The 72,089-nt window shown below is 42.0% G+C and overlaps 2 protein-coding genes and 1 pseudogene across 3 annotated transcripts; all 3 read left to right on the top strand.

Annotated features, from left to right (window-relative positions):
* Window positions 1-13,065: 13,065 nt before the first annotated feature.
* Window positions 13,066-66,372, top strand: LOC311120521 (uncharacterized protein; the record flags this gene model as incomplete). Its single annotated transcript, XM_084195106.1, has 2 exons — window positions 13,066-13,756; window positions 66,272-66,372. The coding sequence occupies exons 1-2, from the start codon at window positions 13,249-13,251 to the stop codon at window positions 66,370-66,372; spliced, it is 609 nt and encodes a 202-aa protein (XP_084051232.1). The 5' UTR covers window positions 13,066-13,248.
* Window positions 14,386-23,373, top strand: LOC311120494 (annotated as a pseudogene). The gene is made up of 4 exons: window positions 14,386-14,407; window positions 14,776-14,863; window positions 22,853-23,231; window positions 23,271-23,373. The product of its transcript is annotated as an uncharacterized misc_RNA (transcript).
* On the top strand, window positions 46,998-52,002 carry LOC311120565 (uncharacterized protein). The gene is made up of 2 exons (XM_084195155.1): window positions 46,998-47,517; window positions 50,829-52,002. The coding sequence occupies exons 1-2, from the start codon at window positions 47,205-47,207 to the stop codon at window positions 51,602-51,604; spliced, it is 1,089 nt and encodes a 362-aa protein (XP_084051281.1). The 5' UTR covers window positions 46,998-47,204; the 3' UTR covers window positions 51,605-52,002.
* Window positions 66,373-72,089: the final 5,717 nt, after the last annotated feature.

Below are 72,089 nucleotides of genomic sequence, written 5' to 3'. Positions count from 1 at the left end.
ATTTAACAGACGCTCTTATCCAGAGTGACTAACAGGAGCAGTTTACATGTTGGTCCATTTAGCAGACGCTCTTATCCAGAGTGACTAACAGGAGCAGTTTACATGTTGGTCCATTTAGCAGACGCTCTTATCCAGAGTGACTAACAGGAGCAGTTTACATGTTGGTCCATTTAGCAGACGCTCTTATCCAGAGTGACTAACAGGAGCAGTTTACATGTTGGTCCATTTAGCAGACGCTCTTATCTAGAGTGACTAACAGGAGCAGTTTACATGTTGGTCCATTTAGCAGACGCTCTTATCCAGAGTGACTAACAGGAGCAGTTTACATGTTGGTCCATTTAGCAGACGCTCTTATCCAGAGTGACTAACAGGAGCAGTTTACATGTTGGTCCATTTAGCAGACGCTCTTATCCAGAGTGACTAACAGGAGCAGTTTACATGTTGGTCCATTTAGCAGACGCTCTTATCTAGAGTGACTAACAGGAGCAGTTTACATGTTGGTCCATTTAGCAGACGCTCTTATCTAGAGTGACTAACAGGAGCAGTTTGACATTGCTCCTTCTATATACTTAATACATTTCTATTCAATAACAAATAAACCAAAATATCTATATATACAGTGGGGAGAACAAGTATTTGATACACTGCCGATTTTGCAGGTTTTCCTACTTACAAAGCATGTAGAGGTCTGTCATTTTTATCATAGGTACACTTCAACTGTGAGAGACGAAATCTTAAAACAAAAATCCAGAAAATCACATTGTATGATTTTAAAGTAATTAATTTGCATTTTATTGCATGACATAAGTATTTGATACATCAGAAAAGCAGAACTTAATATTTGGTACAGAAACCTTTGTTTGAAATTGCAAAGATCATATGTTAGGTCTTGACCAGGTTTGCACACACTGCAGCAGGGATTTTGGCCCACTCCTCCATACAGACCTTCTCCAGATCCTTCAGGTTTCGGGGCTGTCGCTGGGCAATACGGACCCAGCTCTCTTCAGGTCATTGACCAGGTCCTGCCGTGTAGTTCTGGGCTGATCCCTCACCTTCCTTATGATCATTGATGCCCCACGAGGTGAGATCTTGCATGGAGCCCCAGACCGAGGATGATTGACCGTAATCTTGAACTTCTTCCATTTTCTAATAATTGCACCAACAGTTGTTGCCTTCTCACCAAGCTGTTTGCCTATCGTCCTGTAGCCCATCCCAGCCTTGTGCAGGTCTACAATTTGATCCCTGATGTCCTTACACAGCTCTCTGGTCTTGGCCATTGTGGAGAGGTTGGAGTCTGTTTGATTGAGTGTGTGGACAGGTGTCTTTTATACAGGTAACGAGTTCAAACAGGAGCAGTTAATACAGGTAATGAGTGGAGAACAGGAGGGCTTCTTAAAGAAAAACTAACAGGTCTGTGAGAGCCGGAATTCTTACTGGTTGGTAGGTGATCAAATACTTATGTCATGCAATAAAATGCAAATCAATTACTTTAAAATCATACAATGTGATTTTCTGGATTTTTGTTTTAGATTCCGTCTCTCACAGTTGAAGTGTACCTATGATAAAAATTACAGACCTCTACATGCTTTGTAAGTAGGAAAACCTGCAAAATCAGCAGTGTATCAAATACTTGTTCTCCCCACTCTATATATATATATATATTTTGTTTAATGAGATCCTCAAGCACAAAGGCAGAATAAACAGTATTGGACAATAGTTATATGTCTGAGGTTGAAAGCCGAACGCACTGGTTATCCGTTCTATTGGCATAGTTTCTAGCCAAATCAAATGTTATTGGTCACATGCGCCAAATACAACAGGTGTAGACTTTACAGTGAAATGCTTCCTGACGAGCACTTAACCAACAATGCAGAGTTAAAAAGTAAGACAGATATTTGCTAAAAAATAGTAACACAAAAACAGTAACGAGGCTATACACAAGGAGTAGCAGTACTGAGTCAATGTGTGGGGGTACCAGGTAGTAACGAGGCTATACACAAGGAGTAGCAGTACTGAGTCAATGTGCGGGGGTACCAGGTAGTAACGAGGCGCTATACACAAGGAGTAGCAGTACTGAGTCAATGTGCGGGGGTACCAGGTAGTAACGAGGCGCTATACACAAGGAGTAGCAGTACTGAGTCAATGTGTGGGGGTACCAGGTAGTAACGAGGCTATACACAAGGAGTAGCAGTACTGAGTCAATGTGCGGGGGTACCAGGTAGTAACGAGGCTATACACAAGGAGTAGCAGTACTGAGTCAATGTGCGGGGGTACCAGGTAGTAATGAGGCTATACACAAGGGGTAGCGGTACCGGGTCAATGTGCGTAGGGGTAAAAGTGACTAAGCAATCAGGACCTTGTAGAGTCCATGATTATGTGGAGGTTTCATTTAGGTCTGTTTAACCAAATACTCTGTTTGTATTTGGCAGGAGAGAGACCAGACTCTCACTCTAACAGCGGGAAGAGTCCTTCAGGGGAATCCGACCCAGAGACGCCCAAACCAGTGAGACGACACGACACCTCCCGTTGTGGAAAGAGTTTTAAGCAGTTATGGACGCTGAAAGAGCATGGGAGAACACACACACGAGAGAAGCTTCATCACTGTTCCGACTGTGGAAAGAGTTTCACCCAGTTAGGGCAGCTGAGAACTCATGAGAGGGCACACACAGGAGAGAAGCCTTACCACTGTTCCCATTGTGAAAAGAGTTTTCCCCGGTGGGGGAGCCTGAAAAAGCATGAGTGGATACACACACGTGAAAAGCCCTACCAGTGCTCCTTGTGTGAAAAGAGTTTTACCCAGTTAGGAAACCTGAACCAACATGAGAGGACACACACAGAAGGGGATAAGACATACCGCTGCTCCCAGTGTGAAATGAGTTTTACCCGGTTAAGGTATCTGAATAAGCATGAAAGAATACATACACAGGAGGAGAAGACATACCACTGCTCTCAATGTGGAAAGACATTTTCTCAGTCAGAGGACCTGAAATCACATGAGAGAATAGAGGCGCTGTGTTCTGACTTATGTTTTTGATTGAGAATGTGTTTTTGTGTATGCCACACAAAACCAAATTGTATGATTGATTAAATAGTATCCAACCCTTAGATATTCATTTTATGATTTGGATATTTCAAAATGTATATTATTAAATAGATTATTGGAATTTGCGTTTCTTTGTTTTAACCTTAATATCTTGAATTTAGTTGTGTTTCATTGCATACATTTTTGTACTATTCATCAAGCTAAAGGTGCATGAAAATGTGATGACGTTGTTCTGATAGCCTTGATAAGATGTTGACATGAAAAATATTCAATATTCCCATCATTATTATTCCATGTCAGAGGAAACACAGCTGCTGATTTGTCAAAATAATTTGATTAATGCAAAATATTTTGTCTGAAAAAAATAAAATGTGGAAAACCAATAATTAATTATATACATCTACATGATGTATTGTTACACCATGTAGGAGCAGTATAGAGCTAGTCTGTTCATTATATACATCTACATGATGTATTGTTACACCATGTAGGAGCAGTATAGAGCTAGTCTGTTCATTATATACATCTACATGATGTATTGTTACACCATGTAGGAGCAGTATAGACCTAGTCTGTTCATTATATACAGTGGGGGAAAAAAGTATTTAGTCAGCCACCAATTGTGCAAGTTCTCCCACTTAAAAACATGAGAGAGGCCTGTAATTTTCATCATAGATACACGTCAACTATGACAGACAAAATGAGAATTATTTTCCAGAAAATCACATTGTAGGATTTTTAATGAATTTATTTGCAAATTTTGGTGGAAAATAAGTATTTGGTCAATAACAAAAGTTTCTCAATACTTTGTTATATACCCTTTGTTGGCAATGACACAGGTCAAACGTTTTCTGTAAGTCTTCACAAGGTTTTCACACACTGTTGCTGGTATTTTGGCCCATTCCTCCATGCAGATCTCCTCTAGAGCAGTGGTGTTTTGGGGTTGTCGCTGGGTAACACGGACTTTCAACTCCCTCCAAAGATTTTCTATGGGGTTGAGATCTGGAGACTGGCTAGGCCACTCCAGCACCTTGAAATGCTTATTACGAAGCCACTCCTTCGTTACCCGGGCGGTGTGTTTGGGACCATTGTCATGCTGAAAGACCCAGCCACGTTTCATCTTCAATGCCCTTGCTGATGGAAGGAGGTTTTCACTCAAAATCTCACGATACATGGCCCCATTCATTCTTTCATTTACACGGATCAGTCGTCCTGGTCCCTTTGCAGAAAAACTGCCCCAAAGCATGATGTTTCCACCCCCATGCTTCACAGTAGGTATGGTGTTCTTTGGATGCAACTCAGCATTCTTTGTCCTCCAAACACGACGAGTTGAGTTTTTACCTAAAAGTTATATTTTGGTTTCATCTGACCATATGACATTCTCCCAATCCTCTTCTGGATCATCCAAATGCACTCTAGCAAACTTCAGACGGGCCTGGACATGTACTGGCTTAAGCAGGGGGACACGTCTGGCACTGCAGGATTTGAGTCCCTGGCGGCGTAGTGTGTTACTGATGGTAGGCTTTGTTACTTTGGTCCCAGCTCTCTGCAGGTCATTCACTAGGTCCCCCCTGTGTGGTTCTGGGATTTTTGTTCACCGTTCTTGTGATCATTTTGACCCCACGGGGTGAGATCTTGCGTGGAGCCCCAGATCGAGGGAGATTATCAGTGGTCTTGTATGTCTTCCATTTCCTAATAATTTCTCCCACAGTTGATTTCTTCAAACCAAGCTGCTTACCTATTGCAGATTCAGTCTTCCCAGCCTGAGGCAGGTCTACAATTTTGTTTCTGGTGTCCTTTGACAGCTGTTTGGTCTTGGCCATAGTGGAGTTTGGAGTGTGACTGTTTGAGGTTGTGGACAGGTGTCTTTTATACTGATAACAAGTTCAAACCGGTGCCATTAATACAGGTAACGAGTGGAGGACAGAGGAGCCTCTTAAAGAAGAAGTTACAGGTCTGTGAGAGCCAGAAATCTTGCTTGTTTGTAGGTGACCAAATACTTATTTTCCACCATAATTTGCAAATAAATTCATTAGAAATCCTACAATGTGATTTTTCTGGAGAAAAAAATTATCAATTTGTCTGTCATAGTTGACGTGTACCTATGATGAAAATTTCAGGCCTCTCTCATTTTTTTAAGTGGGAGAACTTGCACAGTTGGTGGCTGACTAAATACTTTTTTCCCCCACTGTACATCTACATGATGTATTGTTACACCATGTAGGAGCAGTATAGACCTAGTCTGTTCATTATATACATCTACATGATGTATTGTTACACCATGTAGGAGCAGTATAGACCTAGTCTGTTCATTATATACATCTACACTATGTATTGTTACACCATGTAGGAGCAGTATAGACCTAGCTGCTTGTTGTCATATCTGTTTGTTTGACTGATTTCCTCAATTCTGATGTGCAGTGGTATAGTATGTTTTAAATTCTCACTACTTTTCTTGTCTGGAAATAAAATGAACGTTTCTCTCAACTGCGTTTTACCTTCTCCAGTCAACAGATGGCGGTGTATATCTGCCACTGTGTTTTTAAACAAACTTCTGTCATTTAGATAGTTGTCCAGTTTAATTTTACGTTGTTAGTCAGCGAGCTGGCTTGGCTAGTCTCTAACTAGTGAAAGAGGAGGAGGATGTTACTGTGAAAGAATTGGAGGAGAAAGAGGAGGATGCAGATTTTTGGAGTGAAGGAGGAGAGAGATGACTCTCACATTAGAGGAGGAGGAAGAAGAAGACAGGAGATCTGATTAACACCACTGAGTTCAACTCGGGATAGCCTGTCAGACCAAAGTATGGCAATGGCAACGAATTCTTCAGGACTAACCTGCTCTGGGGCAGGCTAACTCAGGGCTAACTCCACTTACCCAGAATGAAATGTCCCGGGAAGAGATCATTGCAGAGCGGTCGGCATTTTTAATCCTGTGGGTGGCAGCGGGCATTCAGACAGAAGACTTTAGGATTCTAATATTTTTTGTTGTCCCGCAGATTATTTGGAAACGGTCGTCTTTCTTCTTTGTATGTGTTATCCTAGGCCTATCGTATTAAAAGCACATACAGTGGGGGAAAAAGTATTTATTCAGCCACCAATTGTGCAAGTTTTCCCACTTAAAAAGATGAGAGAGGCCTGTAATTTTCATCATAGGTACACGTCAACTATGACAGACAAAATGAGAAGAAAAAAATCTAGAAAATCACATTGTAGGATTTTTTATGAATTTATTTGCAAATTATGGTGGAAAATAAGTATTTGGTCAATAACAAAAGTTACTCAATACTTTGTTATATACCCTTTGTTGGCAATGACACAGGTCAAACGTTTTCTGTAAGTCTTCACAAGGTTTTCACACATTGTTGCTGGTATTTTGGCCCATTACTCCATGCAGATCTCCTCTAGAGCAGTGATGTTTTGGGGCTGTCGCTGGGCAACACAGACTTTCAACTCCCTCCAAAGATTTTCTATGGGGTTGAGATCTGGAGACTGGCTAGGCCACTCCAGGACCTTGAAATGCTTCTTAAGAAGCCACTCCTTCGTTGCCCGGGCGGTGTGTTTGGGATCATTGTCATGCTGAAAGACCCAGCCACGTTTCATCTTCAATGCCCTTGCTGATGGAAGGAGGTTTTCACTCAAAATCTCACGATACATGGCCCCATTCATTCTTTCCTTTACACGGATCAGTCGTCCTGGTCCCTTTGCAGAAAAACAGCGCCAAAGCATGATGTTTCCACCCCCATGCTTCACAGTAGGTATGGTGTTCTTTGGATGCAACTCAGTATTCTTTGTCCTCCAAACACGACGAGTTGAGTCTTTACCAAAAAGTTCTATTTTGGTTTCATCTGACCATATGACATTCTCCCAATCCTCTTCTGGATCATCCAAATGCACTCTAGCAATCTTCAGACGGGCCTGGACATGTACTGGCTTAAGCAGGGAGACACGTCTGGCACTGCAGGATTTGAGTCCCTGGCGGCGTAGTGTGTTACTGATGGCAGGCTTTGTTACTTTGGTCCCAGCTCTCTGCAGGTCATTCACTAGGTCCCCCTGTGTGGTTCTGGGATTTTTGCTCACCGTTCTTGTGATCATTTTGACCCCACGGGGTGAGATCTTGCGTGGAGCCCCAGATCAAGGGAGATTATCAGTGGTCTTGTATGTCTTCCATTTCCTAATAATTGCTCCCACAGTTGATTTCTTCAAACCAAGCTGCTTACCTATTGCAGATTCAGTCTTCCCAGCCTGGTGCAGGTCTACAATTTTGTTTCTGGTGTCCTTTGACAGCTCTTTGGTCTTGGCCATAGTGGAGCTTGGAGTGTGACTGTTTGAGGTTGTGGACAGGTGTCTTTTATACTGATAACAAGTTCAAACAGGTGCCATTAATACAGGTAACGAGTGGAGGACAGAGGAGCCTCTTAAAGAAGAAGTTACAGGTCTGTGAGAGCCAGAACTCTTGCTTGTTTGTAGGTGACCAAATACTTATTTTCCACCATAATTTGCAAATAAATTCATAAAAAATCCTACAATGTGATTTTCTGGAATTTTTTTCTCAATTTGTCTGTCATAGTTGATGTGTACCTATGATGAAAATTACAGGCCTCTCTCATCTTTTTAAGTGGGAGAACTTGCACAATTGGTGGCTGACTAAATATTTTTTCCCCACTGTATTGTTGGTGGCATTATTCAATCTCAGAATTCAACTTCAGTAGCCTACCGCTCCTAGCTTTGCATGCAAGTTCAAGTTCACCTAGTATACAGTGCATTCAGAAAGTGAAGGTCCCACAGTTGGCAGTGAAAGTCAGAGCAAAAACCAAGCCATGAGGTCAAAGGAATTGTCAGTAGAACTGCCGGTACAGGATTGTGTCGAGGCACAGATCTGGGGAAGGGTACCAAAAAATAAATAAATGCAGCATTGAAGGTCCCCAAGAACACAGTGGCCTCCATCATTCTAAAATTGAAGAAGTTTGGAACCACCAAGACTCTTCTTAGAGCTGGCTGCCCGGCCAAACTGAGCAATCGGGGGAGAAGGGCCTTGGTCAAGGAGGTGACCAAGAACCCGATGGTCACTCTGACAGGGCTCCAGAATTCCTCTGTAGAGATGTGAGAACCTTCCAGAAGGACAACCATCTCTGCAGCACTCCACCAATCAGGCCTTTATGGTATAGTGGCCAGACGGAAGCCACTCCTCAGTAAAAGGCACATGACAGCCCACTTGGAGTTTGCCAAAAGGCAACAAAAGACTCTCAGACCATGAGAAACAAGATTCTTTAAATCTAACCACATGTACATATTACCTCAATTACTCTGTACCGTTATTTACTTTATTTACTATTTTTTACTTATCTTTTTTAATTCACACTTTTCTTAACTGCATTGTTGGTTAAGGGCTTGTAAGTAAGCATTTCACTGTAAGGTCTACACCTGTTGTATTCGGCGCATGTGGCAAATACATTTTGATTTGATTTGATGAAACCAAGATTGAATTATTTGGCCTGAAGGCCAAGCTTCACGTCTGGAGGAAACCTGGCACCATTCCTACGGTGAAGCATGGTGGTGGCAGCATCATGCTGTGGGGATGTTGTTCAATGGCAGGGACTGAGAGACTAGTCAGGATCTAGGGAATGATGAACGGAACAAAGTACAGCGAGATCCTTGATGAAAACCTGCGCCAGAGCGCTCAGGACCTCAGACTGGGGCGAAGGTTCACCTTCCAACAAGACAATGACCATAAGCACACAGCCAAGACAACAGAGGAGTGGCTTTGGGACAAGTCTCTGAATGTCCTTGAGTGGCCCAGCCAGAGCCCGGACTTGAACCCAATCGAACATCTCTGGAGAGACCTGAAAATAGCTGTTCAGCAACTCTCCCCATCCAACCTGACAGAGCTTGAGAGGATCTTCAGAGAAGAATGGGAGAAACTCCCCAAATACAGGTGTGCCAAGCTTGTAGTGTCATACCCAAGAAGACTTGAGGCTGTAATTGCTGCCAAAGGTGCTTCAACAAAGTAAACGTGTAAATATTATTTCATTTTTTATTTATTTAACTTTGTAAAATGTTCTAAAAAACTGTTTTTGCTAAAATATTAATCACCCATTTCTTTGTTTCTGCCTGCAAATCGTCCTCCTAAAAGGTAGGCTATATCCTGACGTAGCTCAAGAGGAAGTGCAAGCGTGCGCTGTCGTCATTCTGACTGCTTCGTGTTCAGTAGGCATACATGCGAGATCAATTGCGCGTGTAGTCTCAATTAAAAATAGAGTGCACGTGGCAGTTATCTTTCCAAGGAAATGTACTTCCTAAATAAAATTAGGCTATAATTTACTACATTGCCTAGAAATAAATATTGATCACCCATATTTTTCTCCATCTGAAAATCGTCCCAATCCTAAACGTAGGCTATAAAAATAGCTCAAGAGAAAGTGCAAGTCTCTCCAACTCTGCTCTCTTCAAACTATTTATAGTAATACTGATGGCGTAATATAATGGGCCACATGAGAATCTCTGGTAATTTAACCTTTCTTAGGTTATTTTTGCGCATTTTGATATTGCCTATAGGGCGCAGAATTGCTGGCAAGTGAGCTGCGTCACATACGCATAAAATAGCTGAGGGCAATGCCACCCCCACTTCCGAAGAATGATGCCGGCTGCTAATACATATTCACGAATTGGGGGTGGGACCGTTGTGGGTGATTTCCACGTGACAGCTGTCAGTTTGGCTAGCTAGCATGCTAACCTTATCTAGCTAACTAATGTTCTCTGTTGTTGCTACACCTTTTTCAAAAGATTAGCCAGCTAGGCTATGGCTGCGTCTGGAGCTGGATTTGTCATAAGCATTTAGGGAAAACTTCGCCACAGATGGATAGGGAAAACCAGATGGATAGGGAAAACCAGATGGATAGGAGAAAACAGATGGATAGGGGAAACCAGGTGGACAGGGGAAACCAGATGGATAGGAGAAACCAGTGGATAGGGGGAACCAGGTGGACAGGGGAAACCAGATGGATAGGAGAAACCAGATGGACAGGGGAAACCAGATGGACAGGGGGAACCAGATGGATAGGGGAAACCAGATGGATAGGGGAAACCAGATGGATAGGGGGAACCAGATGGACAGGGGAAACCAGATGGATAGGGGGAACCAGATGGATAGGGGAAACCAGATGGATAGGGGGAACCAGATGGACAGGGGAAACCAGATGGATAGGGGGAACCAGGTGGACAGGGGAAACCAGATGGATAGGGGAAACCAGATGGATAGGGGAAACCAGTATCTTTGACTTTGACAATTATTGTTGTCTCCAAAGTTTTGGCATTTTCCATAAACATTTCGGCGTCAAATCCGCCTTAGAAATAGAAAGAATATGAAGCTCCGGTAATATGGATAGGCTAACTATTGAACGGTTTGGTAACATGGATAGGCTAACTATTGAACGGTTTGGTAACATGGATAGGCTAACTATTGAACGGTTTGGTAACATGGATAGGCTAACTATTGAACGGTTTGGTAATGTGGATAGGCTAACTATTGAACGGTTTGGTAACATGGATAGGCTAACTATTGAACGGTTTGGTAATGTGGATAGGCTAACTATTGAACGGTTTGGGAACATGGATAGGCTAACTATTGAACGGTTTGGTAACGTGGATAGGCTAACTATTGAACGGTTTGGTAATGTGGATAGGCCAACTATTGAACGGTTTGGTAATATGGATAGGCTAACTATTGAACGGTTTGGTAATGTGGATAGGCTAACTATTGAATAGTTTGGTAACATGGATAGGCTAACTTGAACGGTTTGGTAATATGGATAGGCTAACTATTGAACGGTTTGGTAATATGGATAGGCTAACTATTGAACGGTTTGATAACATGGATAGGCTAACTATTGAACGGTTTGGTCATATGGATAGGCTAACTATTGAACGGTTTGGTAATGTGGATAGGCTAACTATTGAACGGTTTGGTAATATGGATAGGCTAACTATTGAACGGTTTGGTAATGTGGATAGGCTAACTATTAAACGGTTTGGTAATGTGGATAGGCTAACTATTGAACGGTTTGGACTAGAGACACATTTTTCCACATTGTGATGGACACGGCACAACCTTTGGTAGGCTCATGATGCCATGATTCTCACAGCTTGGGGAAATGATAGGCTACAATGCCTTTGCTCATGATACACTACAAGACCAAAAGTATGTGGACACCTGCTCATCAAACATCTAATTTCAAAATCATTGCCATTAATATGGAGTTGATCCCCCCCTTTGCTGCTATAACAACCTCCACTCTTCTGGGAAGGCTTTCCACTAGATGTTGGAACATTGCTGCGGGGACTTGCTTCCATTCAGCCACAAGAGCATTAGTGAGGTCGGGCACTGATGTTGGGCGATTAGGCCTGGCTCGCAGTCGCCGTTCTAATTCATCCCAAAGGTGTTCGATGGGGTTGAGGTCAGGGCTCTGTGCTGGCCAGTCAAGTTCTTCCACACCGATCTCGACAAACCATTTCTGTATGGACCTCGCTTTGTGCACGGGGGCATTGTCATGTTGAAACAGGAAAGGGCCTTCCCCAAACTGTTGCCAAAAAGTTGGAAGCACAGAATCGTCTAGAATGTAATTGTATGCTGTAGCATTAAGATTTCCCTTCACTGTAACTAAGGGGCCTAGCCCGAACCATGAAAAACAGCCCCAGACCATTATTCCTCCTCCACCAAACTTTACAGTTGGCACTATGCATTCGGGTAGGTAGTGTTCTCCTGGCATCCGCCAAACCCAGATTTGTCCGTAGGACTGCCAGATGGTGAAGCGTGATTCATCACTCCAGAGAACTCGTTTCGACTGCTTCAGAGTCCAATGGTGGTGACTTTACACCACTCCAGCCGACGCTTGGCGCATGGTGACCCGTTTCATGAAGCCCCCGGTTTAGAACTCGGTATTGAGTGTTGCAACGGAGGACAGACTATTTTTATGCGCTGCGCGCTTCAGCACTCGGCGGTCCCGTTCTGTGAGCTTGTGTGACCTACCACTTTTTCGGCTGAGCCATTGCGCCTAGACGTTTCCACTTCACAATAACAGCATTTACAGTTGACCGGGGCAGCTCTAGCAGGGCAGAAATCTGACGAACTGACTCATTGGAAAAATGACATCCTATGAAGGTGCCACGTTGAAAGTCACTGAGCTCTTCAGTGAGGCCATTCTACTGCCAATGTATGTCTATGCAGATTGTATGGTTGTGTGCTCGATTTTCTACAAATGTCAGAAATAGCCGAATCCACTGATTTGAAGGGGTGTCCACGTACTTTTGTATAGTGTATCTTGTTATTTTGAAATGACTTGTTATGATCAATGACGTGAATAAACCCTGGATTAAAGACAGGGGGCGCTGTATTGAAGACCCCGCGCAGCCATCTTGGCACGCCTCCTCCGTTGTGAAAAAATATTTTGGAAGCGATAGAATTGCATTAATTAATGTCTACATTCGTTTTTGACACATTTATTCAATTACAGACACCTTAATGCATACTTTTAAATTATATTCTGTGAGCTAATCAAATAAAAAATGAAAACAATTATTTTAAAAAATGCCTTAAAGTATTTGTTTTGAGAGTTCTAATGTAACTGTCCCCACTACAACAAAAAATACTTGAATACATGTAATTATGTCCTCTAAACATTTAATAGAACATTCTGTAGAATTTCATTCATTACTATGCTATGGAGGACTGCTCCTACTGGCGGGTGCCAATATGGCCGACCCGTGGCTTGAAAGCCTCTCAATGGCCAATACATAGCATCTGCAATCCAGGATTTATATACATCATTGCTTATGATATTGTTTGCCAGAATGATATGAATATTTTCCAAAACTGTGTTGCCCACTCCAGTCAGCAGATGCCGATGTGACTCTTTCAAGTGATGTTTCCTGCCTTAGCTACGTGTAATCTAGTGGACGGGACGGGAAGCTTTTTCAACAACAACATGACTCATTAGCTGCCTCGGTATCTTGCTAGAAAACATAAAACCAAAACATCGGGGATCTTTGAACCATTTTGTGAATATTAACCTCAGTGTTTTAGACGCACTGTGTATTTACTCCATTTCGTATATATGTTGTTAGTCAAGCTAGCTGGTTAAGATAGCGTCTAGCCGAGTGCTAGGCTATCGCTAATTAACAAGCAAGCTAGGTAGCTAGCTAACATCCACAACCATGAGCTCAATAAGCTACTCGCCCCCTACTAAAGAAGAGGTCCGCTGGACGGAGAAAGAAGCTCTGGGACTGAACATTGTCGTGAAAGAGGAAGAGGAGGAGATGACTGTCACAGTCAAAGAAGAAGATAAAGAAGCTTTCAGAATGAAAGAAGAAGAGGAGGAGAAAGCTATCACATTGAAAGAAGAAGATGATGATGTTACAGTGAAAGGAGAGGAAGAAGGTTTTGGAGTAAATGGGGTGATGGATGTTACAGTGAAAGAAGAGGATGCCGTTTTTGGAGTGAAAGAGGAGGACATGACTGTCACAGGGAAAGGAGAGGAAGAAGCTTTCAGGGTGAAAGAGGATGTTTTAGTGAAGGAAGACGAGGACCTTTTTCAAGTGAAAGAGGAGGAAGAAGTTTTGAGAGTGAAAGAGGAGGGGAAGGAAGAGAAGATGACTGTCACAGTGAAAGAGGAGGAGGAGGCTGAAGAAGAGGAGGAGGAGACTGAAGATCAGATTAACACCAGTGAGTATTGTCTTAAAAACAGGGGCACAAACGATGTAGTTGTTTAACTAATGTGTAGTTTTAAAGGGACATTCTACTGAAGTTCTACACTTGAATATGTTGGTCTGTACTGTAGGAGTTGTTATTTTGATCTGTACTGTAGGAGTTGTTATGTTGGTCTGTACTGTAGGAGTTGTTATGTTGGTCTGTACTGTAGGAGTTGTTATGTTGGTCTGTACTGTAGGAGTTGTTATGTTGGTCTGTACTGTAGGAGTTGTTATGTTGGTCTGTACTGTAGGAGTTGTTATGTTGGTCTGTACTGTAGGAGTTGTTATGTTGGTCTGTACTGTAGGAGTTGTTATGTTGGTCTGTACTGTAGGAGTTGTTATGTTGGTCTGTACTGTAGGAGTTGTTATGTTGGTCTGTACTGTAGGAGTTGTTAAAGACTGGGGGCCGCCAACAAAACATTAACTATGAAAAACAGCGTCTCTACAGGGAGAGGAAGAAAGGCCAGATTAGAGAAAAGGCCTGGAATATAAAAAATGCAGAGAGGAAATGCAATGCCAGATCAGCCAAGCCTGAGGCAGTCGAGAGGAGATGAGGAAATGGAAAATCCAAGGAGGAGGCTGTAGTTGTTTAACTTGCACGTAATGACAGACATCTCTTTCTGTAGTGCTTTGTTCAATCTCAATACTCAACATCCCATGAGAACCACATGTTTTGAAGCTCTATGTTCTTGGTTTTTGAAATCTCAATGGTGTTATTCAGTCATTAGTTTAGTTTAGTTATAAAGTCATGTCTTATTTCATGGCATTTAGTTGAAATCTTGCCTTTCAGTTTATTTTCTAATGATGAAGAGGAAAGAATCAAGACAGGGAAGGATCATTTTGATCTGGATTAAATGTTCTATAGAAACTGACCTCAGATCCCAGAGGGATCTAGTCTGGATTAAACCTCAGTGAAAGACAGTTTTATTATGTGCAGGTTTTATTCAGGTCCCTGTTTAGTATGTACCTAAATACACTGTTTGTCTTTGGCAGGAGAGAGACCAAACTCTCACTCTGACAGCGGGAAGAGTCCTTCAGGGGAACCAGACCTAGAGATGCCCAAACCAGCGAGACCACACCAGTGTTCCCACTGTGCAAAGAGTTTTAAGTGGGTATGTTACCTGAAAGAACATGAAAGAATACACACAGGAGAAAAGCCTTTCCAATGTTCCCAGTGTGGAAAGAGTTTTACCCAATTAGGGAGCCTGAAAATACACGAGAGAACGCACACGGGAGAGAAACCGTACCACTGCTCCCAGTGTGAAAATACTTTTTTCTCGTCAGGGGACCTGCTAAAGCATAAAAGAACACACTCTGTAGAGAGGACCTACCAATGTTCCCAGTGTGAAAAGAGTTTTATCCAATTAGGGAACCTGAAAAGGCATTCGAGAACACACACAGGGGAGAAGCCCTACTATTGTTCAGACTGTGGAAATATATTTACCCAGCTAGGGAACCTAAAAAGGCATGAGAGGACACACAAAGGCGAAAAACCTTTCCAATGTTCCCACTGTGAAAAGAGTTTTACAGAGTTTGGGAGCATGACAAGACATGAGAGAATACATACAGGGGAGAAGCCCTACCATTGCTCCCAATGTGAAATGAGATTTTCCTCATCATGGTGCCTAAAATCACACAAGAGGACACACTTAGGAGAGAAGCTTTTCCAATGCTCCCAGTGTGTAAAGAGTTATACCCGGTTAGGGGACCTGAAAAGACATGAGAGGACACACACAGGATAAACGGATAAACCTCATCACTGCTCCCAGTGTTGCAAGAGTTTTATCCAGTTAGGGAGCCTGAAAATGCATAAGAGAATACACTCTGGAGAGAAGCTTTACCACTGATCCCACTGTGGATTGAAATTCACCTGGTTAAGGCAACTAAAAGAGCATGTAAATCCACACCTGAGAGAAACGTTATCAATGCTCCCAGTGTGGAAAGAGATATATTATATGACAAATTCATTAGTTAACACACACAGTGCATTTGTCTCATATTTTTGACTAAGAATGTGTTTTTGTTTATGTTTAAATCATATTGTAAAAAAGCATAAATAAATGTGTATGTTTTTTATTTCAACACATGAACTGAATATGGAGTATGTCAGAATAAATGTATATGCTCTGTGATTAAATTGCCTTTTTTAAACTCTGTGTGTATCTGCGTGTGTCATTCCTGGAGCACTACAGAGGGATATACTATGACACGGGATATAGGAGATGGAGGAGATGGAGGAGATGGAGATAAAGAGGTGGGAAGAGATGGAGGAGATGGAGGAGATATAGAGGAGATGGAGGAGATGGAGAGGAGATGGAGGAGATGGAGATATAGAGGAGATGGAGGAGATGGAGAGGATAGAGGGATGGAGGAGATAAGAGATAGAGAATATATAGTTTGGAGAGCGTTTGCAAATTGGCAAGACGTCGCCGAGGATTCAGAATAGAATGTTGATGCCTGGCCGACGTGTAAATGATGTAGAACTGTAGAATTTAGAATATAGGCATTCTAAATACATCTGCAAGAGGTCTTGTCAATGTCCAAACGCCCTCAATACTACATCACGTTGGGCAGACGTACACTGAGTGTACAAAACATTAATGACACCTGCTCTTTCCATGACATAGACTGACCAGGTGAATCCAGGTGAAATCTATTATTGATGTCACCTGTTAAATCCACTTCAGTCAGTGTAGATGAAGGGGAGGAGACCGGTTAAATAATTATTTTTAAGCATTGAGACAATTGAGACATGGATTGTGTATGTGTGCCATTCAGAGGGTGAATGGGCAAGACAAAATAGTGAAGTGCCTTTGAACGGGGTATGGTTGTATGGCCAGGTGCACCGGTTTGTGTCAAGAACTGCAACGCTGCTGGGTTTTTCATGATCAACAGTTTCCAGTGTATATAAAGAATGGTCCACCACCCAAAGGACATCCAGTCAACTTGACACAACTGTGGGAAGCATTGGAGTCAACATGGGCCAGCATCCCTGTGGAATGCTTTCGACACCTTGTACAGTCCATGCCCTGACAAATCAATTTCTGAGGGCAATAGGGGGGGGGGGGTGTTCCTTGTGTTTGGTATACTCCCAACTGTTATTATATAAAAATAAATGAAAATATAATGAGCGGATCACCTGCAGTACCCCCGCGGACCACAGGTTGGTAACAACTGCTCTACGTTCATTTACATAATATTTATTAAAAATAAACAAGATCAAATTACATCGTGATTGTTCTGGGAAAAATTACGAAGACGGTTTAACCCGTTACACTGGTGGAATTGGCCTGTGTGGATAGGGACAGATGTGTCTGTTTCTGACAGAAGAAATATCAAAAGGATATGCATGACCATGGGAGCAATTGAAAGAGAACACTGTTGTAGATCATTAAATGATCAGCCCAAAGGACTCAACAATTCACCTGACACAAGACTGAATCCAAACATTACACTGTTGATTTCGTGTGCATTTTACATTTACTGTACTTTTTGCAGCATTTGTCAATAACGAAATCTGAAAATACTGTGGATACATTCATTATCATAAGAATATTCATGAACATTTTGGGGTAGGTGCAACACAACAAAAATCCATTCCAAGGGTTTGAGTGAGACGTCTAACTGGTGTCTCCAGTTGGCCACACCCCTCTCCAAACTGTGGGTTTGAGTGAGAGGTCTAATTGGTGTCTCCAGGTGGCCACACCCCTCTCCAAACTGTGGGTTTGAGTGAGAGGTCTAACTGGTGCCACACCTCTCCAAACTGTGGGTTTGAGAGAGAGGTCTAACTGGTGCCTCCAAGTGGCCACACCCCTCTCCAAACTGTGGGTTTGAGTGAGAGGTCTAACTGGTGCCTCCAAGTGGCCACACCTCTCCAAACTGTGGGTTTGAGTGAGAGGTCTAACTGGTGTCTCCAAGTGGCCACACCCCTCTCCAAACTGTGGGTTTGAGTGAGAGGTCTAACTGGTGCCTCCAAGTGGCCACACCCCTCTCCAAACTGTGCAGTTCCTAAGTCATTTCAATGCACTTTTATGACTCCAGGAAAGAACCTTCAACTATAAGGGGTTTTTCTGAGCTCTCTTAGCGTTGCTGTTGAGGAACTGAAGAGAGCACACTTGTAGTTTTCTGTTTGGAACACAGCCCCTCCATCACACACTTACTGTAGTTGTTTACGAAACTCCCCCCCAAAAACGTTCCATTATGAAATCTCAATCTGGGTCAGGTAGGCATCACTTGAAAGGTTATTCTATTACCAACATGACCAGCTAACATATAATATACAATCTTACAGTGTCAGGCTCTTGATTTACAGCATTCCCCTCACTCAGAAAACACATCATATGCAAACATTTACCAGGAGGGATCATGTAGAGGTTTCATTCAGGTCTCTCTGTTTAAACAAACACTGTTTGTCTTTGGCAGGAGAAAGAACAGACTCAGTGAAACCACAGCCAGGACATCCAAACCAGCTAGACGAAACCACTACTCCCAGTGTGGAAAGTGTTTAGCCAGTTAGTGGGGCTGAAATCACACGAGAGAATACACACATAAGAGAAGCTTTTCCAATGTTCCCAGTGGAAAGAATTATACCGAGTTATGGAGCCTGAAAACACATAAGATGACACATAGGAGAGAAGCCTTAAAATAATCCACACCACAGAGAAATATATATTTCTCCCAGTGTGGAAAGATACAGTGCATTCGGAAAGTATTCAGACCCCTTGACTTTTTCCACATTTTGTTACATTACAGCCTTATTCTAAAATGGATTAAATTAATTTGAAGAGTGGTACTCAGTGATGTGTTGTATTGGATTTGCCCTAAACATAATGCTTTGTATTCAGGACAAAATGTTAATTGCTTTGCCACATTTTCTGCAGATTATTCTGTACAGGCTGTCATTTAGGTTAGTATTGTGGAGTAACTCCAATGTTGTTGATCCACCCTCAGTGTTGTCCTATCACAGCCATTACATTCTGTAACTGTTTTAAAGTCACCATTGCCTCATGGTGAAATCCCTGAGTGGTTTCCTTCCTCTCCCGCAACTGAGTTAGGAAGGACGCCTGTATCTTTGTGGTGTATTGATACACCATCCAAAGTGTAATTAATAGCTTCATCATGCTCAAAGGGATATTCAATGTCAGCTTTTTTTATTACCCATCTACCAATAGGTGCCCTTCTTTGGGAGGCACTGGAAAAACCTCCCTGGTCTTTGTCGTTGAATCTGTGTTTGAAATTCGATGCTCGACTGAGGGACCTTACAGATAATTGTATGCGTGGCGCACAGAGATGAGGTAGTCATTCATAAATCATGGTAAACACTATCACTGCACACAGAGTGAGTCCATGTAACTTATTATCTGACTAGTTAGAATTTCGTTACTCCTGAACTTATTTAGACTTGCCGTAACAAAGGGGTTGAATACTTATTGACTTGAGACATTTCAGCTCTTCATTTTTTATTACATTTGTAAACATTTCTAAAAACATAATTCCACTTTGACATTATGGGGTATTGTGTGTAGATCCGTGACACAAAATCCAGGCCGTAACACAACAAAACGTGGAAAAAGTCAAGGGGTGTGAATACTTTTTGAATGCACTGTAAACTTAACATTCATGAAATAACACACACAGTGCTCCAGCACTTGTCTCATATTTTTGACTGAGAATATGTTTTTGTTTGAAATGAAATTGTACAAAGTGTACTCAAAAATAAATGTGTATCTTAAAACATAAGCAGCCCTACAGATAATCAAGAGCGCTTGTTTATGGGTCATTCCTCCAGCCCTACAGATAATCAAGAGCTATCTGCATCTGATCCATTTCCTCTATCGTTGCCGTATGTATCTCAATATCACACAATATAATAAATGCCATTTAGCAGACCCTTTCATCTAAAGTGACTTCCAGTCATGTGTGCATACATTTTACATATAGGGACCCACTGTCTTGACGTTGAAAGCGCCATGCTCTACCAACTGAACTACAGAGGACCACAGAGTGTGGCTTTAAGGGGACAGCATGGTTTCATGTAGATGTGGGAAAAAAGACAGATCAATATTTTTTTTACATTTCCATATTCAAATGGGTATGCTACCAAGCAGGATCAATAAGTTATCCAGCTAACTTTGATAAAGAACCAGAAATTACTATAGAATTTCTGAGTTATTAAAACAATCTAAACTTAGATATACGTTTTTGGTTGTTTTATTAGAGACCATTGCAATTTCAATCTTTAAAAAAGTATATAAAAATATTCCCCTATAATAATTAGGCAAGCTAGCTAAATATCTCATTGATCTTGCTTTGTTGAATACCTTTCAGGTCTAAATCTGCGTAGAGGAAAGTTTGACCAATCAAGAAAAAAGTATTATTTACAATGACTGCTGACGAACTCACTGATCCTGCTTTGTTGAATACCTTTCAGGTCTAAGTCTGCATAAAGGAAAGCATAGCTGTAAGAAGTAAGAGAACACGTCATCTGGTTGTTTTGAAATGACTCTTTATGACAATATTTGCCATAAGAAACAATGTAGTGAATATTTTCCTGAACTGCGTTACCCACTCCAGTCAGCAGATGGCGATATGAGTCTTTCAAGTGATGATTCTTGCGTGACGTATAATCTCGTGGACCGGACGCTTACTTTTTGAACAACAAGGCTACTGATTCAACCACCTCGGTAGCTTGCTAGCAACATAAAACCAAAACATTGGAGCATTATGTGTGTATTAACCTCAGTGTTTTAAACACACTATCTGCGTATAAAGTGACTGCATTTCATTTCATATTGACGTTGTTGTTAGTCAGCTCTGGTTAAGATAGCCTAGCACTATAGGCTAGTCGGGAATGCTAAATAGCTAGCTAGCTAGCTAACATCCCAGACCATGAGCTCACTAAACTACTCCCCGCCTACCAAAGAAGAGGTCCGCTGGACGGAGAAAAAAGCTCTGGGACTGAACATTGTCGTGAAAGAGGAAGAGGAGGATATCGCAGTGAAAGAGGAAGAGGAGGATATCACAGTGAAAGAGGAGGCGATGACTGTCACAGTCAAAGAAGAAGATAAAGAAGCTTTCGGAATGAAAGAAGAAGAGGAGGAGAAAGCTATCACATTGAAAGAAGAAGATGATGATGTAACAGTGAAAGGAGAGGAAGAAGGTTTCAGGGTGAAAGAGGAAGAGGATGTTTCAGTAAAGGAAAAAGAGGACGTTTTTGGAGTGAAAGAGGAGGGGGAGGATGATGAGGAGGAGGACACTGGAGATCAGATTAACACCAGTGAGTATTGTCTTAAAAACAGGGGCACAAATTCTGCAGTTGTGTGGCTTTAGGGGGTATTCTACTGAAGTTCTACACTTGAATAATTTTGTTCTGTAGGAATTGTTGAAGATAGAAAGACTGGGGGCCACCTAGCCTGTTACTCCTTACAGTCCAAGGACCTGACATGTTCTGTTTTACAGGCAAATTGGCTCTGGAAGCCAAAACAGCCAAATAACTCCATCCTAAACGTGAATCGATTCTAAATTGTGGTACGGTTCTACAAACATAAATCCCTCTACTTTCATATCGCATTAAAAATAATTTCACAAAAACACACACTTACTGTTTTAACCAGCTTTAACACAGTTGCAGCCGTCTTCCATTTACACACATGTCTTAGGAGACGCAGATAGCTGATTAGCACAGGTAGTCAACTCTGTCTCTGTCTGTTTTTCCGTAAACACGCGCTGTAACGTGGAGATATGGCCGCGTGGGAACAAACACTAATAAGATACAGTATCTTGTTTAAACAGATTTTTATGGTGATTTTTTAATGCAAATTCGATTTCTGCGGGGCCACGAAATTGGACTCCTTCAGTAGCAGTTTAAATGTAACTACATTTCATTTTAAAACAATGGAGCAACAAGATTACATTTGATCAAATAAAAGTTAGTTTAGCAGAAGGATTACATATATCTAGGATTAATTCAAATCTAGGTTTAAAGTTTGGTGCAACAAGATTACATGTTAAACCTTGATTTAACCCAGTTTAAGAGTTAATCCATATTGGTGAAACCCACTCTAAATGTAATAGTGTTTTTATTAGCCTCCAAAGCACTACAGCCACTCTGTGATGACACGCTCTGATCTTTTATTGAGGGATCTAGTCTAGATTAAACCTCATAGACAGTTTTATCATGTGGAGGTTTCATTCAGGTCTCTCTGTTTAACCAAATACTCTGTTAATCTTTGACAGAAGAGAGACCAGACTCTCACTCTGACAGCGGGAAGAGTCCTTCAGGGGAAGCAGCCCCAAAGAAGTCCAAACCAGCGAGACCACACCACCGCTCCCAATGTGGGAAAAAATGTAACCGGTTAGGACACCTGAAAGAACATAAGAAAACACACACAGGAGAGAACCCTTTCTACTGCTCCCAGTGTGGAAAGGGTTTTAGACACTCAGACCATCTAAAAGTGCATGCAAGAAAACACACTGGAGAGAAGCCATATCAATGCTCCCAGTGCAATTTTTTTTTTCACTCATCAGGGGACCTGAAATCACATGAGAGAACGCACTGTGTAGAGAGGCTTTTCCAATGCTCTCAGTGTGGAAAGAGTTTTACCCGGTTAGGGAACCTGAATATGCATTTGAGAACACACACAGGGGAGAAGCCTTTCCACTGCTCCCTTTGTGGAAAGAGTTTTACCTGGTTAGGGAACTTGAAAATGCATGAGAGAATACACACAGGAGAGAAGCCTTTCCACTGCTCCCTGTGTGGAAAAAGTTTTACCTGTTTAGGGACACTGAAAAAGCATAAGTTGACACACACAGGAGAGAAGCCTTTCCAATGCTGCCAATGTGGAAAGAGTTTTACCCAGTTAGTGAACTTGAAAAGGCATGAAGGAACACACACAGGAGAGAAGCCTTTCCACTGCTCCCAGTGTGGTAGGGGTTTTAGACACTCAGGGCATCTAAAAGTGCATGAAAGAACACACACTGGAGAGAAGCCATATCAATGCTCCCAGTGTGGAAATACATTTTTTTCATCGCGGGACCTGAAATCACATGAGAGAACACACTTAGTAGGGAGGCCTTTCCAATGCTCTCAGTGTGGAAAGAGTTTTACCCGGTTAGGGAACCTGAATAGGCATTTGAGAACACACACAGGGGAGAAGCCATACCACTGCTCAGACTGTGGAAAGAGATTTACCCAACTAGGGGATCTGAAATCACATGAGCGGACACACACAGGAGATAAGCCTTTCCAATGCTCTCAGTGTGGAAAAAGTTTTGCCTGCTTAGGGAACTTGAAAATGCATGAGAGAATACACACAGGAGAGAAGCCTTTCCACTGCTCCCTGTGTGGAAAGAGTTTTACCTATTTAGGGACACTGAAAAAACATGAGATGACACACACAGGAGAGAAGCCTTTCCAATGCTCCCAATGTGGAAAGAGTTTTACCCAGTTAGTGAACCTGAAAAGGCATGAAGGAACACACACAGAATAGAAGCCTTTCCAATGTTCTCATTGTGGAAAGACAATTTCCCAGTCAGAGGACCTGAAATCACATGAGAGAATAGAGAGGCTGTGGTTCTGACTTATGTTTTTGACTAAGAATTTGTGTTTTGGTTTATGTCACATGAAATCATATTGTACGTATGAAAGTTTACTAAAGAATAGGCCTACTTTTGTTTTAGTTTTTCTTCTCAAGACATGATCACATCTAAAATCAGTATATATGTATATTTTTATGTGTAGATTTGGATATTGGTATTTCAAAATGTAAAAAAAAAAACATACAAAAAATATATGCCAACATTTGTTTTCTTTTTCTCAAGATATGATCACATCTAAAATCAGAATATATTTTAAATGTATGTTATTTTGATTATGAATTTTGATTGATTGTATACATGTATAAACCCTTATATACATGTATGATTTGGATATTGGTATTTGAAAATGTAAATACTTTTTAGATTAATAAAATGTGCTTTTCTTGATTCTAACCTTGAAACTTCTTGAATTTATTTGTGTTTCATTTAGTTAATTTGTGTAGTAATCATCAAGCTGAAAATGTAGTCATGAAAAACATTCACTACCTCATGAATGTTCCCATCAGTATTATTCCGTCAGAGAAAACACAGCTGCTGATTGGCTGCTGCAAAATTTTAGTCTGAATAAAAGTCAAATGATGTTGCCATCTACATCTATTTATTGTTTATTGTTTAGCTGCTTATTGTGATATGTTTGTTTGACTGATGCTGTTGTATAGTATGTTTGAAATTCGCACTCATTACAAATCTGCAATGATCAAAACATGCTACTTTTTGTACGTTTCTATATAATATAAATTTTTATTTTAATGAAATAAATGAAAAAATAAACGTTTAACTGACTGAGTTACCCACTCCAGTCAGTAGATGGCGATGTGCGTCTTTCAGGCGATGCTGCCAGAGTGTGACGTATAATCTAGTGGACGGGACACTTCTTCAATAACAACAACAGCTAGGGTGTAATCAAAGACAGGACTGTCTTTAGATAGGCAGAAACTGCTTCTCTAATAGAAATGCCTGATCACGTTTGTAGGCGATGTCATGGCGACGTTGGTTAACTAAGGGTCAATCTCATCCTCTTCTTCCAACTCACTGAATTTTCCTCTTCTTACAATTCAGACTCCGAATTGACAGAGACATGATCCTCATATTCGGAACAATCTTCATCTTCCAAAGTGGAAGACACTCCTTCCACACCAGCTTCTCTCTCTGCAAAAATAATGTCTAAGGCCCTCTGAGCAGAGATTATTTTTGCCATACTGATTGATTGTGGTAAGGAGCCACACATGCAAAGCTATTTATTTGTTGTGTCCCTCCCCCAATTTGCACCTGGCTGGGGTAGAGTGTGGGAAAGCTCTACCAACTGAGCTACACGGGGGGACATGTGATGTCTTTCCAACTGCTATGGTCATTGTCATGCCACAGATCTGTCATGCCAGAGATCATAGGAGTTGTCTAATCAACTCTAACAGATCTGGGACCAGGCTCTCTAGACATACATGTTTTCCACATTTTGTGACATTACTGTCAGGACCCGGTGCGAGAAACAGTCACTAATAATTGTCAGAACCCAGAAGATGAGGCAGACACAGCAGTACTAGAGATGGTGGTTTAATAAAGAACAAAAATCCTCAGGCAAAGAAACTAAATCCACAATGTCCAAAAATAAAGCCAAGAGGCACAAAGAGGAAAACCTCCAAAAAACAAAGAAGCTCCACAAAGTGGTAAAAAATCCCACCAGAGAAATATCCATATAACACAAGGCTTGGGCTGGGGCTGGGTGCTAACTTACAAACACTGAGCAAGGAACTGAGGAACACACAGGGTTTAAATACTAACAGGGGAATGACCTACAGGTGCAAACAATAATTAGATCAAGAAAAAACAAAAGGTACAAAAAAGGTGCAATGGGGACATCTAGTGACCAAAACCCGAACAGTCATGGCCAAAACCTGACAGAATCCCCCTCCTAGGAACGGCTCCTGACGTTCCTACCAGCCTTCTCAGGGTGGAGGGCCCTGAACTGACGAATGAGGTCAGGGTCCAGTATGTCCTTGGCAGGAACCCAGGAGCGCTCCTCGGGACCGTAGCCTTCCCAGTCCACCAGATACTGCCAGGACCGCTGCACCCGGCGGGAATCCAGTATCCGGTGGACGGTATAAGCCGACTGGCCACCGATGACACGGGGCGGAGGGGGAGGTCTGCCTGCCGGAATAAGGGGAGAAAAAACAACAGGTTTTAATAAAGAAATGTGAAATGTTGGATTGATCTTAAGGGATCTGGGTAAGTGCAGGCGAAAAGTAACGGGATTGACTCTCCTGGCAATCTTAAAGGGACCGATGAACCTCTGGGACAGCTTGCGAGACTCCACCCGTAGCGGTAGGTTCTTAGTTGAGAGCCATACTCTCTGGCCGGGGTACAGGGTAGGACCGGGACGGCGACCTCTGTTGGCTTGTCGTTGGTACTGCTGAGAGGAACGCAGAAGATTAAGACGTGCCTTCTTCCACGTAAGCCGACAGCGTCTGATGAACCTCGAGGCTGAAGGCACTCTGACTTCTGCCTCCTGGTCCGGGAACAATAGAGGTGCATAGCCAAACTGACACTCATGCGGGGACATACCAGTGGAGGAGGAGCACAAGGTGTTGTGCGCGTACTCGGCCCAAACAATGAAGGATGACCAAGTGGACGGGTTGTTGGAAACCATGCATCTGAGGGTGGTTTCCAGCTCCTGATTCATCCTCTCAGTTTGGCCATTGGACTCCGGATGGTACCCGGAAGATAAACTGGCCGTGGCCCCTATGAGTTGGCAGAAGGCCTTCCAAAACCTTGAGGCGAACTGGGGACCTCTGTCGGAAACCATATCTTGCGGGATCCCAAAGACTCGGAACACATGGTTAATCACCAACTCAGCTGTTTCCTTGGCAGAAGGTAATTTGGTCAAAGGAACAAACCTGGCCGCCTTAGAAAACCTGTCGATGATGACTAGGATCGTAGTATTACCATGGGACGGAGGAAGGCCAGTAATAAAGTCCAATGAGATATGGGACCAGGGTCGGTGGGGAATAGATAGAGGGTGAAGGAGTCCTTGAGGGCGAAGGTGAGAAGATTTGCCCTGGCAGCACACGGAACAGGCCTTGATGAAAGTGGCAACGTCTTCCTTCATGGTGGGCCACCAGAACTTACGCTGGATGAACTCCAAGGTGCGGCCTATGCCCGGGTGACAGGTGAGGCGAGAGGAGTGCCCCCACCGAAGGACTTGGGACCTTGCTGCCTTGGGAACAAACAACCGATTAGCAGGACCTCCACCAGGGCCCGGTTCGATGGCTTGAGCTTGTTTCACGGTATCCTCCACTTGCCACGAGATCGGAGCCACGATCTTAGCGGCCGGAAGGACAGTCATGTCAGTATCTTCTCGAATGGCAGGAGAGTAGATTCGTGACAAGGCGTCCGGTTTGAGATTCTTCGACCCGGGTCTATAGGTGAGGATAAACTGAAATTGGCTGAAGAAAAGAGACCATCGAGCTTGTCTGGCGTTCAACCGCTTCGCCTGCTGGATATACTCCAGATTCTTGTGGTCCGTAAGCACTTGAAACGGTTGAGAAGCCCCCTCGAGCCAGTGTCTCCATTCCTTCAATGCCATCTTAACCGCTAGGAGTTCACGGTCCCCCACATCGTAATTCCTCTCGGCCGGGGTAAGCCGGTGAGAGAAGAAGGCGCAAGGATGAAGCTTCTTGTCTTCACCCCTCTGAGACAGGACAGCTCCAACCCCAACCTCTGATGCGTCTACCTCCACCACAAAAGGTTCCTCCGCCGTTGGTAGTGTCAGGATGGGAGCAGAGAGGATGCGCTGCTTGAGTCCTTGGAAGGCCGTCTCAGCTTCTCTTCCCCACAGAAACCTTGTGTTGCCACCCTTGGTTACCGCCGAGAGAGGGGCTGCCACCGAGCTGAAGTTCTTGATGAACTTGCGGTTAAAGTTGGTGAAGCCCAGGAAACGTTGAACTTCCTTAACGGACTTGGGGGTGGGCCAATCCGCTACCGCCTCTACCTTCTTGGGGTCCATCTGGACTCGTCCGGGTTCCACTATAAATCCCAGGAATTGTACTCGAGAGGAATGGAATTCACACTTCTCCGGCTTAACGTACAAATGGCTGTCTAGGAGGCGTTTGAGCACTTGTCTGACATGCTTAGTGTGTTCTTGAAGGGAGCTCGAAAAGATGAGGATGTCATCCAAGTACACAAACACGAAGATGTTAAGCATATCCCTAAGCACATCGTTTATGAGCGCTTGGAACACAGCCGGAGCGTTGGTCAGGCCGAAGGGCATCACCGAGTATTCGTAGTGACCAGTAGGCGTGTTGAAAGCGGTCTTCCACTCGTCCCCGGGTTTGATCCGCACAAGATGGTATGCGTTCCGCAGGTCAAGCTTAGTGAAGACAACTGCTTCCTGGAGCAGCTCAAAGGCTGTGGCCATAAGAGGTAGCGGGTAGCGGTTACGGACGGTTATGGCATTGAGTCCCCGGTAGTCGATGCAAGGTCGTAATCCGCCGTCTTTCTTGGCCACAAAGAAAAACCCTGCTCCCGCCGGCGAGGTAGATGGACGCATGAGGCCTGCTGTCAGAGCGTCCTTGATGTAGGTATCCATAGCAGCTCGTTCGGGAGGAGAAAGGGAAAAGATCCGACCCCTGGGAGGGCAGGTCCCCGGCAACAGGTCGATGGTGCAATCGTAAGGTCTATGGGGTGGTAGTTTGGTGGCCCTCTGTTTGCTAAATACCAGTTTGAGGTCATGGTAACACTCGGGAACTCGGGACAAGTCGATGGATTCTAGAGACTCGGAAGGAGAACTCTGGGAACTCGGGAAGATACAAGTGGCTTGGCACGTGGGACCCCACTGCTTGATAGTGCCCACAGACCAGTCGATGTGAGGGTTATGGCTGTGAAGCCAGGGATAGCCAAGGACGAGAGGAAACTCGGAACAGGCGATAAGATGAAAGTTCATCACTTCCTTGTGTTGGGAAACTGAAAGTCGTAAGGGGGTAGTGGCACGAGTGACAAGTCCAGATCCCAAAGGACTTCTATCCAACGTAGTAACCCTTATGGGGTCACTTAGAGGTTCAGAAGGAACGCCATTCTCCTTCGCCCAGATCCCATCCATGAAGTTACCTGCGGCTCCAGAGTCTACCAAGGCTTGAAGAGAAACCTCGTGGTCGTCCCAGGAAAGGGTAACAGGAATGAGCAGGCGGGAGTTGGATGGATGGGAGGAGGTTATGTTTCCCGTTACAGTCCTCCCAGGCCTGCACGGGAGAGTGCGTTTCCCTGGAGCCCGGGACACGTGGAGCGGAAATGGCCCGGTTTGCCGCAATATAGACAGCATCGCTCCCTCATCCGGCGGTCTCTCTCAGCCTGGGAGATGCGTCCAACCTGCATGGGTTCTGGTGGAGCCAGCGAGGATAAAGGTGGAGACTCGGAGTTGGAACCGATAGGAACTAGGGTGAGCGGTCTATGGTTTTGTTCTCTCTCTCTCAGACGCTGGTCTATGCGTGAAGCCAACTTGATAAGGGACTCGAGGTTGTCCGGTGGTTCCCGAGTGGCCAGTTCATCTTGGATGGTGTCAGAAAGACCCTTCAAAAAACACACTGTGAGCGCCTCGTCGTTCCAGCCACTTGCTGCTGCCACAGTGCGGAACTGGATGGCATAGTCCGTCACGCTGCGCCGACCTTGGCGGAGAGTCAGGAGCTGTTTGGCTGAGTCAGGGCCGTTGGTAGGACCTTGAAACACTCGCTTGAATTCTTCAGCAAAGGTAGAGTAGCTGGCACAGCAGGGACTTTGGGCATCCCACACAGCAGTAGCCCAGGCTAGGGCCTTTTCCGACAGCAGGGTGATGATATATGCTATCTTGGACCGGTCGGTGGGAAACGACGATGGTTGCAGCTCAAAGGAGAGAGAACATTGGGTGAAAAACCCCTTACAAACACTTGGGTCCCCTGAGAACCGTTGAGGAGGCGGCAGACGAGGTTCCGCCAGGGGATTAACTGCCAGGAGCCCTTGAATCGGATGAACTGGAGCAGAAGCGGTTGCCGGGGAAAGTCGATCCGAAATCTGCTTTATGGAAGTCAGCATCTCTGACAGAAGTTGAGAATGTCTAGCCATTAAGGCCTCTTGCTGAACCAGAGCAGCTTCGTGGCGTTGGACAGTCCCCTCATGGTGGGACAGCATGGAAAAAAAATCCTCAGGCAAAGAAACTAAATCCACAATGTCCAAAAATAAAGCCAAGAGGCACAAAGAGGAAAACCTCCAAAAAACAAAGAAGCTCCACAAAGTGGTAAAAAATCCCACCAGAGAAATATCCATATAACACAAGGCTTGGGCTGGGGCTGGGTGCTAACTTACAAACACTGAGCAAGGAACTGAGGAACACACAGGGTTTAAATACTAACAGGGGAATGACCTACAGGTGCAAACAATAATTAGATCAAGAAAAAACAAAAGGTACAAAAAAGGTGCAATGGGGACATCTAGTGACCAAAACCCGAACAGTCATGGCCAAAACCTGACAATTACAGCCTTATTCTAAAATGGATGAAATCGTTTCCCCTCATCAATCTACATACAATACCCCATAATGACAAAGCAAATAGAGGTTGTAATTTTTTTTAGCAAATGTATTTTTTTTTAAACTACGGACATATCACATTTACGTAAGTATTCAGACCCTTTACTCAGTACTTTGTTGAAGCACCTTTGGCAGCGATTACAGCCTCAAGTCTTCTTGGGTATGATGCTACAAGCTTGGCACACCTGTATTTGGGGAGTTTCTCCCATTCTTCTCTGCAGATCCTCTCAAGCTCTGTCAGGTTTGATGGGGAGTGTTGCTTCACAGTAGTTTTTAGGTCTCTCCAGAGATGTTAGATCGGGTTCAAGTCTGGGCTCTGGCTGGGACACTCAAGGACATTCAGAGAATTGTCCCGAAGCCACTCCTGCGCTGTCTTGGCTGTGTGCTTAGGGTCGTTGTCCTGTTGGAAGGTGAACCTTTGCCACAGTCTGAGGTCCTGAGCGCTGTGGAGCAGGTTTTCATCAAGGATCTCTCTGTACTTTGCTCCCTTCATCTTTCCCTCAATCCTGACTAGTCTCCCAGTTCCTGCCGCTGAAAAACATCCCCACAGCATGATGCTGCCACCACCATGCTTCACTGTAGGGATGGTGCCAGGTTTCCTCCAGACGTGACGCTTGGCATTCAGGCCAAAGAGTTTAATCTTGGTTTCATCAGAGCAGAGAATCTTGTTTCTCATGGTCTGGGAGTCCTTTAGGTGCCTTTTGGCAAACTCCAAGCGGGCTGTTATGTGCCTTTTACTGAGGAGTGGTTAACGTCGGGCAACTCTACCATAAAGGCCCGATTGGTGGAGTGCTGCAGAGATGGTTGTCCTTCTGGAAGGTTCTCCCATCTCCACAGAGGAACTCTGGAGCTCTGTCAGAGTGACCATCGAGTTCTTGGTCACCTCCCTGACCAAGGCCCTTCTCCCCCGATTGCTCAGTTTGGCCGGGCGGCCAGCTCTAGGAAGAGTCTTGGTGGTTCCAAACTTCTTCCATTTAAGAATGATGGAGGCCACTGTGTTCTTGGGGACCTTCAATGCTGCAGAACTGTTTTGGTACCCTTCCCAAGATCTGTGCCTCGACACAATCCTGTCTCGGAGCTCTACAGACAATTCCTTTGACCTCATGGCTTGGTTTTTGCTCTGACATGCACTGTCAACTGTGGGACCTTATATAGACAGGTGTGTGCCTTTCCAACTCATATCCAATCAATTGAATTTACCACAGGTGGACTTCAGTCAAGTTGTAGAAACATCTCAAGGATGATGAATAGAAACAGGATGCACCTGAGCTCAATTTCGAGTCTCATAGCAAAGGGTTTGAATACTTATGTAAATAAGGTATTTCTGTTTTTTATTTTTTATAAATTTGTAAAAATTTCAAAACCTGTTTTCGCTTTGTCTTTATGGATATTGTGTATAGATAAATTAGGATTTTTAATTTATTTTATCCATTTTAGAATAAGGCTGTAACGTAAAAGAAATGTGGAAAAAGTCAAGGGGTCTGAATACTTTCTGAATGCACTGTAGATGTATATAATGAACAGACTAGGTCTATAATGAACATCCACTAGTGGCTAACACATTCTATTCAGACAAAAATGTATTGCATTAATCCAATCATTTTTACAATCAGCACCTTTCTTCTCTGACATGGAATAATACTGGTGGGAACATTCATGAGGTAATAAATGTTTTTCATGTCAATAACTTATCAAAGTTGCTATCAGAACAACGTCATCACATTTTCATTCACCTCTGCTAGCACACAAATTAACTCAATTAAACAATACAATTAAATTCCAGAGGATTCAAGGTTTAAATTAAGAAATGCACATTCTATTAAATATTTTATATAATTTACATTTTGAAATATCCAAATCATATAATGAACATCTAAGGATTTATGCTTCTATTCAATACATCTAAATCATAATCAAAATAAAATACAAATTTAAAAATGTGGAGCGGCTGTGGTTCCAAATTCTCTGGAACCCTTTTTGTGATAACTAAAGATCCAAATGTTTCTCCAAGATTCTCTACTTACCGTACAGTCTCTGTTTACTCGTTCGGCTGCCCAGAGAATTCCAGTGATGAATGGTGCTTGTTTAATAGTTAGATCAAGCTGAATCAATGTCTGCAAGATCACATAGGTCTAATGATAGTATTCTACATAACAGAACCCAATGTTATAGAATAGTACACCGTTACTGTAACGCAAAAAAACACCACCACATTTCTTATGAGATTTTAGGATGATTTTGCGAATGGTCGCATGATTCATTTTTCATGCGGAAAAACTCAACACCACGCCAGTATGAAATATGTGCCAGTATGAAGTTTGCTAAAAAACATTTTCTCAAAAAATTCACTCAAATGTACATAATTCAAAACAACACTTTCGAGATAACACTGTACAAATTTCAAGAAGATTTAAATGCGTATCCCCATTAAATGGATTGAGATCAGATGGCATGAAGACACTGCATGGACGTCTCACCTGTAAAACGTAAAGAATCATCATCCACGATTAACAGGGAGAACAGGGAGGGCGGGGTAGAGAAACACGTGCCCCTTACCAATCAGAACGCTCCAACCCGCAGCCAATGCCTTTAAATGATACATTCGGATTTTAGATGTGATCATGTCTTGAGAAGAAAAACAAAAGTAGGCCTATTTTTTTTGCTTTCATACATTCAGTTAAACAAAAACACACATTCTCAGTCAAAGACTTAATCAAGTCCTCTGACCAGGTAAACGTATCGCCTTCTTCTCCTGTATTCTTTCATGCTTTTTCAGGTGCCTTAACCAAACAAAACGCTTTCCACACTGGGAAAAGAGGTAAGGCTTTTCTCTTGTGTGTGTCCTCTCATGCCGGTTCAGGTTCCCTAACAGGGTAAAACTCTTTCCACAGTGGGAACATTGGCAAGGCTTTTGTCATGTGTGTGTTCTCTGATGATCTTTCAGGTGTGCTAACTGGATAAAACTCTTTCCACACTGAGAGCAATAGAAGGTCTTCTTCCCTTTTCTGTGAATTTTCTCATGTGTTCTCAGGGTCCCTAACTGGGTAAAACTCTTTCCACACTGAGAGCACTGAAATGGCTTATCCCCTGTGTGTGTTCTTTCATGCTCTTTCAGATTCCCTGACAGGGTAAAACCCTTTTCACACTGGGAGCAGTGATAAGGCTTCTCTCCTGTGTGCATTCTCTCATGCTCTTTCAGATGCGATGACTGGATGAATCTCTTTCCACACTGTGAGCATTGGAAAGGCTTCTCTCCTGTGTGTATTCTCTCATGCTTTTTCAGGTCACTTGATGAGAGAAATGTATTTCCACACTGAGAGCATTGAAATGGCTTCTCTACAGTGTGTGTTCTTTCATGCACTTTTAGATACCCTGAGTGTCTAAAACCCTTTCCACACTGGGAGCAGTGATAAGGCTTCTCCCCTGTGTGTATTCTTTCATGCACTTTTAGATACCCTGAGTGTCTAAAACCCTTTCCACACTGGGAGCAGTGATAAGGCTTCTCCCCTGTGTGTATTCTTTCATGCTCTTTCAGATTCCCTGACAGGCTAAAACTCTTTCCACACTGGGAGCAGTGATAAGGTTTCTCCCCTGTGTGCATTCTCTTATGTTCTTTTAGGTGGCCTAACCGGAGAAATCTCTTTCCACACTGGGAGCAGTGGTGTGGTCTTGCTGGTTTGGGCATCTCTGGGTCTGGTTCCCCTGAAGGACGCTTCCCGCTGTCCGAGTGAGAGTCTGGTCTCTCTCCTGCCAAATACAAACAGAGTATTTATTTAAACAGAGAGACCTGAATTAAACCTGCACATGATAAAACTGTCTTCCTATGAGGTTGGATTGGCAGTACAGTGCCTTAAGAAAGTTTTCACACCCCTGGACTTTTTCCACATTTTGTTGTGTTACAGCCTGAATTTAAAATGGATTCAATTGAGCTTTTTTGTCATTGGCCTTCACACAATACCCCACAATGTCAAAGTGAATTTTTTTATACATTTTTACAAATTAATTAAATGAAAAGCTAAATGTCTTGAGTCAACAAGTATTCAATTCCTTTGTTTTGGCAAGCCTAAATAAGTTCAAGAGTAAAAAATTTGCTTACCAAGTCACATAATAAGTTGAACGGACTCACTCTTTGTGCAGTAATTGTGTTTAACATGATTTTTGAATGAGTACCTCATCTCTGTACCCCACACATACAGATAATTATAAAGGTTCCTCTGTCGAGCAGTGAATTCCAAACACAGAATCAACCACAAAAATCAAAGAGGTTTTTCAATGCATGAGGCCAATGTTGACTTACAGAGTTTAACAGTTACAGAGTTTAATGGCTGTGATAGGATAAAACTGAGGATGGATCAACAACATTGTAGTTACTCCACAATACTATGCCAAATTGACAGAGTGAAAAGAAGGAAGCCTGTATAGCATAAAAATATTCCAAAACATGCATCCTGTTTGCAACAAGGCACTAAAGAATTCACCTTTCAGCAGGACAATAACCTACAACACAGCCAAATCTACACTGGAGTTGCTTCGTTACCAAGAAGACAGTTAATGTTCCTGAGTGGCCTAGTTACATTATAGACTTAAATCTGCTTAAAAATCTATGGCAAGCCATGATCCCCAACAACTTGACAGATCTTGAAGAATTTTGCAAGGAATTATAGGCAGATATTGCACAATATAGGTGTGAGACTTAGGGACGGGGAGGGGGGGGGGGGGGCATCAACATTTTGATGCCACATTTATAATTATATAAAATATTAACAAAACATATCGACTTCGACACTTCAATATCAATCTCGACAAACCGAAAACACATCACTACCTTGTAGGCTTAACCAGTATGGAAGGCTTGGCAATCTACAAATGTCATTAAACGAAATAATATATTTAGTTTTTTGATACCGTCGTTTTGTTGTTTATTTGGGACAATATTTGTTGTACAGTGTAGCCTACATTTTTCCCACGATATGTTATACTTCGTCGAGCCTTTAATATCTAATTGAAATAGCAAATGTTTTTGTAATAAATCTCAATGAAAATGGCCGTTCCTTGTACGTATGCAATTCACACACGAGTCAGAAGTTATCAGGGGAACCATTATTTTATTTAGGTTATCTGGTTGCTAAAAAGGAGTAAACATTTGCAACGAAAAAGCGTCTCTCATTACAACGACATGATGTGTTGATAAATCAAAGGAATATTGTCCATAAATCAAGGCCCTAGCCTTCACATCTAAATGAAATGTAGGCTCTACTAAAGCCTCTAAATATAGGTTATCAAGTCACAACAAGGCCGACTTTGAAGCCACGTCAGTGAATGCAATGCCGTGCCTGGGGGCGAGATCCTGAATGGACAGCGCTCCAAATGTGGCGCCAAAGCTCATCTGAAACAGGTATAGTCAGCGGAGCTCCGTGGTGCTGAATGAAAAGCGTCTCGGTCTTGTATTTTCTGTAGGTCACGTAATTTTACTGTAAAAAAAAAAAAACTGTTTGTTGACCGATTAATGAGGGTCGGTTTGTCGGCTGCAAAATTGAACAAAATGTGCGTCCCTAATTACAGGCAACATTCACACTGAGCTAAAGGCTAGAGCTGCCACTTTCAAGGAGCAGGATACTAATCTGGACGCTTTCCCTCTGACTAACAAACAGGCAAAGCATCAATATAGGGCTAAGATCGAATTCTACTACACCGGCTCTGATACTCGTCGGATGTGGCAGGGCTTGCAAACTATCATGGATTACAAAGGGAAACCCAGTGACACAAGCCTACCAGACGAGCTAAATGCCTTTGATGCTCGCTTCAAGGCAAGCAACACTGAACCATGCGTAAGAGCACCAGCTGTTCTGGACGACTATATGATCACGCTCTCCGTAGCCGATGTAAGTAAGATCTGTGAACGAGTGAAACGGGGAGAAGGGAGGAAGAGACAGCAACCAAGGCTACTCGCGCTAGAGTAGACTAATAGCTGCCATAGCTAGGTTATTTATCATCCAATATGATTACATAGTACCTGTCTTGACTGCATCAAACCGGGAGAAGCTAGTTAAGCTAGGTAACGTTAGCTAGCTAGGTTAACTGAGGCTGCAGTGCATGCGCTTTCCCATCCTACAGTCACAAACAACAACTTAATTCAGAATATTAACCTCTACCGGTTGAGCTAACGTGCGCGAATGTGATTAGCATGATTGTTGTAAGTAACAGCAAACTTTCCAGGACATAGACATGTCTTACATGGGCAGAAAGCTTAAATTCTTGTTAATCTAACTGAACTGTCCAATTTACAATAGCTATTACAGTGAAAAAAAATACCATGCTATTGTTTGAGGAGAGTGCACAACAACAAACAACTTATCACGGCAACTGGTACATTCACCTCTGAAGGTAAATAATGTACTTACATTCAGTAATCTTGCTCTGATTTGTCATCCTAAGGGTCCCAGAGATAAAATGTAGTATAGTTTTGTTTGATAAAATCCATTTTTATATTCAAATTTAGGAACTGGTTTCTACAGTTTGAACCCTTGCTGTCTCTGGCTCCACACCCACCGCGCCCGGCCATCTAGATGTGTGAAAGTTAGTGTATAAGCTGATGATCCATCATGTATGACATTCCTGGGAGTGTGTAAACTTACATTTTGTATTACCATATCATTTTTGTATGTTCTCTATAGTTATGTACTTGAAAAAGTATCAATTGACCAATTCGGCACATTTGGGCAGACTTGATACAAAATAGTCCAGTATTTCAATGCTTCACTGGATCAATCTGAAACTTTGCACACACTGCTGCCATCTAGTGGCCAACATCTAAATTGCGCCTAAACGCCTATATTATATTACAGCCTTTCTCTTGCATTTCAAAGATGATGTATTATCTTTTACCAGATCTAATGTGTTATATTCTCCTACATTAACTTCACATTTCCACAAACTTCAAAGTGTTTCCTTTCAAATGGTTTCAAGAATATGCATATCCTTGCTTCAGGTCCTGAGCTACAGGCAGTTAGATTTGGGTATGTGATTTTAGGCGAAAATTGAAAAAAAGGGTCCGATCCTTGAGGTTAAATAGCATCCATCTTCCATTGATTAGATATATCCTAACTTTTGCCCCACGGAGGCTCTATGACTGCAGCCACTTTGATGACTTGTGATTGGCCGACAACAAGCTACAGGTGTCACGCTCCACTCTGGTGAAAAGCAAGAGCAGCATCAATGATTCTCTCTGCGTTCGGATCTGTACGGGCCCTTCCGGACAAGTCAGTTCAAATTACACATACCCCAGACAATCATATCAGATCCAACCTAGTCCCGTGACATTATTTAGAATTCTGGATACGGACCCGCTCGGGTCCCGGATCGGGTCTCGGGTATTCAGGTACAGGTGGATCCGTGAAGACCTCTACTCTATACCAGGCGGTGTCAGAGGAAGGCCCTCAAAATTGTCAAATACCCCAGACACCCAAGTCATAGACTGTTCTCTCTGCTACCGCACAGCAAGCGGTACTGGAATGCCAAGTCTGGGACCAAAAGGCTCCTGAACAGTTTATACCCCCAATCGTAAGACAGTGAATTAAATGGCTTCCCTTAATATTTACATTGACCCCCTTTTTTATTTTTTGGCCACTGACTCTCTTGCACTGGCTCTATGCACACTCACTGGACTCTACCCACACACTCACATATACTACACTGAAACTCCAACACACACACACACACACACACACACATAGATAGACACACACTTTCACACACACTTATTTTTGTATTACTTTTTAACTCTGCATTGCTGGCTAAGGGCTCGTAACTAAGAATTTAACGGTAAAGTCTACACCGGTTGTATTCGGCGCATGTGACAAATACATTTTAAATTTATTTGAAAAGGGCATTTCGTAATATTTCTAAATACAATTGCGGGGAAAACAGTTTGGATGAGTCAGTGGAAAGTTTGTGGATTTATAATTTTCTCCTTGTGTAGTACCACCTGTGTCTCCACTCTTTTCATTAGGCAATGCTATTGGTTGTCAAATCAAAGCAAATGGTTGCATTTAGAACAGAGTCGATCGTTTTATTGATCTCCAGTGGGTCAGAGTCAGAGTAGCCTGTCATTTCGGTAATTTGTGTAGTATAAAAAAAATATCCTTCTAATGTCTCCAGTCGTAAAATTACAAATACATTATTTTAGAGAAGGCATTTTTTCTCAGACCCGCAAATACGATGATATGATGCAATGTTTTATTATAAAGAGGATCCCCCCCCCCCCTCTCAAATGTTATGAAGTCCTAAATACTATGAAACTCTGGTGACACCCCCGGTTAACAGGTATAATAGAGTACTGAGATGGTATTTCATAAATTTGTTTTTACATCTAACATGTCAATGCAGGAAGAATGCAAGAATATATTGCTATTAAAGCTAATTCAGTGATTGTCGTGAATTTTGGGTTGACAATTAGGCTAGATAGGGCTCCAGAATTTCAGATTGTTTTGTTTAATAGAGATTAATTTTCCTTCATCTTTATGTGGACTAATATTATATATAGGCATAATTCAATTGGTGCTAATTCACCACTTGAGGAAGTGGAAACTTAAAACACATTAGACGCTAACTCTAAATATAACACCTACTGCTAGTAGCCTTTAATCCAACAGTCAAAGCAATGTCCCAACAAAAAAAAACGTTGCAATGAGGCTTAGTGTACTTGCCATGTGCAAACTCTCCATATTTCAAAGCCATATGGGATATATCTTCTTTCAGTTCTCTTTGCACCTTGTGTAGATTCATGATTATCTTAGAGACAGAACTCAGGCCATCATGATGGATGGGGTTAAGTCGGAATTTCTAGAAGTACATAAATAGTGAAGAGAACAGGTTCCAAAATCTTTATTTAAACAACATTATTCAACCTGTTAAATTTTTTTAACTTCATCTATATGCGGATGATACTATTATGTATGCTATTGCCCCAGCTGTGGATCTGGCTGTGTCAAAACTACAGTCAGATTGTATAGCTATGCAGGAATCCCTTGCTGATTTAAAACATACATGTTGTTTTTAAACTCTAGTAAGAATGTTTCAGATGAAGTACATATTCACTCATTAGACGGTTCTCCAATCTAACGTGTTCCCACATATAAATACTTAGGCTTTTGGATTGATACGGATTTGACGTTTAAAAAAACATACAGATGGGCTGGTTAAGAAGCTAAGATTTAAAGTGGGCTTTTTCCAGCAGAAACAGATGGTGCCTTTCTCTAAGCAGTAGGAAGCAGATTATTCAGTCAACCTTTTTATCTGTTCTTGATTTTGGTGATATTATTTATCAAAAGTGCAGCTGCTACTACTTTTAAAACCTTTGGATGCCATTTTTTTGTTAAAAGCGACAGTTTTGATACTCATCACAGTATCCTGTATCAAAAGGTTGGCTGGACTTCTCTAAGGACCTGTAGATCTCTACATTACTTTACAAGGTCCGACTTCACAAACGTCCATCTTATCTAACTTTGCTGTTGAAGTATAGACAGCTGAGTTGCCTAACCCGTTCACAGAATGGTTAACTCTTGAGGTTCCAAGGGTCTCCACCGAGCTAGATAAATCTGCTTTTAGTTTTAGTGCACCATATTGCTGAAACAAAAGTTGAAATACATTTAATCTTGATGTTCTGGTGCCGTTCGGGCAATTTAAAGTATTGATTGGGGATTTATTTGTGGAGGAATGTAACTGTTTTTCTGGGTGGTTTGTGATGTTACATTTGTGCTTACCGTGACTGTGTTTTTTGTATTCTAATGTGTGTAAATATATTTTATATTTTCTGTTTGTGTATTTTATGTTGTATTATTATATCATATATCATCTGAAAAAGAGACCTAGGTTTCAATATGTATTCCCTGTCAAAATAAACGTTAAATAAAAACATAAAATACAAATATCCAATGCACTTTCAAATTTGAGGAATTTGTGCCTCTAGGACAGGGGTGTCAAATTCACACCATGGAGGGCCTAGTGTCTGCTGGTTTTTGGTTTCTCCTTTCAATGAAGACCTAGACAACCAGATGAGGGGAGTTCCTTACTAATCAGTGGCCTTAATTCATCAATTAAGTACAAGGCAGGAGCGAAAACCCGCAGACAATCGTGGGATGAGTTTGACACATGCTCTTAAAAAAAAAGTATTGAGTATTGAGACTGAACAAAGCACTACAGATAGAGATAGAGATGTTTACATGTGAAAAATATAGCCTAATGGGAAGCATTTGATCAATCGTTAACGTTTTGTTTGTTGCCCCCAGTCTTAGTAGCTTTTACAATTCCTACAGTACAGAACAACATTATTTGAGTGTATAACTTGAGTAGAATGCCTATTTAAAACAACACATTGGGTCAATAACTGCATAGTTTGTGCCCCTGTTTTTAAGACAGCACTCACCGGTATTAATCAGATCTCCAATCTCCTCCTCTTTCACTGTGACAGTCATCCCCTCCTCTTTCACTCTCAAAGCTTCCTCCTCTTTCACTCCAAAAACGTCTTCTTCTTTCACTGAAACATCCTCCTCCTTCACACTGAAAGGTTCTTCCTCTTCTTTCACTGTGACAGTCCTCTCCTCCTCTTCTTCTTTCATTCTGAAAGCTTCTTTATCTTCTTCTTTGACTGTGACAGTCATCTCCTCCTCTTTCACTGTTATATCCTCCTCTAACTCTTTCACGACTATATTCAGCCCCAGAGCTTCTTTCTCCATCCAGCAGACCTCCTCTTCTTCAGCACCCCCACACCCCCAGTAGCTTAGTGAGCTCATGGTCGAGGACGTTAGCTAGCTAGTTAGCATTAGCGACTAGCCTAGTGCTAGGCTAATTTAACCAGCTCGCTGACTTACAACGTAAATATTAAATGGAGTAACTAGTAAAGACACCGACAGTGTGTTTAAAACACTGATGTTAATAAAAACAAAATGGTCAACAGAGCTTCAATGTTTTGGTTTTATGTTAGCTAGTTAGCTACTGAGGTTTCTTCTTCTTTTGTGTTTCTTTCCGGCAGACTAGACGCTGTATTGTGCATTGCTGGTCGGAGTGCGGATTGCACATTTTGGTAACGAACAAAAAAAGGGAAAAGGGGAATGTGAACAACGTAAATTGCACCACCATCTAACCCTGCACCTATACACATTTGAGATTATTCAAAGTAGCCACCCTTTGCCTTCATGACAGCTTTGCACACTCTTGGCATTCTCTCAACCAGCTTCATGAGGTAGTCACCTGGAATACAATTCAATTAACAGGTGTGCCTTCTTAAAAGTTAATTTGTGGAATTTCTTTCCTTCTAAATGCGTTTGAGCCAATCAGTTGTGTTGTGACAAGGTAGGGGTGTATACAGAAGATAGCCCTATTTGGTAAAAGACCAAGTCCATATTATGGCAAGAACAGCTCAAATAAGCAAAGAGTAACGACAGTCCATCATTACTTTAAGACATGAAGGACAGTCAATCTGGAAAATGTCGAGAACTTTGAACGTTTCTTCAAGTCCAGTTGCAAAAACCATCAAGCGCTGTGATGAAACTGGCTCTCATGAGGACCGCCACAGGAATGGAAGACCCAGAGTTACGTCTGCTGCAGAGGATAAGTTCATTAGAGTTACCAGCCCAAATAAATGCTTCACAGAGTTCAAGAAACAGACACATCTCAACATCAACTGTTCAGAGGGGACTGTGTGAATCAGGCCTTCATGGTCGAATTGCTGGAAAGAAACCACTACTAAAGGACACCAATAAGAAGAAGAGACTTGATTGGGCCAAGAAACACGAGCAGTGGACATTAGACCGGTGGAAATGTGTCCTTTGATCTGGAGTCCAAATTTGAGATTTTTGGTTCCAACCACTGTGTCTTTGTGAGATGCAGAGTAGGTGAACGGATGATCTCCACATGTGTAGTTCCCACTGTAAAGCATGGAGGAGGTGTTACGGTGCGGGGGTGCTTTGCTGGTGACACTGTCTGTGGTTTATTTAGAATTCAAGGTACACTTAACCAGCATGGCTACCACAGCATTCTGCAGCGATACGCCATCCCATCTGGTTTGGGCTTAGTGGGACTATCATTTGTTTTTCAACAGGACAATGACCCAACACACCTCCAGGCTGTGTAAGGGCTATTTTACCAAGAAGGGGAGTGATGGAGTGCTGCATCAGATGACATGGCCTCCACAATCCCCAACCTCAACCAAATTGAGATGGTTTGGGATGAGTCGGACCGCAGAGTGAAGGAAAAGCAGCCAACAAGTGCTCAGCCATGTGGGAACTCCTTCAAGACTGTTGGAAAAGCATTCCAGGTGAAGGTGGTTGAGAGAATGACAAGAGTTTGCAAAGCTGTCATGAAGGCAAAGGGTGGCTATTTGAAGATTCTCAAATATAACATATATTTTGATTTGTTTAACACTTTTTTGGTTACTACATGATTCCATATGTGTTATTTCATAGTGTTGATGTCTTCACTATTATTCTACAATGTAGAAAATAGTTTTTAAAAATTAAGAGAAACCCTTGAATGAGTAGGTGTTCTAAAACTTTTGACCCGTAGTGTACGTTTTAAGACCGATTTTCGGGATGTCTCATGGTCTGACAAACACCGCTCTGCCAACTTTCACCGCAGATGCGAAAGGCTGCAATAGGCGGATTTTGATTGGGATTTTTTTTAAATGTTACTTAGATTGATGTTTAGGTCAATCAACTCTAGGGGTTTAAAAAATATATATATATATTTTCCCCCTTATATCTGTGGATCAATTGTCGGAGTAGAGAACACACGATTTTGAATGACTCAAAATGGGTCAAAATTCAACAAAGATCCAGCCAAAAAAAGGACCATATGCATTTCAAGTAAAATAACAGCCCGATGTTTATCTCCCAGGACAAATTAGCTAGCAACAGCAAGCTAGCTAAATGTCCATGAATGTTTCATGTGTGTTTCGACCTGTCTCCAAATTATATAGTTGATTCACAGTTGGTTTTGATATTTTAACCTGCGTGTCATGACGCATCTGGTGGGAAAGACAAAATCAACGCTCTGAGCTGGTTTGGTCAGCTTGTTATACCACTACATTTCACTAAATGTTCCTACTCCTGGCCACTGGCCTGGGAGAACAGGACTCCTTCTTTCAACACCTCATATAACTTTTCTGCCATAAAATCTTTCACTCCCAATTTTCTGCTGCTACTACTTTTATAAATCTGCGACTTCCTTTCCATCTGTGCAGTACAGTTAATTACCATAGCATTGAACGCAAGAAAACCAACCTTACTAAAACACATCCTCTCTGGATCTCTCTCTTCAGGCCTACTCACTGGGGGGCTCCCAGTCTAGTCACTCACCCTTGGGCTATCCTCTACTCTCTTCACTGCCTCAGCATAGGAAACTTTCTGCCCCACTCAAACTCTGGCAATCTCAACCCGTCTCTCTCTCAAGGGCGCCCCCTACAGTTGACACAGTGCTTTCTCTATCCTTACTGTACTCTCCCTTTGACTATGCCCTCCTGCACATTTATCACATCCTGGGATCTCCCTTCTACGCACTGCTGCAACATGTCCGATTCCTTGGCACCTAAAGTACCGTAGCGGGTTCGGAATCACAGAATAGCAAATATAACTTAACCTGACCTTATCAGGTCAAAGTTCAATAAGACAGGGTATTCTCAGTCTCGCCATGGCCACTGGGTCTACGTCTCACCAAACGGCGGGTGTCACAAACACCAGGAATACCATTTTTTATTTGATCCAGCTCTACACTCAACGCTACCCCACTGATCACCCCTTTGAGCGGCGTCCTGCTCTGGAGAGCAAAGCAAAACACAGGTTGAGCCCTAAGTCGCGTGACACAAAGCGCCCGCTTCCTCTGGGCAGAGGATGCACAAAAAATCTAAACAATTCCACTTCTCGAAACTTTCACAGATGTAACCATTCCCAGTTTGTCCTTTACCCAGCTTGAAACAACGTATGGGTCAACAAAAAGCAGGAATCCATTCTTTCCAAAAATCTCACTCCCACCTGTCCAAAATCATTTCTGGGCAAAATACCCTACCTGTCGTCGCAGGTAGGCCCACTTCATCCCGGTCTGGCTCAACTTCAGAGCGCTCACCGCTGCTGATTGACTCCATTTCGTGATCATCAAGGTTCTCAAGAGAGCATGTAGACTTATACGTTTACTTGGTTTGTATTCATGAGACAAATGCCATTCTTATGCCCTCACATCATCACACTTCTGTCTTCCTCCCATTTCCCAAAAATCTACAAAAATGGCTGAATCAGTAGCCGTGTTGTTGAAGCGTCCCGTCCACTAGATTACACATCACGCAAGAAACATCACTTGAAAGACTTACATTGCCATCTGCTGACTGGGTTGGGTAACGCGGTTTGGAAATGTTTAACCCTCCCGTTGTCCTAGGGTCAAAATGACCCGCCACTGTGTTGAACCAACTTTATTTAATTGTTATATTTTTGGTATCATTTGTGAGAAGGAGGCAGTGAGACTTTAAAGAAAGTATCACTGCCTCCTTCTCACAAATGATCCCAAAAATATAAAAATTAAATAAAGTTGGTTCAACACAGTGGCGGGTCATTTTGACCCTAGGACAACGGGAGGGTTAATTACATTGTTTATAGAAAGGGGTCGTTTTCTTAAATGGAGAAATACAACAAACTAACCGGGTGGAAAGTGATATCAGGGACACACAGAAAATCTTAAATAAAATAATAATAAATACAATAATCATGAAAAAAAACGTTATTGATGAGAGAGAATTTAACTAGGACTATAAAATAATGAAGAGAGATTTTAAATGTGTTATTATTTTAAGGCTTATATTTCTCGTGGAAGTTGATGAATAACACCCGGGGACATGGCAAAAACGCCTACATCCACTGAAAAAAAGTGTTCAAAATGCCTAAAATTCCCTTTCAAGATCCATATTTTTGTGTTGTTAAGGTAAAGGACACCTGACCTTGTATTTAAAGCCTTTTGGAATCCACATTTTACACTAAATAAGAAGTGATTTTCCTGGGGATAGAAAAGCCACAGCATCTTAGGAATGACCCAAAACAACTCAATAATAATTTCAAAATAACAAAATATGTGGGTCATTCCACCAAACCAGTATGATTTTTTACGGTGGCATATTGCTGCCACTGAGATTTTTTTATATAATTATTATGAGATAAGATCACGTTATTCTGAAATAATTCAGTAAATGAATGATAACATTACTAGGAAAAAGTTCTTGTTATTATGAGAAAGATCGTGTTATAATTAGAAAGATGTCGTTATTGCGAAATAATCCAGTTGCACTTTATTATGAGAAAGAGCCTTCATTATGCTGAAACGTTAGCATTGGCTACTGGCAAGCTTGGGAATCACATTCGACTACGTCTTTTCAGGAACCAAGGGTCAGATTTTTTTGTGGCACGTTAACTCCTACGATAAGCTGAAGCCATATGGCATTTGTAATAATAAGTTTAGGAGATAGGTTAAAGGGTTAAGGTTAGGGTGAGGGGAAGGGTTAGCTAACATGCTAAGTAACTAAGCAAAGTAGCTGTAAAGTAGTAAGTAGTTGAAAAGTTGCTAATTAGCTAAAATGCAAAAGTTGTCCATGATGAGATTCGAACTCGCAACCTTTGGGTTGCTAGACATTCATGTTATACGACCAATCATTCTACTTTTGTTTGTGCCTTAAGTAACCATACCATACATAGCATATCATACTGATTTGAGTGTCACGGATTTACATTTACTATGTTACGTTTAGTCTATGAGACCAGGCTGGGTGAAGGGATAAAAGAGGATGATAGCAGTGTGATTATTGTCAGGTGTTATACAAATTCGACAGTCACAAGATGTGGACGTTAAATAGGACTATGGCACATCAAGGGAATTGTAGCCTTCTGTTCAGATGTGTTAAATGTTAACTGAAATCTGGACACTGACTGTAGGTCTATAACCTCTCACATAGCCTTAATATTACTTCCTGCAGAATTAAGCATTTCTTGCAGTAAAATGAAACACCAAATGTAGGCTAAATTCTTACTCGGGAACAGGAGTGGAGAAAAATGATTTATTTATTTCAACATCTTGAGAGAATGCGAATGCACAATTAGATACCACCTGTAGAGGTACTATCTTTATCAGCATCATAAAAGCTGATTAGTATTTCAAGCACATAAAATATGCATCCTAGCCGAACTGCAATCTTAGCAGAAACATGTTGGCTCGTTTTCACAGCTTTCTATGTCCTTACAACCGGTCAAACTGATGGCATTTGGAAATGATGCAGAGAAAATCTTTCCCGTTTTTTAAAATTTTATTGCATTTTCTCCAAGTCCCTAAACGTCTTTGCTCCGCGAAAGAAGCAGAGATGACAGAGAAAACGTTACCGATTCAAACTAGATTGAAGCATTCATTCTATCGATGTGTGACATTATTCTGGTGAGCAAGGGTTTATTTAGCCTTCTAGGGCAACATAATGACAGAAGAGAAGCTGCATGTATCTAATTATAGACAAGATGACTAACAAATACCCTACCAAAATGTCGAGAATTATAAGCAGAAACATCTAAATCAGGTAAAAAAATATCCTGCACCCCCTGTAAAAAATAAATAAATTATTCCGCAGTCTCTGACTGTAGTCTACAGCGTATTTCCTATATTAGCGAGTTAGGGTCGTGTACGTGCCTCAGATGTCCACTTTATCACATATAATCGGGCTGTTGCGGTTGGGGATGGGTTATTTTCAATTGCGGGTGAACAATCAGCTGACCCGCGCACCACTAACCACAATAATATTCAGCTTCTACATCTGCGTAGAGGAAATTATTATCTGTAAGAAGTAAGAGAAAACATATCTGGTTATTTTTTACAATTATTTGTTTTGACATTGTTTGCGAGAATTGTTTTTGTTTGTTAAACTGCGTTTCCCACTCCAGTCAGCAGATGGCGATGTGAGTCTTTCAGGTGATGATTCTTGCGTGACGTAAAATCTAGTGGACGGGACGCTTCTTCTTCAACAACAACAACAACAACAACCACCATCTCGGTAACTCGCTAGCAAACATAAAACCAAAACATTGAAGCTATTTGGACCATTTTTGTGTATATTAACCTCAGTGTTTTAAACACACTGTATATGTATGTACTAGTTAATCCATTTAATTTCATATTTACGTTGTCAGCTATCTGGCTTGTTCAGTTAGCCCAGCACTAGGTTAGTCGCTAATGCTAACTAGCTAGCTAGCTCACGTCCCCTACTATGAGCTCACTAAGTTACTCTCCCCCTGCTAAAGAAAATGAGGTCTGTTGGACGGAGAAAGAAACTCCCGCGCTGAACATTTACGTGAAAGAAGAAGAATTTACTGTGAAAGAAGAGGAAGTGGAGGAAGCTATCACAGTGAAAGAAGAAGAACAGGATGTTACGGTAGAGGAAGAAGCTTTCGGAGTGAAAGAGGAGGAGATGACTGGTGCATTGAAAGAAGAGGAAGAACGTTTTGAAATGAAGGAGGAGGGGGAGATGACTGTCACATTGGAAGAAGAAGAAGAGGAGACTGGAGATCTGATTAACACCAGTGAGTTCAATCTTAAACAGGGGCACACTGCAGTTGTTGAACTAATGTGTGCTATTAAAATGGCATTCTACTGCAGTTCTACAATTTGTTTTCACGGTAGATCAGGGGTCTCCAACCTTTTCAAGCATGAGAGCTACTTTAAAAAATGAAACATGTCGGTAGCTACTCTTTTTCTTCTTCTAGCTTTCAATTAGGCACATTCTTTATTCTCTTCTAATCTCCAGGAGCGGTGCGTGGGTAAAATCACTGGGGGAACCAGGGGGGGAAAAGCCATATTACAACCTATGTGTTGTGATAATTGCGTTGTTTGCTCTATAACCTGTTAGTTCATATGCCTCGGGACCGTGATATATATATATAGGCCTAAAGGCAGAGACAATAAGAAGACAGTGGCAGAATAAATTCAACCACACCTTTGTTTCATCACAAAACCGGAGAGCAACCTCTGTCTGGTGAAGTCCACAAAGCATATTGCATGTAACAAACAGTTACATGACCTACAGCATGGTCAACCAAGTTAACGTTTCCGACATTTTTGTACCACTAAACAACTATTGATTTAGAACGACAGAGAGTTACCGCAAGTCGCAAAGAAAACAGGAGCTGCCTCCACTATTCCAGCACCATTTCAACTTCAACATTTCAACATCATCAAATCACCTATGTTTAGTCTAATACAGTGACAACTAAAAGATACCAAAAACGATTTAGTCCAGTCAACGTAAGCTAAATATCATGTGGCTGTCCATGTTTCTGATTTCTGTGTGCATGCGTTCGTGCAAGTAGAAAAAACATGTTGACTCACCCTACTTGTAGAGAAACGCCAATGCCATCCTCCTCTCTTTCATGTAGACTAAATGGTCTAGCACTCTTTAATACAGTACATGTTTTTATTTGTTTGTTGTCCTAGGCTACCTGGCTAAAATGCTTGCTCGCTAGCCTAACTTCCTTTCATGGGCAATGTTAGCGAGTTAACATTAGCCTTCTACATCTAGCTACATATTGAACTTTCATCCTCTCAGGCCAGGGGCACAATGTATAAATTAATTGTTGGATCAGAATCGACGTTATAATCATTGGCCAGTACAGAGAATTAAGTAAAACCACAAATCCCTATCTCCATCGATGGCTAATTTAGGAAAGGGCCAATTTTAGCTAGCTAGCTAACCACCGGAGGACAACAACACAACGAGATGCAACAAGAACAGAACATTTGTCTGTCAATTATGTATTTCTCTTGATGCGATTTGATTGGAGTGAAGACAAATTCAAACTGGCTTCCTTGACACTTTTTATTGGTGCGCCAGGACCATTCACAGTTGAGCTCACTCAGTTTAGCTCAACGCTGATTGGCTATTATTTTATACTTTTTTTAAATCAAGTGAGGACAAATGCTCGCTGGTTTCACTTGCATTCAATGCTATGGGCGGCAACAATGTCATACTCTTTCGGACCCGACAGCATCAGATAGATGGCCTACCCATACAGAGATAGAGGGGCGCTGTTTCGCTTGCTCTGATGCTTTCTCCGGTGAGATACATTCAGCCTCTTGCGAAGTGAAGGAAACACAGAGGGACAAAAGATAAATGATTGTATGTTTTTTGGGAAAGCCTGGCTTCCCTTGGCATACATGAATATATGCCACTGCTCCTCTCCCCTGCAACTATTCCCCATGTCCTTAGTGTACAAGAGAAAGTAGTGCACTATGTTGTCAACTTTTCCTGTGGTCCTTAGTGTACAAGAGAAAGTAGTGCACTATGTTGTCAACTCTTCCTCTGGTCCTTAGTGTACAAGAGAAAGTAGTGCACTATGTTGTCAACTTTTCCTGTGGTCTTTAGTGTACAAGAGAAAGTAGTGCACTATGTTGTCAACTCTTCCCGTGGTCCTTAGTGTACAAGAGAATGTAGTGCACTATGTTGTCAACTCTTCCCGTGGTCCTTAGTGTACAAGAGAAAGTAGTGCAGTATGTTTTCTGTCAATATACACTACCATTCAAAAGTTTGGGTCACTTAGACATTTCCTTGTTTTCTAAAGAAAATCATTTTTTTTGTCCATTAAAATAACATCAAATTGATCAGAAATACAGTGTAGACAATCATGTTGTAAATGGCTATTGTAGCTGGAAACGGCTGATTTTTTAAAATGGAATATCTACATAGTTGTACAGAGGCCAATTATCAGCAACCATCAGTCCTGTGTTCAAATGGCACGTAGAAAAAGCCTTTGATTAGATAGTAGCTGGGAGCTTGTGTCGGATACTTGTGAGATTTGTTTATGACAGTTTGCGATGGAACACATGAAAAATTGCATTTACTTTCGGAATTGTTTGGCGAGCTATGAGCTGTTGGAGACCCCTGCATCAGATACTTGTTTGATATTTGGGAGTTCGCTCGTCAATACCTCTTCAATGAAGGTCATAGGATGATGAGAGTGATATGTCTAGAATCAGATTAAGGTAGCGATTAAGCTACACCCTACATTTTGGCCATTCCATTCCGTTTTCAAAAAGTGACTATTGGTTTCAATGGGGGAATGTTTGCACTTTTGGCAAAGGGACCGTCTTAAAAGTACAATCTGCAGAACATGGTGTTTACAGAAAAACTGGCAATTCTCACATAGAAACTTAATCGGAAGGAAGGATGTTTGACATGCCAAAACATTCAGGAGGTAGAGGTCCTCAAAATTGACCCTTTCTGCATACCCCACCCTACCGTGAGACACGCATATCTTGGTCATTGATCAAGACAAAAGGGTTGATTTTGATATTATTCGAAATCTTACAAATAGTATTGAAGCTCTGTGTCATTTGTTTTTAAAATCTGAATGGTGTTATTAGGTCCTTAATATTTTAGCTGTAAGGTAAGACGGACTGATCTGATGGAACTCTGCTACCGCATCATATATCCTATAATTACAACTCATGTCTGATTTCATGACATTTTGGTTGACATTTTCAGTTTCTTTTCAAATGATTAAGAGGACAGAATCAAGACCATGCCTGATCATTTTTGTTCATTTGATCATTGTGGATTAAATGTTTTTTAATTTTTAAATGACCTCCGGTTATTGAGGGATCTAGTCTGTATTAAACCTATTAAAGAAGGCAGTTTGATCATGTGGAGGTTTCATTCAGGGCTCGAATCCACACAGCGTCTCAGAGTAAGAGTGCTGTACTAGCATCAGTATTGACTTTTATATAATAATGAATTAGATTGTATGGACCTGATCCTAGATCAACATCCTACTATGAGACGCTTTGTGAATATGGGCCCAGGTCTCTCTGTTGACTAAATACTGTCTGTCTTTGGCAGGAGAGAGACTAGACTCTCACTCTGACAGAGGGAAGAGTCCTTCAGGGGAACCAGACCCAGAGACTTCCAAACCAGCAAGACGACACCCCTGCTCCCAGTGTGGAAAGAGATTTTCTGTATCAGGGCAATTGAAAAAGCATGAGAGAATACACACAGAAGAGAAGCCCTACCAGTGCTCCCAGTGTGGAAAAAGATTTTCTGTATCAGGGCAATTGAAATTACATGAGCGGACACACACAGGAGAGAAGCCCTATCAATGCTCCCAGTGTAAAACGAGATTTTCTCAGTTAGGGAATTTGAAATCACATGAGAGGACACACACAGGAGAGAAGCCTTTCCACTGTTGCCAGTGTGGAAAAAGTGTTTCCCTATCAGGGTCCCTTAAAAAGCATGAGCAAACACATTCTGTAGAAAAGCCTTTCCACTGTTCACATTGTGAAAAGAGTTTTACGAATTTAGAGTACCTGAAAATGCATGAGAAAAGACATACACGGGAGAAGCCTTTTCACTGCTCCCACTGTGGAATGAAATTTACCTGGTTTCAGCAACTGAAGGAGCATGAAAGAATCCACACCAGAGAGAAACGTTATGAATGCTCCCAGTGTGGAAAGATATTTACCCAGTTAGGGCACCTGAAAGACCATGAGATAACACACACAGGAAAGAGGCCTTACCACTGCTCCCAGTGTGGAAAGGAATATAACACGTCAAATGGACTAAAAGTTCATGAGAGAACACACATACTGCTCCCACACTTGTCTCATATTTTTGACTGAGAAATTGTGCTTTTGTTTAACGGCACATGAAATCAAATTGTATAAAGCGCATTCCAAAATACATTTGTATGTTTTTTTTATTTAAACACCTGAACTGAATATGGAGGATGTCAGTTTGAAAGTAGAGTTTGTCAGTTTGAATGTAGATACTGTAGTGTCGAGATAACGATGCTAATTATGCTGTGATGACAAGAAATCCGCTGACACTGTCCTTGATTATAATGGTTTATTACATCAAAGATTTCAGCGTCAATTTACAGACTCCTGCAGACATCTGGAGAACAACTGACCCAATCTCTAATATGTTATATTCTCCCCGTCCTTTGTTTCAACCATGGTATTTATAATATGTAACATAATATGGGTGGTTTTCCCACAGACCAATCCCAGGCCTCCACATAACAGACTTCCTCTGTTTTAGGGGGCCTCTATAGTAATGCTTTCCAGATGCTTCCGCAAGCTGAGTCAACTTCCTCTAACATACCATTTGCAAACGTCAGCAAAGTCATAAACTGTTTAGATACTACAATACTCTGTGATTAAATTATCATTTTCAAACTCTGTGTTTTCTTTCTGTGTGTGTTTATCTGCGTGTCATTCCTCGAGCACTACACATCATCAAGTGGTCTATCTGCTGTTTTCTCCATTGTTTATATTTGTGTTGGTGGCTCATGCTGACATTTGTATCTTACAGAGTGTGACTTTAAGGGAATAGATTTTGTCTTTAAAGGGGCAATCTGCTATTGCTACATCCATTTTCAAATGAATGATATACAGTTGTGGCCAGATACTGTAAGTGCCTTTGAACGGGGTGTGGTAGTACGTGCCAGGCGCACTGGTTTGTGTCAATAACTATTTTGGAAGCGATATAATTGCATTTATTCATGTCTACATTCGTTTTTGACACATTTATTCAATTACAGACACCTTAATGCATACTTTTAAATTATATTCTGTGAGCTAATCATACAAATAAAAAATGAAAACCACTATTTTAAAAAATGCCTTAAAGTATTTGTTTTGAGAGTTCTAATGTAACTGTCCCCACTACATCAAAAAATACTTGAATACATGTAATTTCATTCATTACTATGCTGTGGAGGACTGCTCCTACTGGCGAGTGCCATATGGCCGACCCGTGGCTTGAAAGCCTCTCAATGGCCAATACATAGCATCTGCAATCCAGGATTCATATACATAATTTCTTATGACATTGTTTGCCAGAATGATATGAATATTTTTCCAAACTGTGTTGCCCACTCCAGTCAGCAGATGACGATGTGACTCTTTCAAGTGATGTTTCTTGCTTTAGCTACGTGTAATCTAGTGGACGGGACGGGAAGCTTTTTCAACAACAACATGACTCATTAGCTGCCTCGGTATCTTGCTAGAAAACATAAAACCAAAACATCGGGGATCTTTGAACCATTTTGTGAATATTAACCTCATTGTTTTAGACGCACTGTGTATTTACTCCATTTCGTATATATGTTGTTAGTCAAGCTAGCTGGTTAAGATAGCGTCTAGCCGAGTGCTAGGCTATCGCTAATTAACAAGCAAGCTAGGTAGCTAGCTAACATCCACAACCATGAGCTCAATAAGCTACTCGCCCCCTACTAAAGAAGAGGTCCGCTGGACGGAGAAAGAAGCTCTGGGACTGAACATTGTCGTGAAAGAGGAAGAGGAGGATATCACAGTGAAAGAGGAGGAGATGACTGTCACAGTCAAAGAAGAAGATAAAGAAAATTTCGGAATGAAAGAAGAAGAGGAGGAGAAAGCTATCACATTGAAAGAAGAAGATGTTACAGTGAAAGGAGAGGAAGAAGGTTTTGGAGTAAATGGGGTGATGTATGTTACAGTGAAAGAAGAGGAAGAAGGTTTTGGAGTAAATGGGGTGATGGATGTTACAGTGAAAGAAGAGGAAGAAGGTTTTGGAGTAAATGGTGTGATGGATGTTACAGTGAAAGAAGAGGAAGAAGGTTTTGGAGTAAATGGGGTGATGGATGTTACAGTGAAAGAAGAGGATGCCGTTTTTGGAGTGAAAGAGGAGGACATGACTGTCACAGGGAAAGGAGAGGAAGAAGCTTTCAGGGTTAAAGAGGATATTTTAGTGAAGGAAGACGAGGACCTTTTTCAAGTGAAAGAGGAGGAGGAGGAAGAAGTTTTGAGAGTGAAAGAGGAGGGGAATGAAGAGAAGATGACTGTCACAGTGAAAGGGGAGGAGGAGGATGAAGAGGAGGAGACTGGAGATCAGATTAACACCGGTGAGTATTGTCTTAAAAACAGGGGCACAAACTATGCAGTAGTTGAACTAATGTGTGTTTTTAAAGGGGCGAGTTGTTATGTTGGTCTGTACTGTAGGAGTTGTTATGTTGGTCTGTACTGTAGGAGGTGTTATGTTGGTCTGTACTGTAGGAGTTGTTATGTTGGTCTGTACTGTAGGAGTTGTTATGTTGGTCTGTACTGTAGGAGTTGTTATGTTGGTCTGTACTGTAGGAGTTGTTATGTTGGTCTGTACTGTAGGAGTTGTTATGGTGCTGTAGGAGTTGTTATGTTGGTCTGTGCTGTAGGAGTTGTTATGTTGGTCTGTGCTGTAGGAGTTGTTATGTTGGTCTGTGCTGTAGGAGTTGTTATGTTGGTCTGTGCTGTAGGAGTTGTTATGTTGGTCTGTGCTGTAGGAGTTGTTATGTTGGTCTGTGCTGTAGGAGTTGTTATGTTGGTCTGTGCTGTAGGAGTTGTTATGTTGGTCTGTACTGTAGGAGTTGTTATGTTGGTCTGTACTGTAGGAGTTGTTATGTTGGTCTGTACTGTAGGAGTTGTTATGTTGGTCTGTACTGTAGGAGTTGTTATGTTGGTCTGTACCAGGGGCGGTGTGTTCAATAGGGCGATATGGGCGACGCACTGCCAAACGGGAAAATGAAGGGATTTTTTTTCTAATCAATTATATCACGGCAACAGTAGTTATCAGTGTTGTAATCTATCTGCCACAGTGCCACACTGCCACTAAATGTCCAATCAGGCTAAAGTCGTGCTTCAAATGGCTCCCCCCCCTTTTGGGGCGATTTCAGTCAGGTTGAAAATCGCCCAGAAGTCTGTCATAGACTCCCATGTAAAATCTTTTTTTTTCAAATTTCAGAGCTTTCAACTGAATCTCCAAGGGTGTCTGAGGGCTTGCACTTACGCGCTTTCGTCATACGTAACGTAACCATGAACGTAACTAAGAAAAGAGAGGGTAGCAGCCTCAATCAATTCACTACTACTATCAACATGGCTAGGCTTCAGTGCAACTCGATTGTGTCTTTGAAAGAAGTTCCTTTTTGTCGGCGAACAAATGAAGATAAATTGGCAACGAAACAATTAGGACCTCCCAGACCAAATTTAATAATTCAACAGGTTTCTACTAAAGGGGGGAAGTCCTACACCCGAGGATTTTCCAAAAATTGGTATGAACGAAAAACCTGGCTAGCAGGCTGCGATGTAGCTAATGCAGTTTTCTGCTACCCCTGCTTACTCATTCACCCTGAAGGCGGCACTTCAGACAGCACCGCTTGGACAGCGACTGGTGTAACCGACATGCACCATCTTTCAGAAAAGATTAAGAAACATGAGCTGTCAAAGACCCACATGGATAGCTGTTTGAGAATTTCTGCTTTGGGGAGAGTGAATATTGCCACTCAACTGGATGAGGGATACAGGCTAGCTGTCCGCCGCCACAACGATGAGGTTAGCAAGAACCGCCATATCCTCAGCCGGCTAATCCAGTCTGTGAAGTTTTGCGGAGTGTTTGAGTTAGCTTTGCGAGGCAAAGATGAAACTGAGGGCTCCACCAACCCTGGTATTTTTCTTGGACTTGTCAACTTTGTGGCACAATTAGATGAGGTGTTTGATGACCATCTTAAAAATGCTAAAGTTTTCAAGGGCACATCAAAGACCATTCAAAACGAGGTACTGGAGTGTATGCTAGCGGTCACGAGGGAACATATTGTGGAGGAGGTGAAGTCTGCGAACTTCGTAGCTATCCAAGCTGACGAGACCACGGATGTTTCTACACAGACACAGTTGGTGCTTGTGCTGAGGTACATAGATAGCAAGCACAAAGTGCAGGAGCGCTTTTTTGAGTTCCTTCCCATCTCGGAATCAACCTCAGTCTCAATCGCCAGTGTACTTTTGGAGAGACTGAACGGTCTTTTTGCCGATGACGAGAAAGTCAAACTCATTGCGCAAGCTTACGATGGAGCCAGTGTGATGAGGGGAGAGAAGGCTGGTGTGCAGAAAAATGTGCGTGAGCATTTCAAGAATGCCCATTACGTGCATTGCTATGCGCATCAGCTGAATTTGATCATGCAGCAAGCTACTTCTCGCATCAAAAAAGTGAACATTTTCTTTTCCGATCTGAGCGGGATTACAACTTTTTTTTCCCGGTCACCCAAACGCACCAGCATTCTTGACCAGACTGTTGCACGAAGACTGCCCAGACCTTCATCCACACGGTGGAACTTCAACAGCAGAGTCGTGAACACTGTCTACGAGAATCGAGACGACCTCATAGAATGTTTTGAAGCCATCCGGACGGGTTCATTGGGTTCATTTGACAAGGCCACAGTGAGAGAGGCATCTGGCTACGTGAGGATGCTGCATGATGAAGATTTTATTTTTTTCCTGCGGCTTTTTCACAAAATCATGCCCCACGTCGACATTCTGTACCAGAAGCTACAGAAGAAGGACATCGATGCTGTCTTTATCAAAAGTGCCCTCGACAGCTTCACAAGCAGTGTGCAGGCCATAAGGTAAGATTAAACAATATCATTCGATCTTTCTCAAAGCAGAGCTTTATTTGAAAATGTATGCATGAAAGGAGACTGCATTTGTGTTTGAAATTACATTATTCTTATGGCCTTATGGCCAGTGGTGTAATCTATTTTATTTTATATACTATGTGTACTGTGCAGTGGTGCTCATAAGTGTATGAACACATTCTAAAGTTGACTAAAAAGAGGAATAAAAAAATCATCTTTTGGAAATTTATCTTAATGACTTAATTAAAAAAGTTGGAAAATCCAACCTTTATGGACACCAATTTTCTTTTCTTTTTTATTCCTCTTTTTAGTCAACTTTAGCATGGGATCATAAGCTTATGAGCACCACTGTATACTGTGCTGAACATCCAGGCTATGTGAGACACAAAGGCTAACTTAAACACTAAAGACTTTATGCATCCCTGCCCATTTTAAGTGGAACTGAAGTATTTGTACTATACATCATGGATACATTGCATATACCTGTGCATCACATAGACAACAATACTGTACAAAGCCAACAAACACATTGGTCTGTTTGCCTTCAGGGACTCCTCTCAACAGCAGCTGCAAGAAGCAACAGGAGCCAAAAGACCCAGAACAGCTTTGAGAGAAGAGGAGAAGCAGAGGCTGTCTGAAGAGGTCTGCAACACCATCCTGGATCACACCAAAGAAAGGTTCTCTTTCTCTGGCCACCTTGTGAGTGCTACCTTACTGCAAGCAGACATGTTTGAAAGGTACTGCCATTCATTTCCTGATGAGGCTCTGAATGCCACTGTGAATGCATACCCCATGCTGAGCAAGGCAAAGCTCAAGACAGAACTATCTCTGATCTATGAGAATCCTGAATACAAGGGAGGCTGTGGTGCACTGGCACTGTACCAGGTTCTCATGAGCTACAACCTCCAGGAGACGTTCTCTGAGACTGTGACTCTGTTGAACATCCTCATAACTACTCCCATGACAACAGCTGAAGCTGAGAGATGTTTCTCAACTTTGACACGAGTTAAGACATTCCTGCGAAATTCAATGGGCCAGGAACGTCTGAATGCACTGGCCATGCTTTCCATGGAGAGGGAACTAGTCCTCAGCATGCCTGATTTCAATGAGAAAGTCATTGAACGCTTTGCTGTATTGAAACAGAGAAGAGAACAGTTTCAGTACAAGTAATGTAGCCTCTCTCTCTCTTTGTCCCTCCCTCCCTGTCTCTTTAACACACACACGCCCAAATCAGTTCACAGTTGATGTTGTTTAAAATAGTTATTTTTCATTTTAAAAAAAAGTAAAACAAACAAAAAAACCTGTTCATGTTCATTTTTACAAATCTATACAATTGGCCAGAATATGGTTGTTCATTTTTACAAAGCCATACAGATAGCTGTGTTTACCTTTTCTAGAAATTACTTTCAAATTCTGTTTTCAGGCAAAATGTCTATCACTGTTCATTTTCACAAATCTATACAAGAGGGCAGAATATGGAAGTCTATAAAAATGTCTTATTACCAATAACTTGCATCAATGTTTTCAGTAGCCTCTATCAAAAGCTCCTGCTTGCTTGTTGTGAATTATGCTCAGGTGCACATATTTCCAATTCAACCATGAGGCAAAAAATGTGGTAAAAGCTCTTGTTGATCCTGCAATCTGAACAAATACCAAGATAATGTATTTTCAGCTGATATTTCATTTGTTTATGGAAATGCATATTGTTTATGCAGTGTTGAGGAATGTGAAAGAACACCCTTGATTATTTTTACTGTGATAACTTATTTTGATTTTGTAAGCCAACACTTTTGAGATCAGTCAATAAATGCTTCTGGTTTTGACTTATATGCTGCCCCTGTCTTCATGTTGTTGCTGGACATATCTTTTTAAAAATGTGTGTAGGTCACCTAAATCATCAGAAAAATTGCCCCCCCTGAGAATTTTTTCAGGAGCCGCCACTGGTCTGTACTGTAGGAGTTGTTATGTTGGTCTGTACTGTAGGAGTTGTTATGTTGGTCTGTACTGTAGGAGTTGTTAAAGACTGGGGGCCACCAACAAAACGTTAACTATGAAAAACAGCGTCTCTACAGGGAGAGGAAGAAAGGCCAGATTAGAGAAAAGGCCTGGAATATAAAAAATGCAGAGAGGAAATGCAATGCCAGATCAGCCAAGCCTGAGGCAGTCGAGAGGAGATGAGGAAATGGAAAATCCAAGGAGGAGGCTGTAGTTGTTTAACTTGCACGTAATGACAGACATCTCTTTCTGTAGCGCTTTGTTCAATACTCAACATCCCATAAGAACCACACGTTTTGAATGACGCATCTTAGGAATGACCCAAACAACTTAATAATCATTTCAAAATAACGAAATATGTGGGTCATTCCACCAAACCGGTACGATGTTTTACGGTGGCGTATTGCTGCCACTGAGATTTTTTATATATAATTATTATGAGATAAGATCACGTTATTCTGAAATAATTCAGTAAATGAATGATAACATTACTAGGAAAAAGTTATCGTTATTATGAGAAAGATCGTGTTATAATTAGAAAGATGTCGTTATTGCGAAATAACCCAGTTGCACTTTATTATGAGAAAGAGCCTTCATTATGCTGAAACGTCCGCATTAGCTACTGGCAAGCTTGGCTTCCTCTCAAGCACAGGTTGACATTATGGCCGGTTTGTTTGAGTTGATCAACTTTTATTTTCTCATCGGTTTGAGGCATTGAGAGATATTCATGTAATTGAGCAATATGGATGGTGTTGTCAATAGTTGACATACATTGCGGAGAAATATCGGACCTCCTTGACATAGCGTTATTCCTTCTTGATCAACTGGGACAACGTGAAGCATCATGGATACAATCTAATACATCTTAAATGCATCAAAGTGGGATATGCAGTGATCCAAAATACAGTCAGACGTTTAGTGCAACGGAGACGCAGGAATCACATTCGACTACGTCTTTACAGGAACCCAGGTCCGATTTTTTTTGTGGCACGTTAACTCCTATGATAAGCTGAAGCCATATGGCATTTGTAATAATACGTTTAGGAGATAGGTTAAAGGGTTAAGGTTAGGGTGAGGGGAAGGGTTAGCTAACATGCTAAGTAGTTGCAAAGTATCTAAAAAATAGTAAGTAGTTGAAAAGCTTCTAATTAGCTAAAATGCTAAATTTGTCCATGATGAGATTCAAACTCGCAACCTTTGGTTTGCTAGACATTCATGTTATAAGACCAATCATTCTACTTTTGTTTGTGCCTTAAGTAACCATACCATACATAGCATATCATACTAATTTGAGTGTCCCGGATTTACATTTTCTATGTTACGTTTAGTCTATGAGACCAGGCTGGGTGAAGGGATAAAAGAGGATGATAGCAGTGTGATGATTGTCCGTCTCGCTTCCGCATTGTCTCCGTGCTGCTGTGCTGTTTGTTGCTACTTGGCTACCTGCCAAACTATTCACGTTTTACTTTAAATAAACGTTTAATCAATCTCTGTGTTCAACAAATTTACCAACTTTTTAGTTTTGTCCTCACTCATCTTTTTTCGTTAAACTTTTTCACCCCGGACGTTTATCCCGAGACAGAAGAGTCATTTTCCTGTGCGTTTTAGCTGCCAACTTTACGTTATTTTCCTTTTTTCCATCGCAACTTTTTTCCCTTATTCAACTTTTTCACTCCGGACGCTTTATCTGGACATGGTTCATCAACATCTTCAACAGCCGAAGCTAAGTAGTAACATTAACATGATGTCTTCTAATTGCAGTCGCTGTACTCATAATATACAGGAGAATTCTCGCCTTACGGCGAGAATAGCTGTGCTACAAGCCCAGCTTCAGACGCAATCGTTAGGCAAGGGTAATATCAGTGTAGGAAAGGAAGAAACAGCGTCTGTGCCACCAGTAAGTACAGACAGTAACGTTAGTATAAATCCCCCCGCACAGTCCCCGCAGCCGGACAACTTTCTCATGGCTTCTGGAGGGAAATACTGTTGGAATGCTCAACCGGTGTCGCTCATTCAGCCGACAGAAACCTTCAACCGGTTTTCCCCATTATGTAGCGAGTCGGAGTCTGAGTCTGAGTCTTCTCTAGTCTCTACTCCTCCCGTTACGGGGTCTGAGACTCCGAAGGCTCCCACCATTAGCTCTGACAAATTGAAAACCCTAGTCATTGGCGACTCCATTACCCGCAGTATTAGACTTAAAACGAATCACCCAGCGATCATACACTGTTTACCAGGGGGCAGGGCTACCGACGTTAAGGCTAATCTAAAGATGGTGCTGGCTAAAGCTAAAACTGGCGAGTGTAGAGAGTATAGAGATATTGTTATCCACGTCGGCACCAACGATGTTAGGATGAAACAGTCAGAGGTCACCAAGTGCAATATAGCTTCAGCGTGTAAATCAGCTAGAAAGATGTGTCGGCATCGAGTAATTGTCTCTGGCCCCCTCCCAGTTAGGGGAAGTGACGAGCTCTACAGCAGAGTCTCAGCACTTAATCGCTGGTTGAAAACTGTTTTCTGCCCCTCCCAAAAGATAACATTTGTGGATAATTGGCCCTCTTTCTGGGACTCACCCACAAACAGGACCAAGCCTGACCTGCTGAGGAGTGACGGACTCCATCCTAGCTGGAGGGGTGCTCTCCTCTTATCTACCAACATAGATAGGGCTCTAACTCCTCTAGCCCCACAGTGAAATAGGGTGCAGGCCAGGCAGCAGGCTGTTAGCCAACCTGCCAGCTTAGTGGAGTCTGCCAATAGCACAGTCAGTGTAGTCAGCTCAGCCATACCCATTGAGACTGTGTCTGTGCCTCGACCTAGGTTGGGCAAAACTAAACATGGCGGTGTTCACCCTAGCAATCTTATTAGGATAAAGACCTCCTCCATTCCTGCCATTATTGAAAGAGATCGTGATACCTCACATCTCAAAATAGGGTTACTTAATGTTAGATCCCTCACTTCAAAGGCAGTCATAGTCAATGAACTAATCACTGATCATAATCTTGATGTGATTGGCCTGACTGAAACATGGCTTAAGCCTGATGAATTTGCTGTGTTAAATGAGGCCTCACCTCCTGGTTACACTAGTGACCATATTCCCCGTGCATCCCGCAAAGGCGGAGGTGTTGCTAACATTTACGATAGCAAATTTCAATTTACAAAAAAAAATATGGCGTTTTCATCTTTTGAGCTTCTAGTCATGAAATCTATGCAGCCTACTCAATCACTTTTTATAGCTACTGTTTACAGGCCTCCTGGGCCATATACAGCGTTCCTCTCTGAGTTTCCTGAATTCCTATCAGACCTTGTAGTCATAGCAGATCATATTCTAATTTTTGGTGATTTTAATATTCACATGGAGAAGTCCACAGACCCACTCCAAAAGTCTTTCGGAGCCATTATCGACTCAGTGGGTTTTGTCCAACATGTCTCTGGACCTACTCACTGCCACAGTCATACTCTGGACCTAGTTTTGTCCCATGGAATAAATGTTGTAGATCTTAATGTTTTTCCACAAAATCCTGGACTATCGGACCACCATTTTATTACGTTTGCAATCGCAACAAATAATCTGCTCAGACCCCAACCAAGGAGCATCAAAAGTCGTGCTATAAATTCTCAGACAACACAAAAATTCATTGATGCCCTTCCAGACTCCTTCTGCCTACCCAAGGACGTCAGAGGACAAAAATCAGTTAACCACTTAACTGAGGAACTCAATTTAACCTTGCGCAATACCCTAGATGCAGTTGCACCCCTAAAAACGAAAAACATTTGTCATAAGAAACTAGCTCCCTGGTATACAGAAAATACCCGAGCTTTGAAGCAAGCTTCCAGGAAATTGGAACGGAAATGGCGCCACACCAAACTGGAAGTCTTCCGACTAGCTTGGAAAGACAGTACCGTGCAGTACCGAAGAGCCCTCACTGCTGCTCGATCATCCTACTTTTCCAACTTAATCGAGGAAAATAAGAACAATCCAAAATTTCTTTTTGATACTGTTGCAAAGCTAACTAAAAAGCAGCATTCCCCAAGAGAGGATGGCTTTCACTTCAGCAGTGATAAATTCATGAACTTCTTTGAGGAAAAGATCATGACCATTAGAAAGCAAATTACGGACTCCTCTTTGAATCTGCGTATTCCTCCAGGGCTTAGCTGTCCTGGATCTGCACAGCTCTGCGAGGGCCTGGGATCGGGAGAGACACTTAAGTGTTTTAGTACTATATCTCTTGACACAATGATGAAAATAATCATGGCCTCTAAACCTTCAAGCTGCATACTGGATCCTATTCCTACTAAACTGCTGAAGGAGCTGCTTCCTGTGCTTGGCCCTCCTATGTTGAACATAATAAACAGCTCTCTATCCACCGGATGTGTACCAAACTCACTAAAAGTGGCAGTGATAAAGCCTCTCTTGAAAAAGCCAAACCTTGACCCGGAAAATATAAAAAACTATCGGCCTATATCGAATCTTCCATTCCTCTCAAACATTTTAGAAAAAGCTGTTGCGCAGCAACTCACTGCCTTTCTGAAGACAAACAATGTATACGAAATGCTTCAGTCTGGTTTTAGACCCCATCATAGCACTGAGACTGCACTTGTGAAGGTGGTAAATGACCTTTTAATGGCGTCAGACCGAGGCTCTGCATCTGTCCTCGTGCTACTAGACCTTAGTGCTGCCTTTGACACCATCGATCACCACATTCTTTTGGAGAGACTGGAAACCCAAATTGGTCTACACGGACAAGTTCTGGCCTGGTTTAGATCCTACCTGTCGGAAAGATATCAGTTTGTCTCTGTGAATGGTCTGTCCTCCGACAAATCAACTGTACATTTCGGTGTTCCTCAAGGTTCCGTTTTAGGACCACTATTGTTTTCACTATATATTTTACCTCTTGGGGATGTTATTCGAAAACATAATGTTAACTTTCACTGCTATGCGGATGACACACAGCTGTACATTTCAATGAAGCATGGTGAAGCCCCAAAATTGCCCTCGCTAGAAGCCTGTGTTTCAGACATAAGGAAGTGGATGGCTGAAAACTTTTTACTTTTAAACTCGGACAAAACAGAGATGCTTGTTCTAGGTCCCAAGAAACAAAGAGATCTTCTGTTAAATCTGACAATTCATCTTGATGGTTGTAAAGTCGTCTCAAATAAAACTGTGAAGGACCTAGGCGTTACTCTTGACCCTGATCTCTCTTTTGACGAACATATCAAGACTGTTTCAAGGACAGCTTTTTTCCATCTACGTAACATTGCAAAAATCAGAAATTTTCTGTCCAAAAATGATGCAGAAAAATTAATCCATGCATTTGTTACTTCTAGGTTAGACTACTGCAATGCTCTATTTTCCGGCTACCCGGATAAAGCACTAAATAAACTTCAGTTAGTGCTAAATACGGCTGCTAGAATCCTGACTAGAACCAAGAAATGTGATCATATTACTCCAGTGCTAGCTTCCCTACACTGGCTTCCTGTTAAGGCAAGGGCTGATTTCAAGGTTTTACTGTTAACCTATAAAGCGTTACATGGGCTTGCTCCTACCTATCTTTCCGAGTTGGTCCTGCCGTACATACCAATACGTACGCTACGGTCACAAGACGCAGGCCTCCTAATTGTCCCTAGAATTTCTAAGCAAACAGCGGGAGGCAGGGCTTTCTCCTATAGATCTCCATTTTTATGGAACAGTCTGCCTACCCATGTGAGAGACGCAGACTTGGTCTCAACCTTTAAGTCTTTACTGAAGACTTATCTCTTCAGTAGGTCATATGATTGAGTGTAGTCTGGCCCAGGAGTGTGAAGGTGAACGGAAAGGCTGGAGCAACGAACAGCCCTTGCTGTCTCTGCCAGGCCGGTTCCCCTCTCCACTGGGGTTCTCTGCCTCTAACCCTGTTGCAGGGGCTGAGTCACTGGCTTGCTGGTGCTCTTTCATGCCGTCCCTGGGAGGGGTGCGTCACTTGAGTGGGTTGAGTTACTGACGTGATCTTCCTGTCTGGGTTGGCGCCCCCCCCTTGGTTTGTGCTGTGGTGGAGACCTCTGTGGGCTATACTCGGCCTTGTCTCAGGATTGTAAGTTGGTGGTTGGGGATATCCCTCTAGTGGTGCGGGGGCTGTGCTTTGGCGGAGTGGGTGGGGTTATATCCTTCCTGTTTGGCCCTGTCCGGGGGTTTCTTCGGATGGGGCCACAGTGTCTCCGGACCGCTCCTGTCTCAGCCTCCAGTATTTATGCTGCAGTAGTTTATGTGTCGGGGGGCTGGGGTTAGTTGGTTATACCTGGAGTACTTCTCCTGTCTTATCCAGTGTCCTGTGTGAATTTAAGTATGCTCTCTCTAATTCTCTCGTTCTCTCTTTCTCTCTGAGAACCTGAGCCCTAGGACCATACGTCAGGACTACCGGGCATGATGACACCTTGCTGTCCCCAGTCCGCCTGGCCTTGCTGCTATTCCAGTTTCAACTGTTCTGCCTGCGGCTACGAAACCCCTACCTGTCCCAGACCTGCTGTTTTCAACTCTTAATGATCGGCTATGAAAAGCCAACTGAGAGACCTGAGCCCTAGGACCATACGTCGGGACTACCGGCCGTGGTGACTCCTTGCTGTCCCCAGTCCGCCTGGCCTTGCTGCTATTCCAGTTTAAACTGTTCTGCCTGCGGTTATGGAACCCCTACCTGTCCCAGACCTGCTGTTTTCAACTCTTAATGATTGGCTATGAAAAGCCAACTGAGATTTATTCCTGATTATTATTTGACCATGCTTGTCACTTATGAACATTTTTGAACATCTTGGCATGGTTCTGTTATAATCTCCACCCGGCACAGCCAGAAGAGGACTGGCCACCCCTCATAGCCTGGTTCCTCTCTAGGTTTCTTCCTAGGTTTTCGCCTTTCTAGGGAGTTTTTCCTAGCCACCGTGCTTCTACACCTGCATTACTAGCTGTTTGGGGTTTTAGGCTGGGTTTCTGTACAGCACTTCGAGATATTAGCTGATGTAAGAAGGGCTATATAAAATAAAATTGATTGATTGATTGATTGATTGGATGTACGTGATTTTGGCATGTCCCACACACTGCTCTGCTAACTACAGTGTGTGTAATAAGTGGTTAAATGATACTAAATCCAATTTTTTTTTACATGGTTTTACTGTCCACAATAAGTTATTTGATAAAACAAGTAATTTTGATCATGCATATTGTATTTTCATAATCATATTGAACATTTTGCATGTGTCCCTGAAATTGCTGTCCACCCTGTCATTATGGGGTAACTGCCCCTTTAAGAAACCCACTGATGTTTTCAGTGACATCACTACGAGCATTTTGTCTTTCTTCAATGAAGGCTGAAGCAGTGTCTAGTTGCAGAGTAAGTATTTACACTTATGTTTCATCATTTTCATCATATTACGTGTGTAGTTGGATGTTGTCAAGCTTAACATGTCCACTCTGTCATAGTGAAATATCAATTGATAGAAAAACCTATCAGAACTTTGAAATATATTTGTAAAACAGTACACAGTCAGCTTGCTAACTGTAGTATGTTGCTAAGTGAAGGTCCACCATGTGCTCATTAAATGCTAACATTAGACAAAAATGTCCACCCTGTCATTGTCCACCCTGTCAGCAAGCCTTCCATGACAGGGTGGACATGGTTCATGACAGGAAGGACATGTGCATAGTTTAGGCCACATACTGATAATGTTACACATATTACAACAGCTATTACACACATTTTATAACAGTACATGCTATACATAGTAAGAATGGACAATATGGACAATTTTTTTGCCGATATCGGTATCAGCAAACCTAGTTTGATAATGCAAGCCTAGTTTACCGGGACTGCCAATTAAAGTGTGTAAGGGAACATTTTGAATCGTCTTTTTCAAGGAATGAGATCAAAAGGAGCTGAGATAGCAAGGAGATATCGGGAACGTCGTGATGCTGACCCAGACAGAAGAAGAAAGTACCATGAGAAAGAAAGGGTTTAATTGGAAAAAAGACAGAGAGACTGGAAAGAAGAAGGGTGTCAATGAGCTCAGTGAGAGAGAGAAGAGGGCAAAAATAAAGAAATGGAGAGAGGCAAAAAGTCAAGCCAGAGCCAGAAACAGGTCCAGTGCTTTGCTACAGTCAGAGACACCACCCAACTCCCCTGCTGAAACTCCTGAAAATCAGCATGAGCCAGGGCCTTCCAGGTTGCGCTCTGTACAGATTGAAGTGTCTGCATGGAAGTATGTGGAACAGCAACTGCAGAACTGAGCCATGTCTCTGCAGAAAGGGAGAGACTGTTTGGAGATGCGTCCAAGTGATCTTTCTGTAATATTCTGTTTTTTCAAATCAACTGTTCTCCACTTAAAAAACATTTTCCTTCTTGTTCTACAGTTGAATGTTTGACTTTCACTGTGCAGAATGATATACAGAGTTTAACGCTAGAAGGCCACATTAATGTCTCATTTTGGGCATCTTTATTCAGTGGCTGCATGCAGGTAGAGTGGATCAAAAACAGTCTGTTCAACTTGTAATTTCCCCCTACATGGGAAAAGGCATTTTTTACATCATTTTCTTGCATTGTTCCTTGCATTTATGAGGCCATTCAATGACATTTCACAACGTGTCCACCCTGTCATGCCCAGGGTCCACCCTGTCATGTCACTGTCCACCCTGTTATTTTCATGTTCTATGAAAATAAACAAATTATTTTCACAAGTTAGCAAAATCTTTTGTGTGATTCCTTTATAAACAAATGAGGGCCAAATAGTATTGTTTGAAAGTTTGACCAGATATCTTTTTTGTTAGATTTTATTTAGAAAAGAAAGTGCAACTCTCGCTGATTTTATAGAGAAACAAATAGTTTGCCATAATTTCATTATTATCCAAATACTTTTCCCATAAACTAAAATATATTGTTGAGAAAGTGACTAAATAGTTTTCTGAAAATGTACGTTTTATAATCACTATGTAATTACAATGTATTTATTCTGCTTTGAAATTGTCCATGACAGGGTGGACATATTTTGCTGTTTGCATGTAAATTGTCTGCTTGCAGTTAATTTATAAAAAGTGTGGGAGCTTGACCAATATGCATTTCTAACAGCATAACATATACTTAATACAATGAATATGAAGTTCAATGGAAAATCTCAGCTTTTTGGGGGGGTAATGGGGAAGTCTCAAAGGCACCTTATGGTGATATTGACCCAAATGTGTTTTGCCTGAAAACATGTTGCTGATCATGCTGTGGAGGACAAGGAGATCCGCTGACACTGTACTTTGATTATAAAGGTTTATTCATAACAAAGGATTTCAGCGTCGATTTACAGATACCTGCATGCATCTGGAGAACAGTGGACCCAAACGAATATGTTGTTCTGACCTCCTTTGTCCTCACCAAGTATTTATAATCTTTACCAAGATAGGGGTGGTTTCCCCTACAGACCAATCCCATCACTCCACACAACAGACTTCCTCTGTTTTAGGGTACTCCTATAGAACTGCTCTCCAGATGTCTCCCTGGGCCAAATCAACATTTTCTAAGCTACCATTTGCAAACACTAACAAAGTCATAAATTCCTTAGATACCACACTACCATTTGCAAAGTTAACAAAGTCATGAATTCCTTAGATACCACAAATGTTAACTGAAATCTGGACACTGATTGTAGGTCTATAACCTCTCACATAGCCTTAATATTACTTCCTGCAGAAATGTACACCAAATGTAGGCTAAATTCTTACTCGGGAACAGGAGTGGAGAAATATGATTTATTTCTTTCAACATCTTGAGAGAATGCGAATGCACAATGAGATACCACCTGTAGAGGTACTATCTTTATCAGCATCATAAAAGCTGATTAGTATTTCAAGCACATAAAATATGCATCCTAGCCGAACTGCAATCTTAGCAGAAACAGGTTGGCTCGTTTTCACAGCTTTCTATGTCCTTACAACCGGTCAAACTGATGGCATTTGGAAATGATGCAGATAAAATCTTTCCCGTTTTTTAAATGTTTATTGCATTTTCTCCCAAGTCCCTAAACGTCTTTGCTCCGCGAAAGAAGCAGAGATGACAGAGAAAACGTTACCCATTCAAACTAGATTGAAGCATTCATTCTATCGATGTGTGACATTATTCTGGTGAGCAAGGGTTTATTTAGCCTTCTAGGGCAACATAATGACAGAAGAGAAGCTGCATGTATCTAATTATAGACAAGATGACTAACAAATAGCCTACCAAAATGTCGAGAATTATAAGCAGTAACATCTAAATCAGGTTAAAAAAAATATCCTGCACCCCCTGTAAAAAATAAATAAATAATTCCGCAGTCTCTGACTGTAGTCTACAGCGTATTTCCTATATTAGCGAGTTAGGGTCGTGTACGTGCCTCAGATGTCCACTTTATCACATATAATCGGGCTGTTGCGGTTGCAGATGGGTTATTTTCAATTGCGGGTGAACAATCAGCTGACCCGCGCACCACTAGCCACCATACTATTCAGCTTCTACATCTGCGTAGAGGAAATTATTATCTGTAAGAAGTAAGAGAAAAGATATCTGGTTATTTTTTACAATTATTTGTTTTGACATTGTTTGCAAGAATTGTTTTTGTTTGTTAAAGTGCGTTTCCCACTCCAGTCAGCAGATGGCGATGTGAGTCTTTCAGGTGATGATTCTTGCGTGACGTAAAATCTAGTGGACGGGACGCTTCTTCTTCAACAACAACAACAACAACAACCACCATCTCGGTAACTTGCTAGCAAACATAAAACCAAAACATTGAAGCTATTTGGACCATTTTTGTGTATATTAACCTCAGTGTTTTAAACACACTGTATATGTATGTACTAGTTAATCCATTTAATTTCATATTTACGTTGTCAGCTATCTGGCTTGTTCAGTTAGCCCAGCACTAGGTTAGTCGCTAATGCTAACTAGCTAGCTAGCTCACGTCCCCTACTATGAGCTCACTAAGTTACTCTCCCCCTGCTAAAGAAAATGAGGTCTGTTGGACGGAGAAAGAAACTCCCCCGCTGAACTTTACGTGAAAGAAGAAGAATTTACTGTGAAAGAAGAGGAAGTGGAGGAAGCTATCACAGTGAAAGAAGAAGAACAGGATGTTACGGTAGAGGAAGAAGCTTTCGGAGTGAAAGAGGAGGGTGCTGTGTTTGTAGTGAAAGAGGAGGAGATGACTGGTGCATTGAAAGAAGAGGAAGAACGTTTTGAAATGAAGGAGGAGGGGGAGATTACTGTCACATTGGAAGAAGAAGAAGAAGAAGAAGAAGAAGAAGAAGAGGAGACTGGAGATCTGATTAACACCAGTGAGTTCTATCTTAAACAGGGGCACACTATAATAATAATAAATAATATAATATGCCATTTAGCAGACGCTTTTATCCAAAGCGCCTTACAGTCATGCGTGCATACATTTTTGTGTATGGGTGGTCCCGGGGATCGAACCCACTACCTTGGCGTTACAAGCGCCGTGCTCTACCAGCTGAGCTACAGAGGACCACACAATATACACTATGCAGTTGTTGAACTAATGTGTGCTAATAAAATGGCATTCTACTTCAGGTCTACACAATAATTTACCGCCGTAAATTTGTTTTCACGTTAGATCAGGGGTCTCCAACCTTTTCAAGCATGAGAGCTACTTAAAAAAACGAAACATGTCTGTAGCTACTCTTTCTCTTCTTCTAGCTTTCAATTAGGCACATTCTTTATTCTCTTCTAATCTCCAGGAGCGGTGCGTGGGTAAAATCACTGGGGGAACCAGGGGGGGAAAAAGCCATATTACAACCTATGTGTTGTGATAATTGCGTTGTTTGCTCTATAACCTGTTAGTTCATATGCCTCGGGACCGTGATATATACAGTGGGGAAAACAAGTATTTGATACACTGCCGATTTTGCAGGTTTTCCTACTTACAAAGCATGTAGAGGTCTGTAATTTTTATCATAGGTACACTTCAACTGTGAGAGACAGAATCTAAAACAAAAATCCAGAAAATCACATTGTATGATTTTTAAGTAATTAATTTGCATTTTATTGCATGACATAAGTATTTGATCACCTACCAATCAGTAAGAATTCCGTCTCTCACAGACCTGTTAGTTTTTCTTTAAGAAGCCCTCCTGTTCTCCACTCATTACCTGTATTAACTGCACCTGTTTGAACTCGTTACCTGTATAAAAGACACTTGTCCACACACTCAATCAAACAGACTCCAACCTCTCCACAATGGCCAAGACCAGAGAGCTGTGTAAGGACATCAGGGATAAAATTGTAGACCTGCACAAGGCTGGGATGGGCTACAGGACAATAGGCAAGCAGCTTGGTGAGAAGGCAACAACTGTTGGCGCAATTATTAGAAAATGGAAGAAGTTCAAGATGACGGTCAATCACCCTCGGTCTGGGGCTCCATGCAAGATCTCACCTATTGGGGCATCAATGATCATGAGAAAGGTGAGGGATCAGCCCAGAACTACACGGCAGGACCTTGTCAATGACCTGAAGAGAGCTGGGACCACAGTCTCAAAGAAAACCATTAGTAACACACTACGCCGTTATGGATTAAAATCCTGCAGCGCACGCAAGGTCCCCCTGCTCAAGCCAGCGCATGTCCAGGCCCGTCTGAAGTTTACCAATGACCATCTGGATGATCCAGAGGAGGAATGGGAGAAGGTCATGTGGTCTGATGAGACAAAAATAGAGCTTTTTGGTCTAAACTCCACTCGCCGTGTTTGGAGGAAGAAGAAGGATGAGTACAACCCCAAGAACACCATCCCAACCGTGAAGCATGGAGGTGGAAACATCATTCTTTGGGGATGCTTTTCTGCAAAGGGGACAGGACGACTGCACCGTATTGAGGGGAGGATGGATGGGGCCATGTATCGCGAGATCTTGGCCAACAACCTCCTTTCCTCAGTAAGAGCATTGAAGATGGGTCGTGGCTGGGTCTTCCAGCATGACAACGACCCAAAACAGACAGCCAGGGCAACTAAGGAGTTGCTCCGTAAGAAGCATCTCAAGGTCCTGGAGTGGCATAGCCAGTCTCCAGACCTGAACCCCATAGAAAATATTTGGAGGGAGCTGAAAGTCTGTATTGCCCAGCGACAGCCCCGAAACCTGAAGGATCTGGAGAAGGTCTGTATGGAGGAGTGGGCCAAAATCCCTGCTGCAGTGTGTGCAAACCTGGTCAAGACCTACAGGAAACGTATGATCTCTGTAATTGCAAACAAAGGTTTCTGTACCAAATATTAAGTTCTGCTTTTCTAATGTATCAAATACTTATGTCATGCAATAAAATGCAAATTAATTACTTAAAAATCATACAATGTGATTTTCTGGATTTTTGTTTTCGATTCCGTCTCTCACAGTTGAAGTGTACCTATGATAAAAATTACAGACCTCTACATGCTTTGTAAGTAGGAAAACCTGCAAAATCGGCAGTGTATCAAATACTTGTTCTCCCCACTGTATATAGGCCTAAAGGCAGAGACAATAAGAAGACAGTGGCAGAATAAATTCAACCACACCTTTGTTTCATCACAAAACCGGAGAGCAACCTCTGTCTGGTGAAGTCCACAAAGCATATTGCATGTAACAAACAGTTACATGACCTACAGCATGGTCAAGCAAGTTAACGTTTCCGACATTTTTGTACCACTAAACAACTATTGATTTAGAACGACAGAGAGTTACCGCAAG

The sequence above is a fragment of the Coregonus lavaretus genome (assembly GCF_964263955.1).
Source record: "Coregonus lavaretus genome assembly, contig: HAP1_SCAFFOLD_47, whole genome shotgun sequence".
NCBI lineage: Eukaryota > Metazoa > Chordata > Actinopteri > Salmoniformes > Salmonidae > Coregonus > Coregonus lavaretus.
The sequence above is the reverse complement of the archived record's forward strand: the minus strand, read 5'-3'. Positions and strand labels throughout refer to the sequence as shown.

What these genes read in the sequence shown, in the direction of transcription:
- LOC311120565 (XM_084195155.1), top strand. Translation starts at nt 47,205, where the DNA reads ATGAGCTCACTAAGTTACTCTCCCCCTGCTAAAGAAAATGAGGTCTGT. An exon ending in TGGAGATCTGATTAACACCA is followed by an intron (nt 47,518 to 50,828) that starts GTGAGTTCAATC and finishes TGTCTTTGGCAG; the next exon opens with GAGAGAGACTAGACTCTCAC.